The 60948-nt window shown below is 44.8% G+C and overlaps 4 protein-coding genes across 4 annotated transcripts; all 4 read right to left on the reverse strand.

The window, feature by feature from the left end:
- Nucleotides 1–9620: 9620 nt before the first annotated feature.
- Nucleotides 9621–15469, reverse strand: LOC128304519 (forkhead box protein biniou). The gene is made up of 3 exons (XM_053041711.1): nt 14022–15469; nt 13021–13658; nt 9621–10301 (listed from the first exon to the last, which is right to left on the reverse strand). Exons 1-3 carry the CDS (start codon nt 15467–15469, stop codon nt 9814–9816), a joined length of 2574 nt encoding a protein of 857 aa, XP_052897671.1. The 3' UTR covers nt 9621–9813.
- Nucleotides 15470–29800: 14331 nt separating this feature from the next.
- LOC128301854 (23 kDa integral membrane protein) lies at nt 29801–33670 on the reverse strand. Its single transcript, XM_053038502.1, has 3 exons — nt 32309–33670; nt 30442–30945; nt 29801–30377 (listed from the first exon to the last, which is right to left on the reverse strand). Exons 1-3 carry the CDS (start codon nt 32405–32407, stop codon nt 30231–30233), a joined length of 750 nt encoding a protein of 249 aa, XP_052894462.1. The 5' UTR covers nt 32408–33670; the 3' UTR covers nt 29801–30230.
- A 682-nt stretch (nt 33671–34352) lies between these two features.
- On the reverse strand, nt 34353–38876 carry LOC128305109 (uncharacterized). The gene is made up of 4 exons (XM_053042412.1): nt 38637–38876; nt 37555–37764; nt 37229–37479; nt 34353–35580 (listed from the first exon to the last, which is right to left on the reverse strand). The coding sequence occupies exons 1-4, from the start codon at nt 38688–38690 to the stop codon at nt 35469–35471; spliced, it is 627 nt and encodes a 208-aa protein (XP_052898372.1). The 5' UTR covers nt 38691–38876; the 3' UTR covers nt 34353–35468.
- A 2967-nt stretch (nt 38877–41843) lies between these two features.
- LOC128301519 (uncharacterized) lies at nt 41844–60627 on the reverse strand. Its single transcript, XM_053038050.1, has 6 exons — nt 60115–60627; nt 45414–45568; nt 43978–44052; nt 43750–43910; nt 43496–43669; nt 41844–43433 (listed from the first exon to the last, which is right to left on the reverse strand). The coding sequence occupies exons 2-6, from the start codon at nt 45492–45494 to the stop codon at nt 41990–41992; spliced, it is 1935 nt and encodes a 644-aa protein (XP_052894010.1). The 5' UTR covers nt 45495–45568; nt 60115–60627; the 3' UTR covers nt 41844–41989.
- Nucleotides 60628–60948: the final 321 nt, after the last annotated feature.

Consider the following 60948-nt stretch of genomic DNA (forward strand, 5'->3'; position numbering starts at 1 on the left):
AATTTTCCTACGGCATTGTCGGTGTTAGGGAGGTGTACTTCAAACATGATTTAACAAACACCAGCAAAGTCTTGGAAAGAATGCTCCTTTGCGTACATCTCAGAGTCCTGTTGCGTAGCCCTGTAAACGGGCCTATTAAGCTAGTCTATATATAAACGTATGTATGCGCTAAGGAGGACCATAACGCCACTTCTTGGGTCACATTTTTTACGATTTACGTACATTTACGATTCCTGATTAGTCCAACGCCTTCTACGATTTTTCGCCTAAGGTACAGTTTTCAATCGGTTTACTTTACGGAAACAATCAGAGAAATTTCTTAGAAACTTGTTTCGCTCATGTTGATGTTTTAGGCGATGAACAACACAATTTTTTTCAGATTTGCGAAATCAGGAAAGCATGCTTTTCAAGAGGTGACACCTGCAGTGTGGAATAAATTTGCCCATCACTATTGCTATTGCATACTATCAAACCCGTGAGAGCGAACGCTAGTGTACGGAAGATGGATGAAACGGAAAGCATCCTTCATCTCGCTCAAACTTTCCATTAGCTGGTACGAAATTCCATACAAAACCAGCTGTTTTCCGATTTCCGATACCAGGAAAGCATCCATGGAAGAGGTAGCACCTTGTACAGCAATTTTGGTCGAAAACCGCAGAAAGGTATGCAATATTTAAACACTAACTTTTCATACAAACCAGCTGTTTTGAGATTTCCGATACCAGGAGAGCATGTCTCTCAAGAGGTGACCCTCAGACACTCAGGCACTCAGTCACTCATGAGTGACCGGCACTCATGAGTGACCGGCACTCATGAGTGACCGGCACTCATGAGTTACCGGCACTCATGAGTTACCGGCACTCATGAGTTACCGGCACTCATGAGTGACCGGCACTCATGAGTTACCGGCACTCATGAGTGACCGGCACTCATGAGTTACCGGCACTCATGAGTGACCGGCACTCATGAGTGACTGAGTGACTGAGTGCCTGAGTGTCTGAGGGTCACCTCTTGAGAGACATGCTCTCCTGGTATTGGAAATCTCAAAACAGCTGGTTCGTATGGAAAGTTAGTGTATAAACATTGCATACCTTACGGCGCAGTACCAGGAGCTACCTCTTCCGTGGATGCTCTCCTGGTACTATACATTCGGAAACTCGTAGTTTTCGAAGAAATTTTTCTCGATCAACGGAAAAGTTAGTGTTTAAACATTGCATACCTTTCGGCGGTTTTCGAGCAAAACTGCTGTACAAGGTGCTACCTATTCCGTGGATGCTCTCCTGGTACTATACATTCGGAAATCCTGATGCAATTTCGTTCATACTTTAAAGTAACAAAGTCGATATTCTTCTCTGCATTTAATTTATCACATAGAAACAAATGTTTTATATAACCAAGGAAGATATTTTTGATCAATTTTTTACCTTTTAAATTATTTGTTTTCGCTATAAATTAACCCTGCTGTCAAATTTTCAAAAATCGCACAACCGGCACAAATTTTTTGGGGCCCCCAACACGGCGAGGCCCTAGGCGACCGCCTACTCCGCCTACCGTTTGATCCGCCGCTGCGTCTTTCTAAACCATCTGCAAAGCATTGAGACATCAAACGCTGTACCGGACCCCAACAAACTTTACGGTCACCAATCAAGATGCTTCTCCATTTCGCGCCGGGTATCGCGTTCCAAAGTATCCCGTCAATATAATTACAACCCAACGCAACCTGCCGCCCAACAACGTAAGTGAGTGGGGCAAAACGCTCCACTGAAAACAAAGCTACTGGGCAAACTATTAATTGCACCGGGAGGAAAACTCGTGCAGTTGTGGAATTTTGTGGACAAAAGGGATACGAACCCTCAAAGGAGTGTTTGCCCGCACTGCACATCGACTCGAGCAAGTTGCTGTTTATGTGCGGCACTGAAAGTCCAGGTCCGGTGTTTACAAAATTATTATACAATGCAATCGGTAAACAACGCCCTCGACGTCTTCCCTCACGACGTTCACCGTTCCAAGCTTCCATGGGGGTGATCATCGTGCGCGGGGTGCAGATTTCTGTTACCATCGGAACCGGGACCGGGTTTTGCTTGCACTCTACGGCACTTCAGAGGAATAAATACGGCCCCGGGTGCAACGACGCTTGATTGAGGTTAAAATATAGTGAAACAGCGGTCCAGCAAACACACCGCCACGGCGCAAGCTGCCTTGTCCTTGCGTGTAAGCAAAGCGCCGATTCTCACACCTCGGTACGCCTCGCTGCAGTTGCATTTTTGCGCACCACCTCATTGGCAGTTTGGCACATTTTTCATCGCCCGCTCGGCTGTGTGCCGCCAAACCCCACCGGGAGGGGCGTTCGGTTGGTAACGCATCGGTTGCTACATTTTCCCAAACCGAGCGCCATCAAAGGGACGGAAAGAAGTCAACCAGCAACATCAAACGGTTTGCCTGCTTAGAAGGTCTTTGACGAGGGCGCGAGTACTTCTAACAGTTTTTTTTCCGTTTCTTTCACTCTTTTTGGGAGCAACTCTGGGAAGTTATCCAACAACAACATCAACAACAACGAAAAAAGAGTTGGAAACAATTACCATATGCACATCGTAGAATGGAGCAGTTTGAGAATAGAGTTTCTTCTTCCCAAATCCCTCTGCTTATGCCTCCCAAAACTTCCGCCCAACTGACCAACTGCTATCCAAAACGCTGAACGATGATTCACTCGATGATGAATGGAGCCGAACTCCCGGCACAAAGAACGGAGAGTCACTTCGTTGGCGAACTTCCCCACATCTTCATCGGCCTTTACCTTCCCAGTGCGTGCGCACTTTAAGCCGAGTACGCGTCTGAAGATCATGATCAGATCGTGATCATGATCGTCTCACCGTCCATCCACGGTACAGGCAAAAATCTGCTCCTTCACAGGCGAAAGTAGCTCTTGATAGTGCTGAACAATCAAAAATCAACGACTCTTTTGCGTTGGTGAGTCTGGCCTTCGGGGACGGAATGGACGGAAATATTTTCCCACACTAATTTTTAATTCCAACCCGAGCTTCGCTTGCCCGGGATCCCGGTCCTTCCACCGTTTGCGAAGCGGTCGTGTCATTACGGTGCGCTGTATTCCGATTCCCACAGGTACTTTGCATACCTTTCCCTCGTCCAGCGTGCGCCCGGTGCAGTTTCCAGTGGGCAATGAAAATATTTTTCTTCATTTTCTCGTTCCATTATTGTGAAGCGGCAGCCGATTTCCATTCTGTGTGTGCGTAGCTGCGTACATTGTTGCAGTCGTACGGTAGTGCCGCTGATCGGGCCGGGTACCGTTATCGCGGATTCTGACCGATGACGGGTGGATGATAAATAGCGGGTTAGAAGGTTTTGGTTTTGATTTTCAATGATTTGATTCGTTGTGGAACACCCGGAAAAAAGGTTTTAACCTTAGTGGAGTGTCCTACGTCAGCAAAACCTCTGAAGGAATTTGAGCAGGAAATAAAAAAAATTTAATCAAATTGTCTTTTCGGATCGTAAATGCAATTCTTCTTTTATTAACTTTATTAACTCTTTTACCTAACTCTCATTGACTAAAGCTGCTGCACACTCTTAATATCTGTCGTATTCAGTATTTAGACTTAATGGAGACAGTAAGCCTCTGAATGTGCGCGTTTAGACGAAAGTCAACAAAAACATAGCAAAACGCTCATGTTGTCTCGTTAAAAGAAGAAATAGAATCTAGAATATCACCTCACATAAGCTCACAAAAAATAGTAAAAAATGAATTTATTCTTCGCTTTTGGTCTCTAAAAGTCATATTTTGCCTATATTCGGCAAGTTCTACTTCCTGGTACAGTAATCTTTTGATTGGTGAAAATTATAGTGGCCGCATTTTTAATTGTAAATCAATATTTTTTACGGAATTTTGCATAAGTTTCCTGTCATGAAATAATCCCTTATCTAAGAAGGCTTAGGCTTTCGGATTCAAAAAATCGCCTTAAAGATGGCTGAAAAAATTTTAAATCATTCTCTCGTTAATCATAAACTTATGATAATCATAAACTATCATAAATTACCGTTAATGTACTGGATGATTTAAAGCTTTTTACTATAATCTTACAATTTTAAGGGTAATAAACGTGTAATAAATAAATCTTTCATACATTCATTCTGGTGATTTATCCTATTCGAACTTCGAACGAAATAATTTTACATTAATTTACAGTTCCTTTGAGGTAAGAAGTAAAAATTGCTCGCGCTTTCAACCTCTTCAACTTACCTTTGGAGTTTAGCTGTTATGAAAGACAAAATTAATTGATTCTTTTCAAACTGTGAACTTTTAACCTTATGAATCTCCCATTCGAACTTGTGTTATGTTACAGCTCGGAAGACTCCACAACTATTAAATCCTGTGCATTAACACCGTCACTAGCATCCTTCCCCAGGACAGCTGCCATCAAAGCGCGCCGCCATACGCGACCGTACTGACGTATCGACGCATCCTAACGAGCGTAACAATCAAAATACGAGCACCCGATCGATCCAGCGGAAGCCACATATCAACGGAACCACTGGCTAAACGGCACTCATTAGGCAGCGCATTCTTCGGGAACGGGACTCCGGTGGGGGAGGGGGCGAAATAACTTCCAAATTTATGTGACAGGTCGGAAAAGGACCTTCTTCCTGAAACGAGACGCGTAACACGTTTCGATCACGCCAGACAGTCTGTCGCCTGCAAAACGGCCCGTTTCGTCCATTAGCTCCGCAGCGACGATCCGGCCGCGTCCTGTCATCGGGCATTTTGTTGTTCAATATTTGCGTTCACACCAGCAGCAGAAATGTGATCCTCCAAACAAACCGAGTTGCTTCTTCCTTTCCGTTCCGCTTTACGTCACAACAGTAAGGATCATGCTGCAGAGATCAGCAGCATCGCGTCCTGGTCGGGAGCGGGCTTTTCACCGTTTGCCTTCGCGCGTATTCGTCCGTGCCGAAACGTTTGCTTAGGACGCGCACAGCTCCCGAAGGCGAACACTTCCTCTCTAGTGCTATCCAAATGCAATAAGTCAACAGTGTCAGTTGGAATGGCTCAAGAGCGTACTTGAGCTGCTGCTGCTCAAACGTCACGCAACCATTCCACACTAACCTACGTTGGGACTCGATCGCCCAAAAAAAAAAAAACGGACACCTCCCGCACAGGTTTTCCATTCCACGGCACTGGCAGCACTATTGACATTCCCACCGAAACTGATCACACTGTGGAATGTGATCGGTGTGATCCTCGTCTAATGTTTGGAGGATTTTTTTTCCACGTGAAGTAACACTATTTGTGACTCTTCCCTGTTACTCCCCTTAAACGGGAGGGAAAAACCAATAGATTTCCTCGCTAGCTTACACTGGCTGTATTTATTATTACAGCAAAGGTATGTAAATGCTTCCGTATTGTGGGTTGAAGTTCAAACACAACCTCAGATTTATGTTAAACAAAAATTGTAATGCTTAAAAACAAAATCAAACCTTCACCATCGAGCTGAAATCAATTCATTAATGTCACCACCCCAAACAGGTGATCCCAAACACCCTTTGTTGAGGCTATCTTTACTAACCCCGAACTGTTACGCGAAGGGTGGGGAACTCGTTTTGGGACAGCACAAGCTAAACAAAACATTCTCAGCAATGTTTCAATTTGAAACGGTTTGTTTTGTTTTCTTTTCGCTCTTTAATGATTATCGCTTTTTATCATCCAGCAGCCTACATGTATACCATCGGAGGGGTATACCGCGAGAGGTGGAATGCGTGCACCAGCGGGCTAGGCGCGAGCACCCACGGACACAGACGGCGCTGGTTTCGGGTGGGTCGCAACATTTTGCTGATAGCTCCCCGACGAATATCCAAGGAAAAACAATAAAATTGAAAATTATACACCTGTTTGCTGCCGGCGAGAGGCGGGTGGCCCCCGTTTGGGCTTTCGGGGGAGGGTGGATAAATATTTGGATTAAAAACTCGATACTCGCCAAACAATAATTACATTTTACCCATTTTACGCTCAGCCGCGGAACGAGCAGCCCGGGTGGAGAGTGTTCCAATCGACATACATACATAGTTTGTGTGGTGGAAAATTATGCTAAAAAGGAGAAAAAAACTGATCGCGAAACAAACGGGCAGAGAGAGAGAGAGAGAGAGAGTGGATCAATTGTGCGAATGTCTGTGGTCGCATGGACAACTGCGGGAATGTTGATTGATATCGCGTAACATAAATCTATCAACAAAGGGAAGGGACACTGTACAAAAAACTGTTCTACTTTAAGTTAGTATTTAAGTGTATGATGGGTTTGTCGAGCAGACATTCGAGCACTTTTCCCAAACACATCCTTTGTGTTCCGTCTTCATCTTGTTACAAGTGCATCGGCCTACTACAGTGCCTAACAAAGCTTTACGCTATATGAAAAGAAAGTTTTACGTAAAAGTTTTATTAGAAACTATCAAAAATCAATGTACATGAAACATTAAATCGGAAGTCTGATAATAATGGCAGACTGGTAAAAAAAATGCCTTAAATTTTTTTTATATTGTTTGCTCTAAGGTATATCAAACAAACGAGAGATCTAAAATACGTTTGTTTCGAAATTCGAATCACTTAGTGAGCGATATTTTACTTTGAGATGCGAGCAATCGTACTCTACATCGAGGCAGAACGTTGCCTTCATATGTATGTTTTTCATTGTGATTATTTTTCCATGACTTTACGTGACGCTTAACAGTTTCTTTTACTTCAAATTAGATCTCAGTCCAGTGTTGAACATAGCGAAAAGTCTAAGAATTACCAATTCATACCTGGCCGGGTGTAACAACGGGGATCTTTACCTTTAGTATGGAAGAAGAGTGAATTGGTCTGAGGTTGTAGCTGAAGTATTTGGAAAATTTTAGCCCAAAGTATCTTCCGTGGGACTGCATGAAGAGATGTCCAATAAAAACACCTCAGCATAACCCACAGTATGGAAGAAACAGTACCAGTAGTAAGCAATCGAAGAGTTACACGACCAATTTTCGCAGCAACAGCCAGAGATGGAGAAGATCGAAACGTCTACAAGAGATATAAAGAAGAACTTTGGAATGTGAGTGAAAGGTTTAGGAAGATTACTCCTAAAACCTTGCAACTGATCGTGATCGTGACAGTAATAACCCTCGTTACATAGTTACATGCAGTAACGAGGCTCCGGTAAGGCAACCGTTTCTTTTATCAAAACAATCCCAGCAGACGTACAGTCATGTTACCCACTGTACGACACGTTGCAACTCAATAGTTGCTGCTGGTGCATTTGTTTTCCCACCCGCCAATGAAGCATTGGCCCCGTTATTCTTTCTGACACTTTTCTCGACTTTTCGCGTACCAACACCTCCACCATTCGCCGCACATTTTCCTTCCCCCTGACCAATCGCTCAAGGGCTTTCCACCTGTTTTCGTGTAAATACAATCTAATTAATTGCTTCCTTCATCGAGGATACTTTCACACTCTCTTTCTCGCTCTCTCGCTCTCTTTCTCTTACTGTTCGTTTCACACGTGTGTCTATACGCGCAGCATGATGTGGAGAGTTGTGAAGTGAAAATTGAACCACACCAAACACCCGCTTAGTTGCAGCAGTTTCCCTCCAGGCATCTCCAGTATCTTACGCGTGGTGGTGGAACCAATTGTTCGACTAATAATTTATTACCCAACGAAATCGTGCCTCACAACTGGACATTACTTAGCAACTGGAAATACGCTCGCAAGCCCTGCCGGGTCTACACGTATTAATTATGATGCTAGTGAGAGGTACGATGAAAAGCTGATTTATAATTTTTCTGACCAGTAAAGAAGCGCTAGAGAGAGAGAAACAAAACCCCACAGCGTTAAATTTCAACATTTTTCGCAAACAAAAACTCTTTTCGTATGTAACACTCGCACGACGTCCGTATTGCTCTAATCAGTTCACAGTCCGGTAAATACCCGACGTATTCGAGCACGCTGTAGGTGACAATCATTAACCGACTTCTTAATACCCCTGGGAAAGTCCTGTGGACGAGTTGCTCGTCCAACGTCCAACACAGGACGACCAAAAACCGCAAAGTCAATATGTTAATCCTTCACCATTTCGTTTCCATCCTCTTCCATCTACCCACATCACCCAATGGGCTTTATCTTTCCCTCGACCGACTTCACCGCACACCCTGCCCCTCATTATCCTTCGCGCAACAGGATGCGCAGGAGCCACGTTTCTGGATTAGCAGCCGCATTACCGTCTCGAGGCACCCGGAGAAGAAAGAGTTGGAACGGCGGGAAATGCCCGGTAAAACCGAATGCCACCACTCATTACACCAGCGAGACCAATCGCTGGAATATCCAGGTCCGGTTCGTGCTGTGTCGCTGAACCGCACCGGACCATCCCTTAATCCCTCTGTTTCGCCAACAACTTTCGAAGTTTGCTGTCCCGTCGTTTATCAACCGATTCCATTCGTTCCGGCATCGTTCTATAACTTTTGGGCTTTCATTCAAACTCACGTCTCACGCGGATAAAGGAACGGATTTTGGGATGTTGCAATGTGCCTTGATCTACCATATGAAGGCGCTTTACACGCTTGCGGTCACGAACGGATGTCACACCGGATGATTGAATCGTTTTGGATGTGATTGTTTCTAACCTATTCAACGAATGCGTAATCTTTATCTGAAGGAGTATTCCTCATTCTTCACTTGCATCTTAATGTTACAGTATTGTTCAACTTACAAAGCTGTAAATTTAAGTTCTGCTCGCAGCGCGCTTTGCCATAAACCGTTGGAAAGATTTCAGTCGCCATAATGATACGTGCAACGGGTTGTTCTATGAGTGAAATATTTCAACGAAATATTTCAACGTACGCAGCCAAACCGGTTCAAATGCATTGAATAAAAAGATTTTGATGCTGATTTGTTTCGTTTGTTGAAAAATCGTTTTTAAAATGTATTTCTAGTTGTACTAGCAATTATTATACAACAGAAGAATTCCAATAATTCTTCCCATCAAATTTTTAAACATATACTTTAACGATTAATAATATTTATATGATCATGTAAGTATGATTAATAATATTTTAAATTTATTTGTAATGGGATTTTTAGACAAATCATTAAACGTAAAGAAACAGTAAATCCCATCCCAACCCATATAGAGCTATTGAATTGCAATTTTTGCTTACTTAATTACACCATACGCATATTTGTAACACATTTTGTTAAGTGTATTTATCAATAACACGCAAACAGGAATTTTAATACATTTCTTGGTAATGCCTTATCAAACAATTACAAAATCTGGATAATGTCTTGTACAGACCTTACTATAAAATAGAATTAATATGTGATTGTCGTACATTAACTTCCATTGCATTCGTGCTTAATTTTTCATCACCTGTTGAATTTATAAGAGTTAATGCAATAATGTTTGCAGGATTGATTCTAGTTATTCTGAATAGCTCTATAAATACAGTTCTTACGTATTCTTCATTTCTTTCACATCTTTTTGATCCCACTCGAATAATATTTTACTAAACAGATTCTTGAGAATGTTTCTAAAGTTTACTATATTTTCTTAAATAATTTCATTGAAAAACAGGTCTACCCACATACGCAGCCATTTTTCTGTAACGCCTTTTTTCCCACCCCATGTGTATGTCTTCCATTGTATCTCACTCACTCGCTTCGTTTCCCTTTCTGTCTATCTCTCTCTTTCTCTCATTCACCTGCGTTCCATTATTCACATTCAAGATGGCCGACCGGGTCTCACCTGGGCCATCATCATCGTTCGCCATGGCGATCATCGCGGGTTTCAGTACGGCGCAGCCAGATTAAGATGGTTGCTATGATGGTGGTGATGCAAATGATGGGGCGCATGCGAGTGATGCCCGGGATGGTGATGCGTTTGCAGGTGAGCATGAGGATGATGATGGCCACCACCGTTTAGGTTGTGTTGATGCAGTTGCCCTGCAGTGCTCGAGACCGTTCCACCGCCCGGTGAGGTTCCATTGGCAAGCATCGAATGGCCGACAGTTACGGCGCCGTACACGTCCGCTTTACAGTCCATCGAAGGGCCTTCGCTTTCCGTCACGCCACTTCCAACGATCACAACGCTCGTTTGTGCTTCATTGTTGCCCGCCATTGGGCCCGAACTCGCAAGGATCATGGAACCCAGCGTTGGGGAGCCGCCAGTGTTGTGGGATGGTGTCGTGCCCGCTGTTGACGATCCGGTTGGTGTTGAGGAGGTCGGAACTGAGACAGGTGGAGGCGCCATTTGTGAGAGAGAGGCTATTTTTAAACCTGTAGAAAGGATGAGAATGGATTATTATTATTATTTAAAAATTCGTTAATTGGGCACCCTTACGTCTAACCTCAAGCGTCAAACATATTCAATGAATCAACAAGTTGTTCCGATTGCAAAGCAACCAAGAAACCTTTTTTACGTTCTATTTCTCATTCAACACCCTGCAACGTGCCCTACAACGTTTCTCTTAATGTTACTTGTCTCCAAACTTTTGAACGATTAGTTTTCTTTGCCGTTTCTCTTGTTGCTTTTTTGTTGCTCTTCACCCACTTCCTCGTAGCTAAAGCGTATTGAGTTAAGAAAAAAATCCCCGACCAGTGCTACAAACACGTCGACATAAGCATTAATGGAGTGAGCATGGCGTGGCACACAATCGAGGAGTGTGCCGCCCCGTCTCGCACTACTCTCCACCACCCCACGACCGTGGCCACAAATTTTGTCTACCGTGCATCGTAAATCAATAATCTTAATCGCAGCTAAAACGATACTTTCAACAGCTCTTAACCCAACCTCAACGCCACCACGGACAAATCTTTCTTCACACGTGTCACGATCACGGTCGGGCTAAGTCGAAGGCCAGTTACAGTGTGTGTGTGTGTTTGTCGTTCGATCGGGATTGTGTGTGTTTTTTTCTCTCCTCCGGTCGAACATCTTCAAGTGGCCAATTAATTCTAGCTCAACCCAGCAGAAACACCACAGAACACCCTACGATCCCCTGTGGAGTGATGAACGTGATACAAGAAATTATTGTTTCCTGGCCCGCCTGTGTTGGGAGTAACTTTATCCCAACGACTCCTTCGCTTCGATTTTGTTGCTCACTACTTGCGATCGTAAATCTACAGATTGGCCTTAAAACAGGGTAGATTTTTTAATTACACTTGCAATGAACAATGCCGAAGATTATTCACCACACTGGGGCAGGGATTTATGACGGGTAGTTTTTTTTCCTACGGTCTCCAAAACTCCTTTAGTGTTCATTCTGCCAGGCGTTGCTTTAATCGACAGCCGAATAACGAACGATCGGTAACGTGACACCTTCAGCCAAACACAGGCGAGAAAATCGACCAGCTGGTCGATTACAGTTTATTGGAACATCTCAATGGCCATACAATGTCTACAGCGTTTGTACAGTGATCATGCGTTCGAAGATTGCTGACATAAAGAACTGTTCCCCACTTAGGAATAACTTGTCAGAACTGTTTCCAAATGTCGCATACGAATAGACTACAATGTGGAGTTAAAAAGACATTCTTTAACTTCTCAAATGCTGTTTCAATCTAGAGTTTGGCCCTTCGGGTGTTAGTTGAGACATTTAGAGGCAACTATTCTTCTCATCTTTCTAATCTTTAGGCATAAAAGGCTTTGACGGTTTTTATATCTGGAGGCGAATCCAATTTTGCTTTGGTTTAAGCGTACCTTAATTCGACAGTCGATGCCTAAGCTAGCGTACACAGACAGCATTAAATAACATTATCGGTTAATTAATATAGTATAAACATTGTAACGTAACTCCTTTCGAAGTTATTCGGAGCAAACAACTTGTACAGTTTGCCGTCCTGGACCCTATCTGGAGATAGCTCACTGCGTTCAACAGAAGCCTCTGTTCCAACCAAACAACAGCGTACATACAGATGGCAGAGTACAATTAAAACCACGACCTGTTCACTTAATGGTTAGAACACAATTACCACTTATTTTATTCTCCCAAAGCCTATTAAGGGCCCCTAAATGACCATCTTTGGACGGTCTTTGGAAAATTCGCCTCTACGTTGCAACACTTTTGTAAGGACGAAAAACGTAAATAATTGTTTATCTAACTGTCGAAAAAGTTCCCACGGCTACTTGTTAACTTACTCTATATGCATCGGCCTGTATACTATATAGACTTTGTATACTTCAATCAATAGGTAGATCAATAGGTAAGATCATTGAAGTGCTTTAACTGAGTAGGCTAGACCAGAACATCACATTTTATGAATGACAGTGCTGCAGTGACTAAAGAAGATCGAGGGGAAAAGTTACTTCATCGGTTCCACTGGTAGATCGGAACAATCGATCCAAGAAACACATGGACAAAATGGACATTGGAATTCGATTGTTTTCCTCGTCAGTCACATTTCAATAACCCCCAACAACATCTGCGATCTGAGGATTGACTAAAGGTGCTTTCAGGAAGCCTAACAGATGACGTGGGCTATTCGATAAACTGTGTAGGTGACGTGTTTTTTATGTCTACCACCAACACAGAATTGACATTGGCGTAACTTGCCTCATGTTGCCCACGAAAAAGATCCTTATGTGGATATTGATCAGTGGAAAGGTATTTTACTTTCGGTGATTTGAGACATGGTCAAAGGACTAAGCGAAATTGAGACTATCATCATTAAGACCACGAAAGAGTACGAGACCTGAAGGCAATCAAAAACATAACCAGTAGGAACTTTCATCCAATAATGTTGAAGCCTAAACAAAGAGGGACATACAATCCTCAAGATCCCGAAAATCATTCCATCATTTTTTTAGAAAATTAAATGATGTCCTGTGCTTATATTTAATTTGTTTCTTCCTTTATTCTTTGCATAGTTCTATAATCTTTGCATTAACTGATAAACATATTGCATAAATCATAGCAGTAATGTTATAATAAACAAGAATGTTATAATAAACTTATCCCTATTCTGAATTTATCAAAAACATCTTATTTCCAACACTCACCAGCATCGAGTCCGTACGGTGATGCCGCATTGGTGAACGCGTAATTGCCATACTCCAGCACACCCGCTCCGGTCGTTTGCTGTCCGGGCGATCCCGGCGTCTGTAGCGCCTGTTCGTGCAGCGACGTGTGGGTTATCTTCGAATACTGGCTCAAACCATCCACGGCCGGATAGTGCCAGGAAGTGGTACCGGTTGCCGATGAATGTGTCTCCGGATAGCCACCCGTTTGATGTCCTCCACCTCCACCGCTGCCACCACCTCCGCTGCTACCCGTCGGTCCTTGGCCGATGACCGACGCGGGAGGTGGAATGCTGGCATAGTCCGCATAACCACCGTACGGTTGCGACAGATAACCGCCGGACAGTTCGGTCAGCTCGTACCCGGTGTTACCGGCCGGATAGAAGGCACTGCCGGCACCGTACCCCTTCAGCTGCTGCTTTCGCCGAAAGCCACGCGGGCGGCGCCGTAAGCTACCCTCGTCCTCGAACATATACTCGGCGGATGCATCGATCGTCCAGTAGTGACCCTTGCCCGGTTTGCCACACTCCTTCGGCAGCTTCTTGAAGCATTCGTTCAGGCTGAGATTGTGTCGAACCGAGTTCTTCCAACCGTTGTACTCTCCGTTGAAAAATTCATACCTGTGAAGCATTAGAGAAGCCTTGCTTGTATCAAAAAGGAGCTGTTTTGTAGCAATATTTCCTACACACAGAAAACAAGCGAAACATATCAGTAAACTATTGGACTGACAAACGGTTCCCATCAATAAAACGGGAATTTAGACCACCCGCGACTTTGCGTCACATGCGCTCTGGGCGAATACGAAATGTGTTTCACAGTTGTCTGTCGGAGGAGAGAAGTCTGGAACCAGCCAAAAATAGACATCAATATTCGCACGTAAAAGAGTTGTCAGATGATGTCATTCAGACTGTTTCCCGATTCAACTGCACAATGAACCCGATCTTCAAGGTGATCCTCAAACTTTTGCCCCCAGAAGTACTCACTTCGATTGCAGATACTTGTAGATTTCACTCAACGTTCGACGCCGGTGCGGTGAGTCCTTGATCGCCATCACGATCATGTTGATGTAGCTAAGCTGTGGCTTCTCCTGCCGACGGCCTCCGTTCGGTTTCTTCTGTCCTTCACCACCTCCACCACCACCGGTTGTTCCATTTCCCGTCGTGCTGCTGAGCTGTTGCTCACCACCACCGTTCGTTCCATTGCTGGTGCTGGTTCCACTTTTCCGACTGGCATTCGTGCCACCGGTGGAACTCGCCACCGAGACCGGAGGAGTGATCGATGTGGAGCACGGTGATCCAAGATGGGACACCGGTGATACGGATGTGGATTTGGGCAGGTGAAGCGACACGTCCGCTATCGTTATGTGGCCACCGCTTGTACTGCTGGTCGCTTGTACCGAATGCTGCTGGCCACCGCCCATCCCGACGGCGTTGTTCTCGGTGCGTTGGCTCGTGCAGACACTACCGACGGAATCGCTCAGACCGCCGGATTCGTGCAGCTGTTGGTGGTGCGCGTGCAGATGATAATGCTGCGTGTGGTGCTGTTGATCCTGATGTTGCTGATGCTGCTGATGTTGCTGATGTTGCTGTTGCTGCACTACGAACGGATTCGTAACGATCGTGGAGGAAGTTGGTGACACATTGCCAGCACTAGCGCTGCTGCCATTGCTGCGTGACCGTTGCTGCCCCACCAGCGATCCGATCGCCAGATCTCCTCCGTAGCTCATCATTACCGAGGGAGAGCCCGCTCCCATCGATTCCCCGGACAGTTTGAGCGTATTGATCGAGCTTTCCAGCAGGTAGGCACCGGGAGCGCCACGGAGACATTCCGCGCCCGGTCCGGCACTATCCCCCGCAGGCAGCTCGGGATCGTTTATCTGCGAGATAAGGTACGGCGAACGGTGGTTGATGTAGTAGGAGGGCAGCTTGTCGAACGCATGATGGGGATGATGGTGATGATGATACATCGACGATATCTTGCCACTGTCACCTTCGAGCTTTAGTTCCAGGCTGCCCGGATACGCCACCGCACCGATGCCCGGCGGCGATACGTTACGGTCGTCCATCTCGTCCTTCACGTCGATACCTTGCCCGTGCTGCTGGTGCAGGTGATGATGCTGATGGTGAGGTTGGAAATGGCCGTGGGCCTGCGGGTGATGCGACACCGGCTGGACGTGATGATGAAACGAAGAATGGTGATGATAGGGGTGGGTCATCATTGGACCACAGTTCCGTCCGTCGTCCTGTTGCTGCTGCAGGGCCGGATTCTCTATGATGTGCGCGGAAGCCATTACGATGTTTGACGAAAGAGGGCGATAGTGGTAACCACCGGAAGGATTACTACCACCACCACCACCAACGATAATCCCTTGCTCCTCACTAGCATCCACCATGGAAGAAGCCGTTTCCATATGTTCTTCGGTTTTAATCATACTTGAGGTACACTCCTCTATCACTGATCTCTGAACCTTTTCACGGTACAATAAAATCACTTCAACTCTTTGGTGACACTCACAAGAACCTTCGCATTACAATATTGAACATTCAACTATTTCACTCACTTTTGCACCGATTTCTTCATCACTCGAACTCGCTCGAATCGATCCGGGCTTTACACTCGTTCAGCACTGAGCCTGAGTGCCCCCGGCGTGCTCTGTTCGAAACGCGCGCGCGCGCTCACGTCAAACCATTGGTATCGTCTTGCAACCGAAGCCAATCCACGACTAATCCACCCGTCCGCACTTGACGACGCGTAATGATCGACTAATTTGAGAAATCCTTTTCCGAAAAAACAAAATACCACCGCCCAAAATGTAAACAACGGACGGACGCCCGACCGACCGACCGACCGACCGACCGGCCGGATCGAACACCATTCGGGTCCCGTTGCCTCGCGATGCCCTGCCGTACGTACAGACCACCCCGTCGGTTTCAGGGGCCTCTGCCCTCTGCCTTTCGGCTTCCAGACGATCGAGCTGCCAAAAGGGAACGATCGCCCGCTCAAGCGTTTGCCCTGCCCTCTCGTTCGTCTCTCTGCCATGCCGGGCCGCTTCTTCTGCCACACAGCTCAACTCAACGGCACAGCATCTCCAGAACGATTCGCCTGCCGGAAGGCGGTGCTCGCTGCTCGGTGCTTTGTTTCACGCATCGTTTGAACCCATCAATGTAACGCTATACCATTTTATTACGCTTTTACGAGCTGCATTCACACATGTGTCCAGCCTGGCTGTGGTGAGGAAGCCTTCAACAGCCTCATTATTAGCATGAATCGCATTTCGTAAATTTGTAAAACTAATTCCCACTTAAAGGCGTCTTTAAAGCTTCTACCTTAGAACTAAACTCACAAAGCCATTCGTAGTGCCTGCTCCAGCAAGGGTTAACTTCTGCCTTTCACCCTGCTCAGCGTGCTTGCTTTTGCTTTGCCATTTTTATTTTTAATTCCCGCCAGTCTGCCATTGCTGCGTTGGCAATTTCTGCCCGGCGTGAACCGTTCCCAATTCCACAAAAACGCAACGCCATTCGCTCGCGGCAAGACGTCGGCTATCGTCGAGATCGTGATCGGGCTTAATTTATCTTTCCTGCCCGGTGCCGTAACCCGCGCCCGGGAAATGATCATCATCGTCGGCAGCTGGTGCTCGGTGCGTTTCTGCTGGTGGAAAACCCGTTTGGAAAGACAAATAGCTCGATTTAATGGATGGTATAGGCGGCGATTTGCTAACCCCGTGAACGTATAGGTGTAGACAGTCCGATGCTGCATATTGTGACGCTTCCAAGAGGCCAGCAGATACCGAAGGTAACCGGTCAATACCTTTCCCGAAACAATTGCCCAGGCACGCTCAAGCTGGAACCCATCCAACCCAGACAACCCCGGGGCTGAAGATGCGCACCCCAGACAGGACAGTCGCACTGCGCCGAAGCCGCAGCAGCCGTTTCCATTCGAAAAAGGCGGAGCTAGCGCGTTGTTGGATCGATCGTCGCCCACATTCACGTTCCGACTCTCCCCCACGCCGCAAGATTTACTGACAGCAGCATCCGAACCGCGCGGAATCTTCGTAAGAAAAGCACAATCAATCAACCCGGCATCACGCCACGGTGCACCAATCGCGTTCGTCTGAATTGAGTCCAACGGTCGGTAGAAAGGGTTCGCCCTTCCTTGCAAATGTCCTTCGCACATTAGTTTGGGTTCGGGTGGTTTTTTTTTTGTACTGCGAAGCCATTAAACAACCGATCGTTGATGTGCTGCGATATGCGGAATTTTCAATTGGACGCTCGTCTGAATTAACCTAACGTCAAGTTAAGACTTTTTTCTGCTGTGCCTTCGCTGTGTGAAACGAATTCGTCAACAAGATTTTTTTTTGTTGTATTTGAGCATCATCAACACTCGACACAAATTAATGAAGCATCATTTGTTTATGAAGGAGTCAAAAAAAGGTTTCATTTTTGAGCTAAATTTCTTGCCGTGTAAGCAGATTGTTGGGTACCGAATTAGGAAGGAAGAGAACATTAAAACTATAACTCTTTCTGAATGCCTTTCGATACGATGCAGTTAAGATGTGTACATTGAAAGCCAGTGAATTGAGTGTTATTTCATTCAATCGATAGGAGCTCCTATTTCTTTCTTCTTGACTTGTCGAGGTTGAGTTAGTCGTACTAACATGACCAGATCAATAACCAGTTGTTGGATCTCCATCTCGATTCAACACTGTTCTTCTCTATCTGTTCTGATCTCCGGAAGGTACAGCTCTCCTAGAGCTAACCATGCTCCTCTACATCTCCAACTTTTCTACATCTGCTTAAGGTATAGGTTTTACTTCCTCATCGATCACATGTGATGAACTTATGTCTAATTCTTCAACTTGATACTCTCAAAGATCGTCAAACTTAGTTCTTAACATCGGTGCTCTGAAAGTGGTAAGAACTATTGCGTACTCTGCTGGAATCATCCCAGATTAACGACCTCAGAAGAGTACACAGGATATATCAAGAACCTATACGCTACTCTGAATAAGATCTTCGCCCCACATCTCAAGATCTCGATGCTCTCGATAGTTTCAATATGCCAGAACTCGTCAAGCATCACGTGATCGTCGTCGTCAATTGATATTATACTTCCCAAGCATGATCTATCATGGTTGCAGCTTTCATTGGAGTCAATACTTTGTCTCCATCGCATAAATCTTCAATAAAACCTTAAGAACTCGCAGAAGTTGCAACAAAACAAAACGATAATCAATCTCCGTATATCTGAAAATGTCAAGAGGATTTGCTGGAAAGTGAAAATTAGAACTGGGATGAATTTCTTTCCAACAATCCCACCAACTTCCAGCAAAATCTGTTCGAAGAGCGTCATTGTGTAATAGAGAATACGATACATGATCTAATAGACTATGATTGCTCAAAAGGAGATACAGTCCAGTCTGTTGCATGTTCTACACACAGAGTGTACAAGCACCCAATTTTAAACTTCTTCAGTAATTCCTTCAGATCCCAAATCTTTACAATCGACTCGAAGCCTAAGCGAGCCTAGCTCTGCAAATGTTGTAGAATAAAACATGGATGAAAATAAATAATTAAATTACTATATTTACTCATGTTGAGCACACACTTCATCCAAATATTTCTATTGCACTTCATTTATAGCTCCCACCCCCCCTCAAAGCGATCACATCCAACCCAACAGCAGCGCGATCGCACGCGAGTTGCGTAAACATATTCGCGGGCAATAAACCGAAACCCCACAATTATTATTCCATGAATGATCATTTTCCACGCGAGCATAATAAAAAAGCCGGTAAGCGTGCTCCAAAGAGCCCGCCAAAGCATTTTCCAATTCTGCCGATGGGTTTACTATTTCGCTTTTCGGGGTAAACAAATAGTAATCACCATAACCACCACCACTACAACCAGTCTGGACCGAACTCAGTGCTGCCCGATCCCGTGCTTTGCTTACATTTTGCATAGTTTAATCACAACACAACCCAGTACAGCACGGCTCTTTTCGGCCAGTGTAAACCAACGCGAACGAAAGCGGCTGGACCGGGGCTAGCGAGAAGGTCAAGATCGCTGGCCTGCAATAAGGCGCCAACCTGGCTAGGTCGGGCCCAAATAATCAACAACCGGTCGCATCACCATCATCATCATCATACGGCCGAGAGATAATCACACATTCCGCGCTCCATTCACTAAAATATGTTGTATATCTCGGCATTCGCTTGTAAATGTTTATGATAGCGAAAGCACCCACCGGATCCCTTTTCCTAAACATGGCGGCCATTTCCTTTGCCGCTCCAGCACCAGCTCACGCGCTGACCCAGGCGTGAGGTCTCCCCCCGGACTGCCGCGTCTGGACCAGTTGTTTGATAAACAGTGTTTTATAATTTATAACAAAATACAAATTGTTTATATAAAATTCTTCTTCCCGCTCACTCTCCTCCCCAACCCCCCTCCCTCGGGGCCATTTTTCCCGCCGCTTGACCAAATTGTGTTTGCACAAAAGCATTCACAATCAGCTCACTACTCCAGTGTGCGGCGCGTGTAGTGGTGAGTGTTTATATGCAGTTTTTTTCTGCCTCACCCAACGTTGTTTGCTATTCCTTGTTTTGTTCCTAGACCGGCGGGGCTCGTCTGGGCCGGCCCGAGATGCCAAGTTCCTTTAAGTATCCGCTTGAACTTTGCTCCGCTTGAACACCGCTGCATGATCAATTGGAGGATTTGTTTGTGCGTCCGGGTTTTGTTTTGTTTGTACGAGACCTCGTGCTTAGTTTGGTGGAATGGAACCTCTGGCCAGGTCGCTGACCACACACACGCACACCCCCAGGCACCAGGACAGCGGAGGACTCCGGGCGAAAAGACGGCCGGCACGTGGCATGTGAAAGTGATGAAACTTTTCCAAACCCTTGCCCGATGCGTAAACAGAGGCGCCAAAATACAATACGCTAAAAATTGTTTGTAAACACGTGCAACACTTGCGTATTTGTAAAATTTCAAAACATATCCAACCCCGTTCCTTCCCCGGGCTATCGGGCAGGTGCGGGATGGTGGTTGTAGGTGGCCGTGTTTATCATCAAACTGAGGTTCCGGTAACCGATCAGATGGGTGGGAGAGTTTTCCGTTTTGTTTTTACTTCTTCTTGGAGAAAGTCGAAATCTTCGTCGAAAGGACCACTCGGAGTCGCACACGCTACTGTAAACTGTGGCCGTTGTTTAAATTTTGTGTTTGATGAACTTTATATCAGCGATCGACCTTAACCTACACAGAATTGGAGGTGGTTGCGTGAGAGGTACAACAAAGCAAAACTGTTCACGGTGAATGTGTATGACAACTTGTTTGAACTTCGATCCGTTGTGGTGTATCAATAAATAAACTGTGGCCATTTTGTGTACTAAACAGCTCGGACTGAGGTCCATGGTTGAGGTATGAATGAATGAAGTTGTTTTACTTTGATTTGAATTTTTGTTGATGGTATGAATGTGAAACAGGGGAATGAGCAGGTGGTGTATTGATAGCTGGATCGATCTACACACGACAGAACCACTACCGAATCCCAATCGGACCAATCACCCTCACGCAGTACTAACTATCTAAATGACAGAATTGACAGGCCTGGACCTTTCAGAGGTTGTGGTAATGGTTAACAAGAAGAAGGGAAGACTAACGAGTGTTCCAGAACAAATTGCATCACTGTAAAAACCTACTCTACACTGTAAAATACTCTATTTCCACTTAAAGTTCTGAGTAGAAGAAGTTTATTGTTTACAACCTTTTTTAAACGAAGCAAATTAATTGCAAATTGACAACAACGTGTTTGCGGAAACACTTGGAAAATCGTCTCAGCACCCCAGGTCCGGATGAAGCCTCATTGTCTCATCATGGATGCGGAGCTACTGTACTTCACCGACAAAAGGACTAATTTCATGTCCGGAGGAATTCAGGTAATAGAATCATGCAAAGATTGCCAAGAAGTACAGGATTTGGGAAGTGATCTGCAAGGGTTTTCATACAAGATGGTGCTGTAAACGAAGTGATCTTCCTCAAGGAATATTTACAGAAGAGTATATTTTCTTTGTAGAAACACGAGGGCATTACGATCTTCTGGCCTGATCTAGTTTCATGCCACTATTAATTTTGTTTCCTGGTGTTACAAAGCGAAGATGCTCACTATCCACCCCCAGGGAATTGGAACTAAGACCAATCGAATCGAAAATTACTGGACTTTAAACAAGCAGGCACTACGGAAACAACCCGGGGAGGTTAATTTTCTACAGCGATTCATCCGTGTAAAAGCCATCTCATTTATATTGCTATTACAAAATCATTGCAGATATATCGACAAAGCCTGATAGAAGAGATGAAAGCCATACAAGAAGATGAGCTTTCAGAAGAATTCATGAGGAATTGAGCAGTTCAAAATGTTAAGATACATACTCCAAAACTTCTACGAATCTACTGTCTCTATTCTAACCGTGTCCATATGGACTAATTTGCCTTATATCTTCTGCTATAAATTTTGCTACAATATCTTCCATTCTTCTGGAGTTGATCGAGCTCTCTTAGACTTTAAATGCCCTATCATGCCTTGCCAGATTAAGTTTATGTCAGGTTAGTCAACCCGTCCTTCCGGGATGCGAATTGGTACATGTCCTATCGCGTGAGCTTGCCATAATTGTCTATTAGTATGAATTATTAACATAAACAGCATCCCTTGTTCGTGCTAACCTACCAAACCTTGTTTATTGGATTTTAAATCTACGGCATTTAGAGATCAAACGATCCAGAACTATTTCCCCCCACCGGGGGTTTTCCCCTAGTGCCTCGCCCCCAACGTTATGCGTCCTCGGAAATGGAACCCACACGCGAACAGGGACACCAACATGAAAGGCGTCAACTGACGATACTCGAATTCCGGTTCCAATTTCCGATCGAATGCGCGCAGCTTCGACCCTGCTTTCATCACCCGTTTTTCCAACCGGCTTAGTAATGGGTGTTTCTTGAGATATTCCTCCGAAAGGTTTTCGACGGTGCCAATAGGGAGAAAACTACCAACGGCAGCTCGTCGAACGGGACCGACGTTCCAAGTATGTGCGAGGAAAATTGGACACTGGAAGCCAAATGGAAAATAAATCATCATCCACGAGCGAGAGGGCAACGCTTCTTTGATCTTTACCATGCTTTTTTACCAGACCTCTTGCTCCTTCCCTCTGCATCTGTGTCCTCTCGCTCCCCGGCGGGAAAACCTAAAAAGATGGCGTAGGTACGGACGAATGTAAAAGGAAACCCACAACCCGATCACGATCTTCCGTAAAGTAGAAGCAGCCGCCTCGTACGCAACCGTTTTTCAACCGTTCAGAAATCCATTAACCCTCGCCGGTTTGGTGGGGTTTTGCTCAGGTCCCCAGGGACCTGGACGTGGAAAGAAAAGCCGTCATTATAGCGCAGACACCCGGGGGGTTGTTTGTGCCCCGGTTCCGATTATTAGCACCTCATGATGACCGAAGGTGCGGGAAGTCAAAAACCAGAGCATCATCGTGCAGCCATCGCTCTCCCTTGACCCGCCAAAGGGGCCGGGCGGTAGTCGGCCATTAAAATCGAACCATATGCTTTCCAGCACCCATTCCAGCCATTGGTCGGGTCTGGTCCCGTGTGCGAGTTCGTGTCCGTTTGCGAAGGCAATTAGAACATCATCGGAAGTGTTGCGGATGTGTTGAATGATTATCGATCCGAAATCGATCGATCCGGCCCGGGCTCCGGTTTTGGGGCCCTCCGATTGACGTTGGTGCGTTTCGACACCGACAGCCGAACGTGTGCGGGTACGCCCGTTCGACACCCCCGCAGTGTTTGGCAAAGTTCACGGCATTCACGGCAGCGGAGCAAACCTGAACACATTTCTATTTTTGTGCCATCATGGTTGCGTGCTGCTGGGCCGACTCGCCCCATTGCCTTTGGGCTTTGGCCCTGGCAAACCTTGGTGAATTGAATGTCTATTTCTTTTCCACTACCTAAGCACACAGTTTCATAAAAAGATGCTCACTCCAACTGCACTTGGTTCTACCGAAACGCATGGCCCTTACCGCCCATCAGCATCAACCGTCCATCCAGCTTGTCAAATCGGCGGCTATAGAATGCATCGCAATTGCTCCCACCGATCGGTCAGCCGAATGGCATCCATCTTCATCGAATGCAAACCTCATCCGCCTCCTCCTTCCCCCGCCCAGGGCCACTCGGAACCGCAAGTGCAACCGTGGAATGCAGCGTCCCGGAACCCGAAGAACCGAGCCGAAAAGGCGCGATTTATAAATTAATTAGTGTAAAAACATTAAAATGTCATAATTCCGGCCAAGCGCATTGTTTACATCATGCGTACTAATTATACGCTTTGTTTACAACGCAAAACGCGCAACGGTCCCGGTCAACGTAAACAGGGCCGCGCCAGCCGCGGATGCCGATTTTCCCGGGAAAAGCCATCGTAAAAACGCGCGCGCGCACACACACACACACACCGAGCCGAACTCTTTCGCTTCGTTTCGGTTCCGTCACGGAATACCGGTGGGGGTTTTCAGTTGGAAGGGATGGGGAAAAACGTTGGAGTTTTTTTTCTTCCCTTCCAAGCGATCCGAAACTATTCTCACTGCGCGAGTTTTTGTGTGAGCATTTTCGATTGAAGTTTTTCGTGGAAGATGGGTACGTGTATTTCACTACACCCAAACTTTTGCTTCGTTTGGTAGAATTTCCTCACAGAAGTATTGCGTTTTTACAAGTGTTGGGTAATTCAGAGTCAGCTTCATGAATCTGAATGGATCTTTGCGCTGAATGAATGAATCTAAATCACGATTCCATAGATTAGAGAATCATGAGCCATCAATATTCATGAATCTTCTTTGAATTTTATTCAAGATACCGTAACCTTGCGTTGTCCTTAAAGTAATCTCAACGTGTTAGTGCTTTTTTGGAAACTATAAATATTTTAATAGTTTAACAAATATAAGAGTGTATAAAATAAATAAAATCTGTTGAACTCAAGTACCCACTGTTACTTACACAACAAATTCCAAAGATAAATTAAACTGGAGATCGAAGGAAATGGGGCGGCCAGGTCTTCACACGAACGGACCGAACCCAAATCTCATCCGGACTAATCCCCATGAAACTCCTGTATGCAGGACTGAAAATCATGAATCTTTGAGAATCATTAATCATTAATCATGAATTTTTTTGAGAATTCATTAATTTTTAAACGATTCAAACATCTTTGAAGATTTATGAATCTTTAAGGATGCATTTATATTTGAGGATCCATGAATCTCTGAGGATCCATGAATCTCATGAATCTTTTCAATCTCTGAGGATTTATCAATCTCTGAGAATTCATCAATTTCTGAGGATTTATGAATCTTTGAGGATTCATGAATCTTTGAGCATTCGTGAATCTTTGAGGATTTATGAATATCAAGGATTAATGAATATCTGAAGATTCATGAATCTTTTAACAATTGGCTCCGGATTTGAATGGATTTTCCTCGTTAAAGATGTAAATGAATGCAATGAATCTAGTTATTCACTGTACTGCAGAATATTAAATCTCTTTTCCCCTCCAGGTGTGGAACTGTGCCCTGTAAGACTATAAATAGTCAAATGTTCTTCAACGAAAGTTTTACGATTTACTTGCGATCAGCTGAGGATATGAATTCGTTAGCTTCCTTCCACCATCCAAGGGCCAATATTAGGGAACATTGAGAATTTGCTAGAATTTCTTTGGTGGTCCATGTTGTACAGTTTGTTTTATGTCTTCTCGTGAATTCTCGTGAATTCTCGTGAAAAAACGTACGAAAAATATCATTAATTTACCTCCCAGCTCGGTAGTCTAACTTGATATCTTTCGAATCGGATTGTTGCCTATTGTATTGACCAGCGCAGCGCCCAACAAAACCACCCATGTCGGAGTCGAGTATCTGCTTAACATCACACAGTAGCGATCGATTATCCGTGGACGGGTGGTCCGATACCAGTGCCATCCCCAGCAGCGATTGGCACCGTCTGTGGCCAAACTGCGACGATCTCCGGGCAGGTTTGGGCAACCGTGGCGGCAGGGAGATTTATGCCTGACGTGCCAGATACGAATGGTGCACGTGCTGTTTTCCTGCCGTGCTACAACATATTGCACCAACCGTTTCATCCACCGAGCGGTTCGGCAAACGGCAGAATTGCTTTTATAGCACAAAACTGATGTCTGCCACCAAATTCCATACCGATTCCGTACTGCTAATTTTAAAACGATCGTTATGCCGCCCGAATAGAGGGATCCATTTTCAGTGCCATCTTCTTTTTTTACCCCCTGCGATCCCCTGACCCCAGGGACCACCCGCATTTCGGGCGGATGGACGGACAAATATCAACCACAACACCTACTCCCACGGATCCCACGACGCTCCAGCAACTCTCCAGTGAAAGGCGTGAAAGACGATCGTTTTGGCGGCTGTCAAACGATGATCGTTCCAAGTCGGCCCAAGATGAAAGGACGCGTCGCATTGGAAGCCGTCAATATTACTCGCTCGTTACGAGACGAGTTGAAGATCCGTGCCGGGTAACAACACGGGACGAACGATTGCGCGATTCCTTCGGCACATGCTGCGGCAAATGATGCACCGAAGGACTTCCAAAACCCAAGGGCAAACCAAGCACCAAGGGAGGGAAAAGATCTCCGATCGTGCGGTTTTCTTCCTTCCCTAACGATGCCGTCTAAACTATCGATCCATTTCAATCCATTTCTAGAGCCTTGCCCTTGCGAGGGAAACAACAGGCAGGAGTCGAAATCGGTTGGTGAGGTCGATGAAACGCGCCGGATTATTTATTTGTACAATGCTCACGCCGTTTTCCCGAACCAGGCGCCACGTGATCGGGGTTTCGTTTTTTTCTTTTCATTGAGAGCAAGATTTCCTAGTTTTCTTCCATTCCAATTACACCTCCCATCGAATCCGTAGCGTTTCAACTGATTGCTAGTGGTGGGTTTTTCACACCAACGTCGTTTTTTTTTTGCTGCCCCGTAATGGATCAATCTTCATCAATCTCGGGTGTGGGCGCCACGTCTACAATAACTATAAAGCAAATGCGCATTGCAACATGCGTAACCAGATTTAGCGCCACAAAGGCAGAGGCAGTTTTTACAGCACGCTACCCAAGTCTACCCGTATTGAAAGTTATACTTGTCGTACCACAACTCCGTACTCCTCCATAAGCGGGTGATCCTCCCATCAACCTGCCAACTCGGGGACCAATCGTCCCAGAGCACAATGTTGTGAAAGATTCCACAACTAATTACCATTTATTATCTGCTTGACTTGACAACACGACTTCTGTCCGCGGGACCCTTCTGTTGACCACCCAATCGGGGAAAAAGAAAAACCAACTGCGAAACCCTATCCGGCCGGCGTCTTCAAGTGGCCAATCGGTGGATTCTTGTGGTGTTTCCGCACTGCAACCAGGCAAAAAACCTTTCGTGACAAGTGTGCAACCGGGACCGGGATGAAGCGAACAGATGCGAACACAAAGCAAAGATCGATTACACGATCACTACTCGGGAGACACAAACACACTTAGGGTTTAGGGGGTTTTCAGAGGCACAGCCAGAGATCGTTGCAGTTGCAGAGGCCGCAAAAACCTCCTCGTGACAAATTGACGCCACGGTGCATTGATGGGCGACGCTGTTGTCTTGTTGGGCCACCAACCGAGTGTTTGAAGTGGAGTGCGAGTTGGCAAACTTCTTGGCGCCCTGACCACGGTACATATGTCTTATGTTCGGGCCACTTGGTCACCAAAACGAAATTGGCGTGGGATGTTATATTCGGAGGATCGTATTTGATTATTGAGCATTTATGGGAGTTATTCTTGATGATTCTATGCCTTGGAAAGACCTGATTCAATCAGATGTCTATTGTGGAAGATTTAACGTCGAGATTAAGCTGAGTATAAGCTAAAACTAGAGAATTCATAAAGAATTGCCTCAAATCTTGCTATTGCTTCCGAACTCGTCTTCAACATTTTGTTGGTTATTTCCAGAAAACCTTATAGTCCACATCGGCATTTTTGTGTGTAATTTGAACAGCCCAGAGATCCTGCAGATCCGGGTCATGTATGGGCACATTTCAAAAAGATGGTCTCGCCACACCAATGGCGAGTGTTTAACGGGTTCCGGGGCAATAAAACATGATCAAGCCGCCTATTCCTGCCCCGCAGGGTTACGAAGACCTTCAGGCATCCGTATTTGCCACCGAAATGATCCTCACACCAAAAAAAAAGAAGAAGCTGAACTGATCGGCATCGGGCCAGCGTAACATGTGTTTTGCTTCATGTTTCCTCACCCTTCGCCCAACCGGCATCGGTACGAAAGGGTCTCCAAGGTATCGCGTTGTTTACATGTAATGCCACTGTGTAATGCCAACCGCGTGAAGACAACAGCGAAGGCCATCACCCGCCGGCCTCGATCGATTGACGGAAACATGCACATTTACGTCCCGCGAACAGGTTTTTGAGGCCTGCCGGGGCTGAAGTAGCTCAAGTAGCTGAATGGCGCTGATTTTTCCAACCAAGCCACACGGTGCACCCCGGTCAAGTGATCCTTCACACTCGCCAATGCTGCTGATAAGAAAGGATAGAATCAGCGTTTCCACTGCTGAACGAGGTCTTCGCTTGCTGGTGTGCATGCTGACGCTCGCCAGCGTCAACTGGCTTTCCACGGTGAGGTTATGAATTATAGCATCACTCCAGCATGTGCAGCATAAAGTAAATATTTACACCCAAAAGCCTAACCTCTGAACCGGAGCACCATCGGAGTCATAACCTTAGCCACTGGCTTCCGGAGACACACGGCGGTTTTGGGGTAAGGGTAATTGTAGACACTGGAACTGTCTGTAACAAGTCGTCCAAGTTGGCTGTGGAATCCTTCATTATACCTTTCTGCCTTCATCGCGCTGCTGAGGAGCAGAGAAGGTGCGGATTGATTTATAAAATAAAGCAATTCGAATGTCTGCTCTCAACACAAGCGTGTGATCGACGAACCTTCCCACGGATCACAAGCAATATATTCACTCCACGCTTTTCGCGCGTATTCTGGACTATCAGTGCCATTTTTTTAAACTCACAAAATGGCCACACATTCTAAAGGAGCACATCCTAAAATGTCTATCCAGAAGATGCTCGTCGTCCACAACGGTACGGTACATACGGTTGACCACTTTTGTTGTTTTTACAACAATTCGAAAAAAAGGGAACAACAATTTTGATTATTTGTATTTGCCTCCCTCTCGGCAAAACACCCACCGGCTGTTGCCCACCGTGGGCACAGCCCTCACAGCGATCGGGGATCACTGAATGGTGAAGTGTTTATTTTCCTGCATTGTGATACAATCATCTGCGGGCCAGCGAGACGCGCTGCATCCAGCGTTGGTCAACAACGACAAAAAATGTCTTCGCTACGGCGTACCCAATGCACCCGACCCGGCGAACCGGCCAGGCTTCATCATTCCGGCACGAAACGTTACCGCGGCCATGTTTTTGAAACAATAAATAATACGTTTTTCGTTAATCGTGCGCTTACATGCGCGATGCATGCTGCAGCAAACGGCACAACATAAAACAATAAAAAGAAAGAGATTCCACATGGTTTCTAGAGGAGGTGAGGCGGAATATTTTGAGTTTTTTATTTCCATTCGTTTCAAATGTGATACTTTTCTTCGCTGGCTGTCCAAGAGGGTTTAGAGGAAAAGATGTCCAACGGATTGACTGTATAAATAAATGTGTTTCCCTTTCCGGAAAGGCCAAATGCCCTTAGAGAGGAAACCCTTAGAGACATATTTTGTCAGCACGACAATAAACATAAACTTTTCTAAAATATTTAATTTTGCGCTTCAAATGTACAACGCCAAGTGTGTCAATTTTACAATTTTGCGAGAAATCATGGCTTATTAACATTGCACTTTTCATTGCATTTAATTTCCGTGGCGTTTTGAACGAAAGGGCCCAGTAAAAGGGCCAAGAACAGCTAGCGCCACTGCGGACGCTAGTGAAACTTGAATTTGAATTCGTACGAAAAGAGAATCGGTTATGAAACCGAGTATGCCCTTGATAATTTATAACTTTGAAAAAGAAACAATTTAAGAGAACAATTTAATGATAATAACTTGAAACGATAGCCTTAGAAAATGCCGTTTTTAACGAATTTAAAAATTTCGAATACGTCATATAGAGACTATTTTCACCGGGAACATCCGAATGACGTTTCTTCAAGCATCGCGAATACCCAAAGAACATATTCAACTCAACCCACGGTACAAAAATATTATTTATTTATTTATTTATAAGTAAAGTAGTAAAATAGTAAAAGACAGAAAGGTGTTTTCGAATTAACCATATTTTGTAGAATATATTTAGTATAACTGTTCATGGATTCAAGATTTATTCAGTTGTGAGATTATTTATTATTTTAAATACTTACTTACCAGATGCTGATTTGGTACACAGGTTGATTAAACCACTCACGATAATGCATGCTGATCGAGTTCGTATCCACAACATCTGCTCTATCCACGTGTGTGATCTAAAAAGAAATCCTGAAGATCCTTGAAGATCCTTGTACATTGGAATATTTAGCATTTTAGTGGCTCCTCCAATTCGGATTCTCGGATCATCTCCCTCTCTTACCACATGTGAACCAACAAAAAAACAGCAGTATAGTTTGAACAAATCTTTATTATCTACTGGTTGCATTATAATTTGCACAATGGTTGTCTTTTGTATTGCTTACATGGAAAACATGTTCAAACCATCACATGGGGCCTGTTTCAGAAGAAGAGCAGTATTACTCCACCATCGCCTAACTAGCCTCTTGAAATCATCGTCTAAGCATCGTGATAAGCGACATATTATTCTATAAGCTAGGTTTACATAGCATAGTAGCAACTGCGTATCTAGAACTAAAATAAACTATCGTAACAGCTTTAATTTATAGTTATATACTACTGGTAACTGTTTCAAATTGCCTCGAGATGTAAAGTATCCTGCTTCGGTTGTCATTCTACTCAAAAGATGTGCAAATATAGTATGGGTTTTAGATCAAACAGGCTCATTTTTACATTTAAATTCAATTTAAAATATCTGATTTAGTTAAGATAAAATTTTACCCCAGAGAGGCTAGTATACGCCGGCTTATGCGTGACTTCTTTTGATGGACGATGACAGCCAGCAAGCGAAGAATACTCCCAACAGTTGAAATATGGCTATTGCAAAGCCAACAGCAATCAGAACAACGGCATTTTTGTGGAAGTGGTCCTCTAACTTCATCAAGCATCCGTCCTGTTGGAAAGCAATCATTTTCGCCGTTAAAATAACCACCTCAAATCAAACGCCAACCGCTCACCTGATAGTAACGATCCATGAACAATGGTGGGGCATTCTTGCAGTCATTCGTTTCCGGTTCGATCAGATCGGGCTTGCAGCAGGAAGCGGGCATTGTTTTGTTCAAGTTGTCGTACCAATCTTTCGGTCCTTGGATGCCGCAGCACATCATCTTTCGGTGCACACTGTCCCACGCCACCATGTCCGCGTGGTTGTGCCGAGCGATCGACTTGTCCAGCTGCTTCCGCAACGCGTCCTGCAAATCTGCCTTGAAGGCAATCGCCGCTATTGCGACGGCGACCTCAATTAGGAAGACAATCAGCAGAAACACGGCGAACGCGTTCAGCAGCTTCGGCGACTCCTTAATGGCTCCGTAGCAACCGAGCGACGCCACCAGAAACACAAAGGACCCAACGACGATCAGCACAACCGGCGGGGCCATCAGGCGGTCCTGCACGAAGTGCTGATAGTCGTTGACATCCACCAGCACGATAATGCCCGCGACCAGCAGAATCAGCCCTGAAATCTACAACCCCAACAAGTTATTATTTAGGACATTCCGATTTTCCACATCATTAGGACGGTGTACACAGTCGAAAGGCACTACTCAAGGTTGTTTGCCAGCAGTACGTGACACAAACAACACCCGCCACAGATCTTGATGGATGTTTCATCGACCTAGATATGGGACAGCCCGGTGGAGTTTTCCGAATTGGTTTAATGATAATGCGTTCAAGTGACGTTAACAGTCATTCGCTTCTGGTCAACGAAAATCTATCAACGCCATATCATTAATCATGAATAGAGTTCCGTTTCGGGGGAATCCACCATACCCACTGGCCCTTTTCATCATCAGCAACGCGAACGTTCTAATGTACTTGTTAACCTACGGGTTAGCTGCCAATATCAACGCCGATTGCCTGACAGGTCATGTATTATTAATAGCATGTGTTGCTGAAAACATAACTAAAACGCGATAAACATAGGGCTGCGACAACGAATCGAAATTATGTTCTTATTGATCGGCGGCTGAGGTCACAAATTTGTGAGCTATTCTTGACCCGACACAGCAAACTTAATCACTTTGAGTAATTTGGACATAGAACATAATGGCGCATTGAAGCGGGATTTTAGTTAGCCAAATAAACTATTCTCTAGTCGTTGTAAGCTGTATGAAGTTTCCTTAGGATTCTTTCATAATTCTAAGTGTTCTAAGTGTTTTCTGCTTCTTAAGGTTTAGATTTCTTACAGATCCTGTCGTCTTGATCAGCTCCAACTTCACTAAAACATACGAACTCCCCTAGATTGAAACGTTATCTTAAGTCTCCCTATACTCCAATGTTTTCAATATTCAATATTATAACAATGTTTCAATATTCAGTTATTAGTTATAATTAATTTGAACTTATTTATTCATATTCCCTCCTAAGACAATTTCACCAATATTCAAGAGTTCTTACTTTTTTCTTGAAACCTTTACTTTCATGCGCAAAATTCAGCTCCTTTAACCGTAATATAAGTTATTCTTATCTCAACCTACTTTCCTCGCTTTACGATCGATGCATTAAGTACCTCCGCACGATACATCCAGTCGACTAGCTCTCCAGATGCTTCCCATCAAACCCCATTATGCATCAAGGACGAATCCTTCTTCTCTATCATGCAATTATACAATATCACTTACTATTGGGGTCAACCGTGCGATAAACCAACGGGTCAGTGATTTCTTCGTTTGCCTTAAATTTCTGACACCAACACGCCAGCCAATGCAAATGTGCTGACCGCGTACGGGCGCGTGTCGGCAATCGTTTGCACTCAAAATCATAAATTCAAACAGCAACACTACGCGGCAATCAAACTGCAATGCACACTTGCTAATATTTACTTACCGCAAAGACGAGGTTAAACACAAACAGCAAATATTTTATGGTAGTTGTCCCGCAGGAATTCAGCCGCTCGCGTAAGTTATCCATTACCTTGGACTTCATCTTGCTTAATATGCAAAACGTTTACTGAGCTTTGCTTTAAGATGTTAAACTGTTTCGTTTAAAGTTGAACAATTTTCGTCCGTTCACTTCACACCACAATTCCCCAATGGGCTTCAGAAATCTGGCTTTTACAACTCTCCGCTAGATGTGTTTCTCCCTAATGGAAATGATTTTATTCCCCAAAGTAACAACCGCCGGAGTAAACCAACAAATCCTTTCGAGCGCTCAAACCAAACTGACCCAGCGGTGACCTGCGGTCACTAGAATATAGCCGTTTATTTCACCCTATGTACACGGGGGGACGCTTCAGGCTTTTCAGGCTTCGGGCCCAGGACATTCGCGCTTGGTGTAGTGTTGGAATACCAACACTACCACACCGTACCTTAACCATACAGGATTGCGTGTGCCACTTTTGGCCCTCGTCAACGAACGCACGCAAACACGCGCTGGTCAACGTGTGGAGGGGGCGGCAGAACATCACCAACACACGTCCATTTTAGACCACTACAAAAGGACCTTATGTATTCCACCAAGTAGGACCTCATGCTTTGGGAGTCCGAAGCTTCGTTGCTTCACGGTGACGAATGAGTTTAAATTTGGGGTCAAAGAACAACCCGTGCTGCAGTCAACCACCCGGCCACCCATTATCCACCGGACCCACTCTGTCCCACCTCGGAACGAATGGCATCTGCGGAAGGGAATAATTACCATCCATAGAGTCACCTCTTTTTTTCCTTCTTTCAATTCCAAATTTCATACAAAAATGCCTTGCCGAGCGCCGGGAGCAGACACATTCTACAATTTCCAGACACATAAATTTGCTCCTGATTTGAAGCGATTCCCGCTGACATTGACTTATTTCTGATTTTCTCTCACCCGTGCCAGGTTCATGCCATTACTGGGGAACCGGGGAAGAATTTTTTTTCAAAAGAAAGCATTTCGCGTTTTCCCCACTCGCTTCCAATGCTCATGAACGCGTTCGAGGTCAATTGTGTTAACCTCTCGGCAAAGCGCGCGAGATTGATCGGAATAGAATAAGATTTGTCATCGTATCGTGCTTAGCGAACCGTACCAAAGCGTGCAATCGAGTGATCTCAGCGGCCGTTTTAGTGGAACCATAATGCTCTGGTTTCGCTTTGGAAACCTTTAATTTAATAGGTGACGAAAATGAGAAACGAAGTTTAATCATTAGCTTAAATCGTCAACATTCGCACGATCATTGGTTCGGGGAAGGTGTGAACTTAATTGCGTGTATTGCTCTGTTCGGTGAGGTTCAAGGACAGTAGCATTCATTATGGAAGCAGGTAGGTGTACTATGTTTAATACAATAGAATCATACTAGAATAATAGAAACAGAATGAGCAAATACAGTAAAATGGGCCGAATGTTGTAATATCATTACATTTTTACATGAGTTATTGTACAGGAAGAATACCAAGTTACGGATGCTTTGTCGAGCTTCTTGAAGTCTTCAAGTCAAATACCTCAACCTAGTCAAAAAACAGTTTCTAATTTGTTTTGGAAACGCTGACCGATACGTACTCGTACTCCTACTCGTACTCTCGGTAAATTTGATAAAAAAACTTCGGAAATGACAGTTGACAGAAATTTGACATATTCCGTTGACAGAAAAATTGAAAGACCCAATTGTATATGGTAAAATGGGTTCAAATTCTTAAAGAAAACTACAACTCTAAAACAGACCTACCTATGACTCTATACGATATACGGCCTGGCCGTTGTACCGATAATAAAAAATGACACATTAACACAAATTTTATCATAAATAGGATATGTGCCTATTCCTATCCTTTCCGAATATCCGGCAACTGTCGAGTACCAATGATAATCGGTACTCAACTGAATTTCATTTCCAACATGAGGTATCTTATTAAACTGATACTTGAGAGACAAGAGACTTGAGAGTAAGTGATATAGTCAAGAAAAGATGATTCAATCAATCCGAAGGTGTATAACTTCCGAAGGTTGTTATACTTCAAGCATTATACATTCAAATATTGGAGAAACTCCTGTTTTCCTGAGACTCCTGTTTTCTTTGAATATCTTCTTTCGAACTACAATTTGTGATATCTTTATCATCAATTCAACTCTCTATATCTCGATTTTCCCAAGTTAAGCAAATATGTATCTTAACTATTGCGCCGAGTGTCCTTGAAGGTCAGTCTATCACATGTCAAACAAACCCAGCCGAGCAACCGAACGGTCTTTATCAGATTCCGTCCAGACGGTTGTCCATTAAGTTCTCAGCGGTCATCTCGTCTTTGGCCAGACCAAACAAAAAAAAAAAGGCGGATATGCCATAAACACACAACCCGCGCACAAAGAGTTGCACCGGAAAAACGGAATGGTCCGCTTTCGGACGGTAGTAACCGTGCTGGAATTTCAGCTTCCACTGCGGGGCAAAACAGTGTTGGCAAGACATTTCCGACCACCAGCTGTACCGAAATTCGCTTTGTCCTGATGGCCACGCAAGAGGACAGCTTTATTTACACAAAAACGTACTTACAAATGAACAAAACAAGCAAACAAGCAGCTTAATACCACAGCGAAAGGCGTAAGGTGTGTGTGCAGTGCACGTACGGAAGTGGCCGGGGTGGAAGTTGTCAATGGAGGCTCTACGCAGGTTGGAAAAAAACAAGCTTTTCACGCAAACAAGTGCTTACGACGTTGGGTTCTCTTCAAGCGGTGGAAGAACCGTTTCCTTTTTCTCAGAAAGCTTTTTTTCCTAGAATCGTCCTTTTTGTATGAGGACGGTCGCTATTTACACTGGTTAGGTTTCTATTGTTAGTTCTCGTACATATCCCGCGTTACATAGCATACTCCTTACGAAAAATTATGTTTGCTTCTGCTCCATACTGCAGGGGTTGGTTTGTGGGGATGAGGTTAGGACGGATAACGTGGCTGCAGTTCGATGAACTTGAGTCCACCCTGTTCTGTTCTACGCACGATCATAGATTATTTTCGCAAAAAAACTTAACTAAACGTATCACTCGCTCACACACAAACACAACATTATATAAGCAGGCCAAAGTTCCTTTCTTTATAGAACCAGCAGTCGGACCGCAAAGAGGGAAATTGTTATGGTAACGATAGCCGGCATAAGCCCCTGCTGACCACTGCTACATTCCTGGTCCGGCACATCAAAAGGCTCGCTGTGGAGGAGGAAAAGGACGTAAGGAAGGAAACGAAGAAGGATGTTAGTTGGCATGCTCCCAAGAGTGGTAGGTGGTTAATCCGATCCTGTCACACACAGCACATGTATTAGACACACACACACACATACACACAAGCACCACTAAACACATCGTCCACAAGGCAACAAGTAATTAGAACAAGTTTTACTGCGCATTTGATTACTGTGGCGGTTGTACGCGGACAGAAACATTTGACGGATGTATAGCAAGCCAACGCTGGCAAGTAAAAGACAACGCGTAAAACAAATTAAGCAAAGCAATAAAACAACTACAAACCTGTTTGAAGGCGAAACGAAACACTATTTCAAATGCCAGCCCGGGCCGACATCAAATGTGACATGGAGCTATCTATCACGCACTGTACGATCTATTCAAATTCATCAAAAAGTTTCCTATGGCCGAGCGAAACCCAAGCAAAATGTTAATCTTTCTTTGCGCCGGTTACACTACAGTGGAACGGTATGGAAATGATAATTTTATGTTAATGCAACCATGGACGTTGAAGGTATTCGCATCGCTAGTCTGTAATTATCCGCCAATGAAGGAATCAGTGAACTTGGTAATCGAGGCTCCGAATAAGTGTGTCAAGCCCCGTCAGAGAATGCGCGAAATCGATCGATATCATGATGAACGAGCATGATCGACGATTAATTTACGCGTATTAGGAAATATATCTTCAGCTCCATATATGCTGGTGAGATTGAAATCCTTTTTGCAGCTTAATTTTGTTATCTTCCACTTCCATTCTCCCTGTCTCTGTCCGCTTCGTTGGACGACCTTTCCATTTCTTCAGGCCAAGGATATCCTCAAAATATCCCCGTCGACTTCCCGTAGAGGGTTTCTTCATCCCGGGATGGAAGGCACTGTTACGGTTGCGTTCCCCCCCTTTAGCACGATGCTCTGTTTACGTTTTCATACTTGAAAAACAGGTTTTTGTAGATGACGATCTACCTCGTACGGTTGTAACTATTTTTTGTACGATGCAAAAAATAAGCCACGAACATGTTTCTCACAGTCTCCATTCTCTTGAACGCCTGGCTAGGCCCCGTACAAGATCGCACAACTTACAACACGCATAGGGCAACTTCAAGGTTATCTTTAAGGCAAAATCCATACCGCGGCTTCCACACGAAGCGGAAGTGAATGATTAATTAAATCACGCCTGATATAGGTCACTTAGTTTGCAACATTAGAATCGAAGGTTTAACTATCATACAGAATGACTAACGACACCATCCAACGATCCAAGCTACCGATGAAGTTTCTGAAGAGTTCGATTGTGATTGGAAAGGGCGACTTGGATAACTCGCACACACACGCATAAATCCGAATAGTACACTACACACAAGCTTACATTGCGAAGATGTTAAAGAAAGCCAACATGTGCACTGGAGTAGGTTTTTTGATTTGCTTTTTTATATTATTTTTTCAAAGAGTTTACTTTTAGCCCAACGTGTAGTCAACAACGATAGTAACGAACACAAAACACGAAACGTAAAGCGAGGGGGGAAAAAACATAACGCTTCACCCACAAAAGGACAACACAAAGAAAAAAAACACAAAAGCATAAGAGCATACGTTAGGGAAAAGTGGGACCGATATTTACACAATGCCGATCACACCGCAGGCCACGCGTCCACCAGCATTTCCAGTTTTCATCGAGTCCGGATGGTTGGTCTTGCCGAGATCGTCCACCTCGGCGTGGATGACGATCGCACGGCCGAGAACGCTGCGGGCTCCGTACAGTGACACGACCGTGTCCGAGAAGGACGTCTTGGCGGTGCCGGTCTCGTCGGCCGCAATGTTACCCAGATCACCGACGTGACGCACCTGATCGTTCGGGGCACCATGGCTGACCTGCAATGGCGAACAGTACGACCATACGGCATAAGTTTAATCAAAGGGGTGCGTAGCGTGCGTTGCGCAACTTACCTTATCGGGATTGTAATGGCCTCCGGTACTTGCACAACCGTCCGTCAGGTCACCCTTCTCGTGGATGTGGAACCCGTGCTTGCCCGGTGTGAGACCGACGACGTTGATCTCGATAAACACTGGCTCGGTGCACGAAGGTTGCGAGATCGTCACATTGCCGGTGACACCTGCATTTCCCTGCAGGTACACGATAGCCTTTCGTGGCTGGTCCTGAAACGGAATATAATGTATATATTTTGAAATATATTCTTTTACTAAATTTCTTGGAGATCAAATCTTAAATCTTGTAGAAAAATTATCAAATGTTATAGAATTGAAACACTGATCTCAGGCCAGTGGGAAGATCTCAGAGGGGAACTTCAAACGCATCAAAATGGGGATTGTCTGTCAGACTAATCTGAAAGTGGCGACAACAATGCCTAACATAAGATGCAGTTTGCATCAATTTGGTGGCAAATATGGGCGTTGGTTTTTGCATGCTACGAATAGGGGGGGGGGGAAGGAGAAAAAACGGACACAAAACCGCACTAATTGAACCGTATTCATGGATGCTTAGCTACACAAAGCGAAAACTGCATAGGAGGCCGCGAAAGGAGAGTGACGAGAAAAAAAAGCCAACCAACACGCGCCAACTTTCGGCAGACTGCGATCAAACGTCATCGTCGGTTTTCGCTGCTGTCACAGCTTGGCCGCACCGTTGGCCCCACGAATGTTGGCCATTTGTTTACATGGGTCTCTAATAGAGTTAAATTGCGCTCACAACGTCAGCCGTCCCGACAATCGTTTCCCCTCCCCGGATGAACATGCCCATCCGTTTATCAGCTGTCTCGGTACAATAGATTGGCGTGACGAGATACAGCTAAGCCGTCCGCCACCTGCCCTTACGGCTCCCGTATCCGTTTTCGGACACTGGGAGCAGTATCGAGCATTCAGCTGATTGTAATCAGTTTGTGCCACTTTGTGCCGTTGATGCCCTACCAACGCCGCCATCACCGTACAGCATCAAACACTGCTCACACCGAATGGCACCTTAAAAAGTTCATAAAAGCAAAGCACACGAATCTTGCGAATTCCGAGCTCACCTTCGCCAGCACGACGCACAGTACGGTCGATAGAGCAATTAGCACCTTCATCATTGTTTGACTACACGCAGTCCACAACTGGCAAAGCCGACTAGCAAAGCGCAACGGTAATAAGTTACTTAAGCAAAAAACTTAAATACTGCACGAATGGAACGAATGGCTCCTGAAGTACTTCAACTGAACACCTTCGAGTCTCGTCAACGAATGGATGCAAACGCCGTCGGTCGCGTAGAGCAATCGCCGCCCCACCACAGCCACACACAGAAATTGACTCTAAATTGTCTCCCAACGCACTGGCAGCCCACACTATCACCACCACTAGCGCGCGTACTAGCCGCACCGAAAGGGCTGCGGAGGGGTCTCGATACACGCATGCAGCAGCAACGCACGGTTTGCACACAGCGCGCCACCTTTATCGTTTCATCTCACAGCCAGAGACGCAGATTATGACGCGACGTGACGCTGTCCGCTGGATCAAACCAGTGGAGCATTGCTAGTACGAAGCCAACAACACGGGAATCGGATAGCGTATTTTCCCACTCGCGGACCGGTCTTCCCACACGGCCACACGCAGGCTGCGGAACGCATTCAACCTTTCAGGGTCGAACGGAACCTGGAGGAAGCATGCCGGAGCGGAATCACACGAGCACACTGAACGACGCGCTCGTATGGATGGAGCCGCATAAAGACAGCGATGACAACCTGTCGCTGTGACGACGGGCAAGGATTAGCGAAGGTGTGTAGGTACCGGACTAGAACAACAGTTTTGGAGGACTGGTTTGAACAAGCGCTCAGAATCGATCGATTGGTTATGAATACAAAAAAGGTACCATAATTGGATAGCCGGTGCGCGGTAGGCAACGTATTCGAGAACCTATCACATAGCTAGTGACGAAGAAGTTCGAAACTCATTTGTACAATCCAAAAAAGGACTAAAATAACTCCGAAAAATTCGAACTCTTGCCTTATATTACTTTCCTTTTCTCTTACTAGACATTATATAAAATTGTTATCACTTATCAAAGCTTATTTGACGTCAAAAATTATATGACTATTGATTAATCACAATCGCTGCTGTGTTTTTTTGTTGCTGTTGAGCATACGTACAACGACCTCAATATATTGCCCCATTTAATCTGCTTCAGTCCAGTATAGAAACCTTCACCACACAGCACAATCGCACACTCAGGTGACATGTAGCCGGAGGCACCTGTCGACCTCTAAAGCATTTGAACTCGCTCCACCAAAGCATCTACAAAGCAAAACCCCTTTCGAACGCAAAGCATGCAAACGCCATTGTTTATTGGTGAATCGATCAAGTACTCAAGCCAGGTGTAGCTACCGGCGAGTTAATAACAACTATTTAAAACCCGCGCCTCGAGAACATGCAAAACTCTAACCGATCAACTGTGTGTCATCGATTTATTACAGTGGCGAGAAAGCGTAACGCTGCCGATCTTTCGCACGCGATAGGCCGCTGTTTCGTGCTTCCCAACGCACAGATACCTTTTTGCGCTACCTTGCACAACGTGACTTTCCTCCATCGGAACTAACTTCACGATGCTTCCGGTCGGTCGGTACAACCCCCCCACCCAGGTGAACGCGGAAACGACAATGACCTTTTGTCTAAAGCCCAGCACAGGGCAATCGGTAAAGGTCATCTAGTCAGTTGTGGCAAAATGGTGAGTTATACGGAGCCTAACGATCAGCGCCATTAGCATCCGTGCCAAGCGTCATCGTCGTCACCGCCCGGGAAAAATGTATCCCACTGACTGACTGACTGTACCGAAGGGTTGAAAGTAAAATTTGCCAACACTTTGGAGTTTCTGTTCTGTGTTTTCCACCGCCTAATGATGTGAACTAGTTACTCAGGAATAAAACGGAATACACTACAGCTCCTCTTGACTAATCAGCGAGTGGCCAGGGTTTTTGGATCAATAATTTTACACCATAATGGTTCACGGCGAATTGTCGATAAGCTTGGGGGTGTATGACTTCATTCTGTGTATTGCATTAGTGTATTGTTGAATTTTTCATTGTGAGTTATATTTGCTATGGCCAGATATAATATAGGAGCCATTTTGTAATTTAATTTATAATTTAAGCTGTAAATATATCACTCACTGCTATTGCGCCCTTGACATGTTGCAAGAATTCTCGGAACTGCTGAAGGACATTCTTCTACGTTCTCCATTTTTATGCTTGCTTTGATCTTGAGGTCTTGGGATAATTTTTGATCTCAGAGGTCTACCACGACTAGCATGAACTAGCTAACAATATTGTACGGGTTCGTCGTCTATATTGTCATACTAGACAAATCTAGCTAGTTCCTCGGTAGTGCAACACCACCGTAGCATACGCGTCGCTTGTGAATTCTGAGGATATTGACCTTTTGGATTCTGAGGATGTATCAGATCAGGAAGATCAGAAGTCTACACAGATCAGCGATAGAATACGAAAAAATTCGCCTTGTTCTGGACGCTCTGTCAATAATTATAGCGAAAGCTCGATGCGCCTCAATTCACGTCGGTAGCATCGCGGCATTGACATCATTTGTAGAACCCAATTAGAAGACACAAAAGATACAACTCCAATTCCATCTTCTCTTCAAATACAATAAAAAAAACGTATCAACTACCGTTCTAAACCGATGAGAACATTGACATTGGTAGAGGTCCAACCTAATGTACGTCCAATCTAAATCGGCTTCACTACCAAAAGGCGAAAATCTAATAAATACACAGCCGACACTCAAACAGTTTTATAGAAATCGATCCAACAATGATTTCTGTCACTGTTAAACCTCAAGGTTTTGTTGTGGTGCAAAATTTATGATTGTGCTAAAGATACTTCCTCACCACATCACCTCGAGATGGATCACCATAAACAAATTCATTGCTTTTAAAAGCTTATTTTAGTTTATAAGCCGATGAGACTAGGGGATATCTTTCCGCGCTTTGGGGTGCTATCAACTATGATAATTAAATTAACAGCAGCGTTTCACATTATCTCCAAAAGTAATTAAACACCATACTCAATCCCGTCTATAAACGGTGTTAATCAAATCAAAAGTAAAAATGACTTCTCGTATCCTTTGGGCAAATCCCATCCGATCTGTATCCCCACTACAAAGAAATATAGCAGGCATTTAGCTATATGCCAGACAGATTCTCACGCCAAAAAGAAATTACAGGATTGGATACATAATTGTGCTTATTTTTACACTTGTAAGATATTTTATTGCTATTCATTTTCCATTTGTATTGCTTATATACTCTCGTACGCTCGCGTATGGTCAGCGTAGCACAGCGTATAACACTTTTGTTTGCATTTTGCCCGATCCCGCTACAGGTCTACATATATTTCTGCCGTCCAAGCGAAGCCGTCTGCATCGGCACACTGTTCTCAATGTATTGGGACGCCATCGTCGCGCTCGGATCGGTTGCTTTGGTGCCGCTCTTGTGAGATCGTTTCATGCCACGCTTTCTATCGTGCCCGTTGGTGGCGGCCAGCGCTTCCAGCATCAGCCCATCCACCGTCTGCAAGCTCTGCGCGCGTTGCAACGACAGACGGAGCGGTTTCTTTGGCGGTGCGGGCCGTACACCGCCGGTATGTTTGCTTACCGGGCCGGACGGTTCCGAGGCGTATTGGTCGTTGGTGTCGGACTCAAAGTCCAAGCTTTTTACCGTGCGAATATCGCTCCGACGGCCAATCGTGGCTGTCTCGTGTGCGGTCGCCGCTACCAAACGCTTCCGTTCGCCATTCAAGTGTTCTACGCTACGGGCATGGTTGCGGCTGTGACTGTGCTGCAGCAATCGGTTCCGATCACAGTCGCTTTCGAGATCCGTGGTGCTGCGCTGCAGTTTCGCTCCGAACTGCTGCAGATAGCGTTCACGATCCTGTCGCCGTGTCTCACGTTCTCGCTTATCCCTTTCCTTGCGATTGTAGTACTGCGCGGTCAGGGAATCTCCCGCATTGCCATTGATGCTGATCTTGGACGATGAGAGTGAGTTTCGCAAGTTATACTTCAACACATCCGATCCTCCGTTCGTTAGTTCGCCATTGATTCGATCGCACTCCTTTATGATGGTGGTCGTTGTGACGTGTCCCGGGCTACCATTGCGCGGCGATGATCCCTTTTCGTCGATGTAATTGTATATGTGCGGCGGTTGCGGTGTTTTACCCTCCGGTGGCGTCGAAGGTGGTGACGTGATGCTGATCGAGGTGATGTGTGCACCGCCACTACCGTTCACTGCCACTCCGCTGCGAATCACTCCATTGTCTTTGGAACACAGCAACTCCCTCACCTGATCCTCCAGATACGATATTCGGTGCTGCAGTCGAACATTATCCGCCTGCGTTTGTTGCAGCGACTGATGGGCTAAGTGGTTCACGCCGGGTGCTTTCCTTGCGCGTGCCACAACCACCTCCGACTTGGAGTGGGACCCAATAGCACGGGCCATCTCTTCCCGATTGCGACCACCGATCGCTTTGCCGTTGATTTCAATGATGCGATCGCCTCGCTGAAGGCTTTCACCCTCCAGCACCCAGTCTACCCAAAAGCCGGGCTGCTCATTTCTGGTACTTGCGTTCCAGCGACCCGTCGACGCACGGATAGCAAGCAGGCTTAGGCTTGCACCCGATTGTAGCATCCCGTAGAGGGTGTTTGGTTCTTGCTTTGGTTTGTCTAGCCGTCCCTGCAGGGCCCGTGCTTCCTCGACCAGCGAAAGTAGCTGCAATTCTTCCCGCCCCAGCGCGTACTCCAGCTCGGCCTGCCGTATTCGTACATCGATATTGCTAAAAGAATACGAGAGGCGATTAGTTACGATTTTGAGGGGGGGCTTCATACCGCAACGTACTCCGTCACGTCGAGCTTCTCCAGTGCGGATTTTAGATTTTTAATCACATGTCGTTTGGTTTCGGCGTCTGATTTCAGCTTTGCCAGCCGCTGTTCGGCCACTGGTCGTTCCGTATCGTCCAACGGGGGCCCGGTCGGGCGTGGTAGCTTTCCCAGGCCGAGCTGTAACCGCAAACTGCAAGAGGAGCAACAATAGCGTGTTAAAAACCATTCTCTTGAAGAATCCCGCACCTTTTTGAAGGGATTTAGACTTACTTCTGTATAACAGCTTCTCGGTCTTGTAAAGCCGTTCGCAGTTCGCGTGAAGGTGGCGCTTCGGGTCTGGGGGATGAGCGAGCGGACAGAGACCCTCCCAGGGATGTTCCCTTTCTTCGTCTGGGTGTTCCTGCACACAGCGAAACCTCAATATTTGCCATCTGGAAGTGAAGTGAAGGTATTATTATAATGTTTAAGAAGAGTTGTCGTTTGTGTTTATACTGTTACCTTTGCTTCTAAAGTTTCCAATTGCGACATTCTGGGGGGATGTTGTTGTGATTTGCCTTGCGACGGAAGAATGGTCTGTGAAGGAAGGAAAGCAGAGAATTGTTAATGATATATCGCATTGAATTCTTTATATGCTCTAAGTCTATCAAGTACATTCCTTAACGTTCAAACCCACAATTAATAGCCGTTGCCGTCAGATCACGGACGATTTACGTGGCTACATCCTAACATCGCTGAGGTGCGCTAACAAATAGCAAAACAGAGCTCACTCGTGCACATGGAATAATACTAATGATGCACCAGTTGTGGCAAACAAATAAATGCACTATCGTTACATAACGCCACCTACCACCTATGTGGAGGCCCTTTTTGCTATTCAAAGCAGCTACTCTCCTGCAAATGGCATAATGTAACTGCTCCGGGGTGGAATAACAACAAGCTTGCACTTTATATTTCCTGCCCTCGCGCACACACAAATACACCATTTTGATGACGAACCGCGACCGAGATCGATCGGCGCGGTCCATCATTTGTACGAATTAAACGTGCAGCGCGCAGGTAAGTGTCGGTCCCACGCCTGACGGGTCGATCTGATCTTCCATTCCGTCTCTCCAGTAAGCCCAGCAGCAGCAGTCGCTAATTTGGCTTCTGGTTGTGATCAAGCGGTTTGGCATAAAGCTTTTTCCGTCTTTCTAATGCTTCAAATAAATTCATCACGTTCACCCGAACTAACGAACTAACGTTACGCTCGCTGCAATAAGATCACACCACGCGCCGGGTCCCGCACAAAAGCAGCCACACACACACCGCGAGATGGTAACTCTTCAGCATCACTTTCGAAATCATAAACCACACATTTTCACCATCGCGCGGTCGGATTAGACACGGTCGGGATCTGTTTCGGCCACGGTTGTATCTCAGGCGTACTTTTTTTATTTCCATAATTGTATCTCTTCGCGTCTGCGGTCGGATGTTCGTCAAGCGTACACACTCATCGGACAAGAATGTGTCAACCCGGCAACTTTCCCCTCGAACGTTCGCCAACACCGCTTTATCATTTATCATCTTTCCGAACGGGCGTATAATCAATCATCATTGCCCCCGAGGGGAAGTGTTGCTGAGCCCTAGCACGGGTTGATTCATACAGTATCGCCATACCCGACACCGTCGAGGTGTTCGAGCGGATGAATATAAAACTGATGATTAAGGGGTAACCCTTTTTGCATAAATGCGAAAGAGAGAGAGAAAATGTGCAAACTGCTACAACAATCCAATCAGTTGAGACACGTTAATACCCTCTAGGAACTATCAAATACGATAACGAAAATAAAACGAATCGTCACCATGTCTCAGATTTCATGTTAATAGAAACGATCTTCAAAATAACGATCTTCAGCTCAACTGCTGCGGAAAAAACCAAGCTGGCGGACACTTACCATCGAAGAAGAACGTTCATTCAGAAATGCTCTCGGAATGGCTGCTGGCGAATGACTAACGACGATGGTTCCGGATTCCATCACGACGCTATCATGATGGGGATCGGCTAAATGGTGCGACACCGACAAAGTGTTATTGAACAGCTGTTGGTGATCTGAAGTTGAGAAAAAGAAATAAAGGAAAAATTTAAATTAGTCCGTAAATTTATTGATGATTATCGCTTCAATATGTCAGAATAAAAAATAGCTTCAATACAAGAGTTCAAGCTCGAGTTCAAGTGGGCAAGTCGAATCTATTTACATATTATTTTTAAGTCGAACTGCGATTTTGAAGTTGATCTTGTCCAGGATTAAGATCTTTCAACTGAATCATGCTTTTCTTTGTTCTTCTTTTTCTTCTTCTTCTTTTCTGTCATTTCTTCTGCCAGGACCTGCCCTTTCTGACAGGTGTGACTTTATTTACCCGTAACTGGATAGCCAGTCCTGCGTACGGGGGGGTTGATCAGGATGAGATTTTGGTCCGGTCCGTTCGTGTAAAGACCGCAAAATCATACACTTTGTCAAAATCTTTGCCACAAAAAAAACTTTCAAAAAGAGGAAGCGTTCCAAATATATCAGTAAAAGCATAAAAAAATGATACAAGTTTCATTTCAAAACCCCGGTACGCTTCCAATTCCAATTTGCTGATGTCTTGATGATGCTGAGTTCTTAGTGTAACGACCTTCAACAAGGCTCATAATATATCTGTCACAATACAAGGTTCTTAGATTCAACTGGCAAATTCTGAGCCATGGCAAGGATTTTGTGGAAGTTGAAATATAATTTTCCAAGAAAGATATCTAAAATCCTTGACATTTTCTTCTGGATCTCCTCGTCAAAGGGAAGTTTGATTCGACTCAAAAAGCTTTTCCCCAACTAGCAAAACATTGAAAAGGGCTTTACTTATTAATATTTTGTACACACTGTTAAGGATTGAGATAGGATCGGCCTGAAGTGGCCAAGCGGAATATGTAAACGGCGCTCACGAGCGAACCCGAATGGGAATAGAATTAAGAATAGCGATTAAGAGAAATATAGATTAGTAGTGCTTTAGAACTAAACCGAAACGAACGCCAATTTAATTCTTGCTTACAATTTTCGTTAACACACACAATGACTTGTTTTTGTCAGTTGAACATCAAAAAACCCTGTATACAATACCCTTACACTATCGGTCAGAAATTAGTATCAAAACGTGCTGTCAAATGATAAAATTCTAGACATGGGAGCAGGAATGTTCCGGATGATATTTCATGAAAGTCCGCCATTACTACCACTGGTCTACTGATCTAAGACTAACTCCACTAAGATTAAAAAACAACTTAAAGCATGACTGAAAGTAAAAACAGAACGCAAATCATAAGTATAATTATACGCCCTACAGTACGTCGTTTAAAATGATAGCTACAGATAGATAGTTCTTTATCTGTAGCTGCACGAAACGTAGGCGTGCTTTAAGCAAACTATTATTATCACTCTGCATAAAATAACACATAATTAAAATATAACACATATAATCAGTCGTCCAGGTTGTGTTACACTCCTTTGATGTTCACGCTCTGTTCTGTTTCGCACATAATCGTTTGTGCATTCTCAAGCAAGCGATACGACGATTTAGATAATTCCTCAACCCATGCGAGCCATCATCACCCGCCCGCCGCATTGTATAACATATCTCAACAAAAGGTTCTACTGCCAACCGGCCCGAAAAGAAAGCAGAAGCAGAAAGAAACCCTCATAAGAAACCTAAGAAACATCACGCCTAATGCATGTGCCGATCCCGAAGTAACGATCCGATGCGCTCCAGTTTGCACACATAATTTGCCTCCAATTTGCTTCGCCAAAATACAAAAAATTAACTACCATCCCATCCCAAGCAAAAAGCCACTATCAGCACCCTTTCGACGTGCCGTGGTGTTTACCCACATGCCTCATGTGATATAATGCATCGCAGAAATTGCTCTTCTTTTCGAATTGCCCACCGTACCCACCTGGAGTGTGGTGTGGTGGTGGTGGTGTTTCGTCATCGGGGGTCTGGTGTGCGATCACATACGCCCGAAAACATAAGACATAACCGTCAAACGCGGTGCACAGTGAACTACACGCAATAATGCTACAATCGGCCGTACGATAGAACCAGGGTGTACGTGCGCGCGTACTTGCTACGCGGAGAACGTGAATGGTGGTGATCGTTGCAGTTTAACGATTAACAGCACGTAAATAAATAAAGACATTTCTCATTAAAGAAGGGTTGCAGCTGCGCGTTCGATCGTGCTGTTAATTATGAAGACACCCTTTGAAGATCAGGTGGTGTTACTCAGCGAACGATCAACAATAAGAATTGATCGATTATTCTTTATAAATTAATTAATATATCAAAAAAAACGAAAAAAATGATGAAAATATTGTAATGTTATTGAAACTAAATAGAACATTTCTAATAAAGATCATTATTTTAATTTGATGTTTCAGGAAGTTGTGGACTTTAATAAACTCCTTTAAACTTCAAGAGATAAGAGTGCTCACATCTCAAATGGACATACTCATTAAAGATCAATACAATCGTTGAAGCGTAATTTTCAAAATTTATCCACAATAATATTTAATTCAATTTAATATTTAATTCAACGTACAACGTTTAACTACTCAACTCTACTGACAGATATATATTTTTTTGTGCTACCTTCTACGCCTTTATATTCACTTTATATCGGTCCGGCAGTTTTCTCACTTTCGCAACTTAACAAGGCCCGCGACTGTTTAATTGACCTTTACTTTCCGCGTGTCTCGCGTGATCGCAACGGCTAAGATGTTCCGTTTTGCCCCCTACCCCCCTGGCCCCTACAATATCTCCCCCCGGACCAAACACTATTGGCCTTCGCGCTTTTCGGTAGTTTTTAGTAGACAGGGAACAGCAAACAAAAAAAAAACTGAAGGAAACGACCCACCTATTAGGAGCTCGTGAAAACTGAAATGAAAGAGAAATTTATTTTTAAAGCAGCTCTATCGAAAGTGCGGCAAAGTTTTCTAGTAATCAGGCTTGTGGCTTTTTTTTACTTTACTTTTCCTTACTTCTCCCCCTCACGACGCTGTTACTATATTTTATTTCGATAGCAGATCTTATCCCATCCGGATGGGAAGTACACCGACGCAATTCCGGTTCGCCAAGCTAATGAGCCCGCCGATACTGGCCAAAGGTGATAATTTCTTTATGAAACCTTATTGCTACGCACAACCCCGGGGTTTTTTGGTGAAATACTTTAAGCAAGGGAAAACGGCCCAAATCGACGGCCAAGACGCGCGCTGCGAACGCCGGCTTTTGGCTGAGCCGTTCATCAACACCATCGCGGGCACCATATTGCTAACCGATTCGCACCTGGGACCCCTCCAACAAAAAAACCGTCCGACCAACGAGGCATTTCCTGCCACACTCAAATTACTGGTTCGATCGAACGAACAAAGTTCGATCGTATTCCAATCTCTTGTTTGCGTTATTTATTTTCCTACACTTCCCAATCCGCTGGTGTGTGTCCCCTGGTTCCCTGCAGGCGAACCCATTACGAGGGCATTAAATTCTATTGCACTAAATTTTCGGACCCAATGTCCAGCGTTATCTTGCATGTCCGATCTCTTCACACACACACACACACACTCACTGACCCCGGATGTTTTCGGTTCTTTTTTTATCTTACTCCTCAACACATTGCGGTGCCTTCAACACCACATGGAGGTTGTCTGCTGGATGTTGTTTTTTTTTGTTCTGTTGCCCACGTTGGCCCGCGAGTCGATAGAACCATCCTCAAACACATCATGCCGGTTTCGGCCGGGTGGCTTTAAGGTCCCGCATAAAGCAAACGTAGAACGCGGCGCATGGTCTTATTGCTGCTCTGCTCACGGAACCGTGTCGCCCGCCACGGAGTGCGATTCTTGCCGACGGATGAACGCTTCTTATGTATTATGAATGTTTCTTTGTTAGTTTCTTTCCTTTTTTATTATTATTGTTTTTGCCACGGCTCTCCTATCGCATTTACTCCCTTACATACCCTTGGATATGCCTCAGTTCCCGACTCGCAATACAGCCTGGTCGGTCCTTTACATCCTGTACGCGAGAGAGTCTCGCATCAGTGACCGAAGGTGAAGAAGCTTGTGCATGGAAGCAACATTTAAACTTCATTCACACAGGGAGTTTGCCCCCTGGCACGCAATTCTCCAATCAACCAACCGAAGAACTGAGGGCTTTACGGTTGGTTTGACAGAACACCGCAGACCACTGACAGCGACCGCTGGTAGTGACGACTTGGCTCACAACTTCACTAGCAAAACCCCTCTTTTGGGAGCCATTTTGGATTAACCGCAGCGCTCCCGGTGGGGAGGCAAGTGCTTTTGTTGGAATAATTGTGTGAATTCTCGGCCCTCTCGGCCTCTTCTCCAGCAGCGCACTTCCTAGCAAACATTGTGGTCGGACCACTTTTGATGGTTGTGGTCCAGAGAACGGTATACACGGGTCCGGGTGTAACTTCCGGTCCACGACGGTACGGAACGGATCGTTCGAAGTTTTTTAGCGTTTCACCACCTCGTCGAACGTTGTAAATCCCGCAGGTCGCTTAATGTCGCCAAAGGTTCTTTACACCCTTTTGGAACCACGTAACCTAGTTTCCGGTGGGGAGAGGGTCCCTCAATCCGCGGATTCCTTACAGCTCGTGGTTCAATTGCTGCGAAATACGTACTGCCGGAATTTTATGTCCCATAAATACCGATAAGGGTCAACCTTCATTAAACTGAACATTCCTATTCGTTAGCAACGAAATATGCTGCCATGGGGAGGAATAGTGGGCACACGCGTCAACACGATAAAAATAAATTAATGGTAACGAATGTCAAATGGTGGCATGTAGCAGCGAACCAAATTTGGGACACTGAGGCTTAGTTGTCTTGACTGAGTTCTTACTTGGCCGATTAGTTGTGGAGGTATTCCAGAGGTTCCAGAGTAGTCTCACTTGGCCGATTAGTTGAGGAGGTATTCCAGAGATTCCAGAGAAGTCTCACTTGGCCGATTAGTTGAGAAGGTATTCCAGAAGTTCCAGAGTAGTCTCACTTGGCCGATTAGTTGAGAAGGTATTCCAGAAGTTCCAGAGTAGTCTCACTTGGCCGATTAGTTGAGGAGGTATTCCAGAGATTCCAGAGTAGTCTCACTTGGCCGATTAGTTATGGAGGTATTCCAGAGGTTCCAGAGTAGTCTTCTTACAGCCACCTTCATAATTATTCCTACACGCACCAATACTCGGTTTGATGTAGGAGAGTTCCCTAGAACAACCCAGGCTATTGATCAGCATTCATTTATGACGCCTTCTTCGCCCGAACACCCATAAAACCGAATGGCCAAGTGTAGAGCGTACCGTGCAGAGCTTGTTTCTAACAATTATATTTTGCTCATAGGCGAGCTTACCACGCATGCTCACCCCCGGATCACAGGCTTTATGGCGCGTGAACCGGCCTGAAAAAATTCTTAGCACATTCTCGCCCAGACCCCACTGAAAAGGATTAGCAATGATTCATTTCGTTTCCGCGTGTAACGGAGCAGGGTTGCCATTAAAAAACCTTGCCGTCTTGTTCACAGCCGGCGAAGGTCACAGGCAACAAAATCCTTCATCTAGAACTGGCGCTGGACGGGGGGAATGAATTGGAACACGTAGCCTAACAGACATTCCGTTCTTGATCATTCCGTTCTAAAACCGGTACGCATAATTCATAGCGAGAAAGGATCGCTTTAAAACCGATTGGCAAACAATTAGAGTGTGTAACGCTGTTGAAACGATCGCGACCGGATAACGCACTTGTGCAGGACCCGCGACAATCCCGGGGAAACGTTCATTGTCCGTCGATTAGCGGAGACCCATAAAGACAGGGGAGGGTGATTTTTGTAACTTCCTCCTATTCAATTTTTTCATTTCCCCTCCTGGTACAAGGTCGTAACGCATCATTCAGTCGGTCCACTCGGTGTTACTTTCGACTGTCCCCTACCCTTCGGTTGGAATATTTATTATCGAAAAGCCAGCCAGCACGATAAATCACTGTACGTGGAGGAGACCCTTTTGAGTCAAGCTCGTCGGCCACCGGGCAATAGAAATAGAGAGGGCGAAACAAAAACCTCCCCCCTTGAACGAAACGGACCGCGTGTGTACGACTCCCTTTCGGCAGGGTTCTCCGATTGCGCTGATGCATGAACTTGACCACAACTTGCAGTCCGCCGGTGCAGCCAAACCAAAAACACAAAGGGCACCGGCAAAGACGTTACGCATGATTTCGCCTTTCCGTTTCCACCCGGAGGGCCTCCGGAGGGCTTCGCTATCTTGCATTGTCCAGCGCTGGTGGATGGATCCGCTCAACCAAGGCCGGGTTGCCGGTTAATGCCGAGGTTGATAAACGCATCCGGACCAACCGATCGATTCCCACCCCTCGCGGACCACAACCAAAACGGACGCAAAGGTGCATGGCACGGTAATCGGAAGGTAAAAACTAATTTTTGACGATCTTTCACAAACACTTTAATGGAAGGGAGGACGGGATGCCGACCGCTAATGCGCTTACCGCGTGCATAGTGCAGCGGTGTGGTCACGCACCGGTGCATTGCGATGCTGCAAACCTTCGTTGCGGTGGGAATTGCACCGTATGACACAGAACGATACACCGGCAATTATGCGTTAGCCGGATGATGAACGATGCTTCCACACGGCACGGAAACATAACGATCATATTAATTAAGGGTATATTTCAGTTCGTTTGTTCGTTTGATGGCTCGAACTAAAATGTATTCCATTCCTTTCCATTTTTAAATCTTACTTTCAAAGCTGCTAAATATACGTAGAAGTTAAAAATTTTAGTTCTATAACTTCATTAACTTTAACTATTTTTACATTAACTTTAAACTTATTAATTTAATTTAGTTAATTTTAATTTAATTAATTTTATTCAGTTTCTTGTGTTTTATGCAAATGATTCTAGTTTTGATGTGTTGTTATTGGTTTCATCTTTCACTGTCTATTTATTTCATCACATATTTTCTATCACAGTCTATTTTACAGTCTCTTTTGATCTATTTATTTTTTATTCTGAAAGTTATAATTGGGTGTAAAGGATTTAAAGATAACTTCGAGTTTTTATTTACTTTTTTACTTTTTCTACGTTTTTAAGTCGATCCTACATGCTTGTTTTATTATATTGTTCATATTCTATGTTTTATATGATTAGGTTTAATATGTTTTTGTAGCTTTCAATTGTTTTATTAATTTTATAGGTTATTGTTCTCTTCCTTTACTTTTTTTTATATTATTTCTATCAAGTTTTAAACCTTTAAAAGTGTTTTCAATACTGCTTTCTTTTTTTGATTTTGTTCCTTATTGTTCTCTCTTTTAGACTTGTTCTCAAATGATCTGTTAGTTACTGTTTATTATGCAAAGTGCATCAAGCTTACTGTATTGTATTTTTAACATACAGAAAAAGTCAGAATTAACTCTTTTTTGATTCTCTTTTGAGAAAAGAGTCCAAAATTGATTACACAAAACAAAACGTAAATCACAACTCTAACATTCCATCATGCCTAAACGCGAAAAATCGTAACCATAACGCGCGTTGACAGCATTGATTCAATCAATTCCAAGCATGCACCAGACCACATTACATATTCCAATACCATTTCGAATTTTTAGCTCAGCTCGGCGTCATTAACGTTATTATTATTATGCTGGAACGTAACAAAAACCCACGACCTTGGTTTATTTTTGCGCTGCTTCCCCGCTAAACAAACACATCCTCTTCTTTCCATTGTCCGGAGTCGGTGCAAAATTGTGTGGATATATCTAACCGAAAAATGACAGCTGACAAAAGGGCAGTGCGAACTCTGTTTTCACCCACGAAGCAACACAGCCCCCGACATTATTTTGCGCAGGCGGAATATGAATAAGACAAATGGATTAATTTGTGCTAAAAACAAAAGCGAACTCCATCTAAGGTCAAGCTAATCTGAGCGATGTGGAGCGAAGAGTTGTCCGACCGGGGTCTGAGCTCAAATTCGCACATAAAGCATACCGGGGGCGAACAGGAAGTCCGCTGATGGAAGGTTGACAAATTTAATCTCGCTATCGCGTCATGTCATGAGAGTTGGAGTAAATTTGTATATACCTCGGATACCTGGGGAACACTGACTGCTTGTATCTGGTAGAATCATTCATTGTCCAATTGAAATAAAATTCCCAAACGATGTTTTAAAACTTGCTCACTGTCTTCTTGAACCTCCCACAACAGCAAGTATTCCTGTCTTCGTTCGTAATGCACGAAATCATAAATCAGATCGCTTGGTGCCACCTTGACGTACTGCTGCCTATATTCGTTTTGTTTTACTTTTTTCCAAATCATTTTAATGATCTGTATACACACCGTGTAAACAATTGCAACAAATCAAAACGTGCTGTAGGTAAACGAAGGAATGTGGTGTAGAAAAAAAAGCGAAACGAAAGAAAAAAACATTACCACCCAAACACACGCATCGTGGCATTAGCATCGGCACGAGCACTTCGCACCCTGTGCCGCGCACACGCCGTAACAATGGTGCGCCGTAAGTTATGCGCAAACGGAGCACAAAAGAAAGAAAGACAACAAAACACAATCATCCCAAACATACACACCCCCGAAACGCAGACCGCGCGCGCGTATATGCATAACAGCTTGGGGAATAAGAAACGACTGCAATATGCAATATGTGGCAGGCTAGAGCACACGGCCGATCGTCATCGTCGTGATGCCCGGCTCGAGATCCGCTCCGGCTTACACGAGACACACACCGATCGTTAATCGCCGTTGAGTTCCCCACGCTACAATAACTACAATTATAAATGCAATTTACCCGCGAACGTTCCACAGCCTAACGTGCATTAGGCAAACTGATGGCTGATGGAGTATGGCGATTGGGTGCGTCTTTGTGCATACTTCAGCCTAAGAGCTCGGGAGCACCACAAGGCAAGGCAAGTAGCCGCACAAAGATGGGAAATCCAGGGCCCAACACACTTCCAGTCGTATCAGGCGATGGTGCGCCCAAGATCACTGCGACAACACTAAGGATGGACGGCATTCAAATGGTGGTGGCAATTTTACTGTCACACTCGTGGGCTCGTGCCTTAAGAGTCATCGAGGTCGTATGTTGGAGCTACCTGGAGCAATCTGGATCAATTGGTCTGGGCTGTTTCATTAGCCCCCGGGGTGGGATGCGGTCACACCGGTAATGGGACACAAGTGTTTAAAAAGGTCGGGCTACATACGGTACGAGAAATCTTCCCAGTTCCAACCACTTGGGGCTAGCATCTCTTTAGCACCTCCTCGATCGATCTTAGACCTGGTCTCGAAGCGCTGGTCGAGAGGAACCGGATTTGCTTTCTCTCTGTCTCGAGATCGATACCCGCCAATGATGCCGTTGGTTAGTGATTAGCGTTTCAAGGTTAACCATCATCCATCCGATCCGACATCCGGCCGATTACTCGTCGAACGTCCTTCGACTGCGAGTGCCCTCGCTTCCACCGGCTTCCAAGGCGCTCATCAAGGAGACCCCATCAGCGATAAATGCGTCAGTGTGTCATTGCATATTTATTAGCGATCGAATGACTATTGGAATCTACGCCTCGGGACCGGTTTTAGATGTACCGGATGGATCAATTCCGTTTGTTGGACCCCGCATACCACATGCCTCTGTACCGTTGTTAAGGGGAATTAGTTGCCATTAGACGGACAACTATTGTTGCTGTTGCCAGCTTGCACTCCGGTTTAGTTTTTCTTTGCTTGTTTAATGTTGTTGAGAAGAGTTACTTATATGACTGTTCAGTAAAGAGTTCTTAGAATCATTACTCGACTTTCAAGATATTATTCAACTACAGCAGGCCCTATTCGTGTTAGGTGTGCCGACCCCTGATCTACAGTGATTCAAATACATCAAAATATTGCAAACAAAATATCACAAAATTCTTTAATCTCTCAATGGTTTTGATTGTCTAATGACTTCAATTTTTATTCTTGGAAGAATGCCATCCATTCTCGAAAGAATTACGGTTTTGAGGAATATCTGTACATTTATATACTGATTATAATGAAAAGTTAAAGAGACCAGGAGAATAATACCACAAGATTTTAAAGATTCAAGGATCTCTTGAGGTTTAGAAGTTCTTGAACCTTTGATATTCATAAATCTCCAGATTAGTCACGTGTCTTCATAGCCGATATCCAAATATTCAATTTCAAGCAGATTCATTCAGATCTATGTCAAAAATGTAACCAAACTCTTAATAATTGGCAATTTCTACAGGTTCTCGGATCATTCGCATTTATAATCGATTGCCGAAGGACCGCTCAAACATCCATTTGAATTTGAACAGAATTTGACATTCAATCACGCACATTCGTCAGATATTTCACTAAATCCACCGAAAAAACCTTCAAACTATACATACGGACACGTCCCATCAGTATCACACGATGTCATCGGAGCGATTTGTGGTAGTCTGGAAATAAGTGCGCACCTCCACCCATCGGTCCCATAATCGACGATCCATTACAGTCAATCGACATATTTTTTATGGCTTCATTAAATTCCGAACCCGGCCAACACATGTGTGTGCGCTTCCACAAACCCATCCCCTTTCGGTCGGACCTCTGAACGGCACCGGCCATTCGTGCGTTGAATTCATAAAACCCTGCAGTACTGGGCCGCGCAGAGTTTTCGCATGATTTATCACACATGTCGGGCATGTCCGATCCAAACCCGCTTCAAATCTTTGAATTCCGATAAAAGCTGGCCGGGCGTCTCCGTCTCCGTTCCGTCCTTACTTTCCACGGGGATTACCCGGGGAGTTTATGGTTTTTTGTTCGCTGTGTTTATTCACCCTGTTTTTTGCCCGGCAAGAAATGCAAACAAAAAATACATTGGGAGTAACAACAAACAAACACTTGGGAAGGCAACTAAATCTCGGAGGTTCCTGGCCCCATGCGAAGAATCCAGGCTGGTGGTGGCTAGTGTGTTTCTGATAATTGTACATATGACCCAATTGTTCGATGATCAGATCGTAATCTGCTGTGCGAGCTGTGTTTGCCTGCCAGAAACGCTTGTCCGTGTCCGAGTCGACTCCACATCGGTGGAAACTGTGCTTTTCTTCTGATCGCGCATTGAAATTGGCTGCCTTTTTCCGCTACGCGCCTTTTCGCCGATCGAATCGTCGATCGTGTGTGATCGATACGAATGTGTAAAAAGAAAGCACCATTTTTTTTGCGCTTCTTTCCCATCGTTGATCTTCTGGGGGTAAAGCTGTCTGTCTGTCGGTAAGATGCGTGCTTTTTTGTTGCTGGTGCTGTTGGCTTTCTGCTGATGTTTCGCATTGAAACGTAACATAACGTTACATGCGCACCGCTGGCTCGTCAGCGGCTCAGGCTTCAATTACTGCAACAACACACAGGCGTCGACTCATCAGGCCGGGTCAACCTGCTTAGCTGCCGTCTGCTGGTCGCAAAAGGGGCTCGAAGCGTGCGTACCAAAGCGGGAGAAGTGGCTTTGTTATTGTTATGTTTCGTACGTACCCACCAACACACCCCGTTGCCCGTGTGTTGCTTTCTGCTCCACCGGCATCTTCATATCTTCCCATCGGTACCGATCGAAACAGATCACTTTTCCCTTGGCTTTTCGGTACTGTTTTCACTCAACCGATGAGAGGCTCAATTTCACATTCTTGCCCCGTTCGCATCCGTGATTGTCCGTGACTCACTCTAGTGACGCGCCCGCAACAGCTGAACCTCCCCTTTCAGAGCCTAGACAATAGCGCTGTTCCGGCTGTGATTCAAACGGGCGCACAAGAGCCCAAAACCCTTCGGGCAATTTCGTCCCACACCCTTTTCCCTTACGGTTTCATAAGCCACCCTCCCTCGCTCGGTTCGTCCGGTGACTCCCGGCAAGGTGGCAAAAATAATTCGTCTGGTCTGGGGCACGCTGCCGGACGAGATTGTCCGCCGATTGTGCAATACCGCGGCGCGGTAAACCCAAAAAGGAAAAAAAACCACTCGCATTCAAGGCGGAATCTTTCGAGCCGGAATTCGGCAAAGTTGCGGTGCTTTTACCGCGGGCCGGCCGGGAAGTTCAACAATACGTTCGCACTAATTTTAAGGTGTGCCAAAACGATGAATGGACCGGCCTGTGTGTGTCTTCCGCTTTCCAGATGCGAAATCGCCGTCTCATTCCGGCGTCTCCTACCCCATTCGCGGCCAGCAAAAAAAAACCATCAACGACACTAAAATGGAAATATGATCCCTCCCCGGGGCTTGCGTACAATCGACACTAATCGGTGATGGCACTGTTTAACATTACAACTGCTTTGTACCGAACGGCGCGACGACAAGACGTTTTGCGTTATGAGCGCGGCCTTGTGTGTGCTTTTTTCTTTGGACCTTGTTTTTTGATCGACACTTTTGTCGACTCGATCGTTACCGTTTAACAAAGGCCCATTTCGCTGCCTTCGAAGGTCATTTTAAATTATTAGCTTTCTTTCTGTAACGCGCCACGGGTTGATGATAATGGGGTAAAGGTACAGTGTACGATCTGAATTAATGAATAGGCATGAGTTTGCCCAGTACCACACATACTTTGTGTGTAACATCTGCCCTAAAACAACAGAAACCGTTTATGGAAAAAACACACACGGATGAATTAATGTCGGCAATAAGGCACGTGTCTTTGTGCACTAGCCTAAATAGAGCGCAAATAGTGGTGCAGAAGTGCAGAACTTCACGAATAAAACGACTTCAAATTAATTGCTACCTTAACAAAGGATTTACAATGTAAGTTTCCAAGGATTTGCCTTAAAACTTTAGGACTAAGGAATTGAGGATAATTGTTACCTAATTATTATTCAAACGATTGTCCCCGAGAAACTATAACTTTTGCTCGAATTGCTGATATATTATCGGCTATTCTCGAGTTCAAGAATGAATAGAGGAATTGTATGACTAATCGACTCGAATAAAACGAAGCGGATTATGGCATACTGACACAATTCGTGTAGTTTTGTAAATAGAATTGAAGCTATTATTAGTCAAATCTCAATTTTTTTTTAATAAAATCCGTTAAATTTTGCTTTTATAAAAATTACTGTCGGTAAAAAAATCCTCCAACTGTCGAAATAAGCGTAAAAATATCAATTATTAATGTGCTCCGTAATGCGAACAGAATAAATCGATCCCCGAATACTGAATATAAACGATATTATAAAGTGAATTCGAGTTACGCATTCAGGATCAATCCAGACAGGTCGAATGGTGCCTATTTTGAAAAATAATAGCCATGGATTGGAGCGAATTCTCATCTACCATCCTCCAAATAGTTGTTCACCGGAGCAACATATCATGTGACATTTTAATGATGGAATATTACTGACTTGTATTAAAACACCTTTTGTATCCTCCTCGCAAGAAAATAATAAAGAATACACAGTCAATCAATGTAATTGCAAATTTGACCACTCGGCTCATAATATGCGACCCTATTCTAGATCCCACCATAATGTAGAATCCCGCCCATGACATTCCTCCAGCTAATGTTACTCTTCTGCTGGGTGGAATTTAATTTGTAGAACCATTAATAACTAAATACATTGTTCTTCTCAAATTTGGAATTAATTATTTATCCTCTTCGATATTGTCCTTTTTGTTTGCTTGTTTGTTCCAAATGTTTCACATCCAACAAAATTAAATGTAAACTAGTTTTTTCACCCAAATTTTAGCAAATTTATGTTCCTCACCTTTCGCACGAGGCCTTTACAGAACAAACATCACAAACATCTGGGAAGAATGATTCTTAACCTTCTTAACCGCAAACAATCGCAATCTTCCTCTTCTCACGCTACGGATACGATAATGCAACAAAGCAGACCAAACCCTAATCGGTTCAACTTTGGCCGCTTTGACGAAACGCCCCCCACCCCCGGGCGAGAAATAATGTTCTTAATCCCGCACAAAACATACGCCGACCCCCTTGAGAAACATAAACAATCAGCTGAGACAATAGGGTCGGGGCAAACAACAATTCGCCTACCGCCACATCCCGTGTCACACCAAGCCGTTCTCACACAGCAAAGAAAAAGGAATAATGGCAAAGGAAAAACGCATAAAATGCAGGAAAATGTGCATCGGTGCACCGCACACTGCGCCAGCGATCGAGACGGGTCCAACAATGTTCAAACAACCATTTCGACCTGATCGATGTGGAATGCGCGAGGAATGCGAAAAGTAAGAAGATCCCTTTCCCAAAGCCTTCCAAAGAACAAGCTACGGCAAAACATGACACGCTCGGGCTATGCGCATGCCGTTGTTTCTGTGTGTCGCATGCGTGTTCATCTTCACCGTGGCTCACCCTCAACGGACGAAAGCGAAGAAAGAATGAAAGCCCAAACGGTTTTACGTCCCGGCAGGAACAAATGAGCAAAGAAAAAAGGAAGTTGTCGTTAACAGAAACGGACGCTTGGGTTAAAAGGAAGTGCGAGCGCTTGTGAACAAATGACGCACTCGTTAAGTTTCTACCAAACATAAGAAGGATATTCCATCATTGAAACCATTTTATACATAAAACTGTTCTCCTACTTACCGTCCAGAAGATTTCAAACGTGCATGATGGTCCCTCGGCTCGATGATGGTTGAAGATTTCTTTCCATTGCAGCAACCAAACGTACAATTCACGACGCAAATGTCACTAAACACCTTCACTGCACTGCATTCCCAAACATTCCCACACCGATTTGGTTTCCCCCTCTGATCACCGTTCCACAACGTTTGATAAACTGCCCTCTGCTTTTTTTTCTCTCACACACGATGCACATGCACTGGGCGTTGTTGTTGATTCTTTTGCTTCTCGCGCACCAAACCACACACCGGAAGAAGCTGGGTTTCCTCCACGCGCAAACGAACGTTATAAAATTAAACATCCACAGCCAAGTCTAACAACGCTTTCGATCAACATTCGATCTTCACTGGCACTGGCACGGACTCACAATGTGTCGTTGCCGAGAAAGCGAACGTTCTGCGTTTAATTCACGGACCACAAACGCTGACACACACGCGCTACGGTTGAATTTCGGTTTTGAAATGGAAACCGTTCGAAGCGCGAACGTATTTTTCCCCTCTTGCGTAGTCAAACGCATTGCGCACTCTGGGATAGTGTGAAGTAACCGTCGGACATAATATTTTGTTTTGTTAGGAGGCTACCAATTGCTTATTTAAAAGAGTAGTTAAATTACGTCCTTTATGTTTCCTTTCTCTATTTTTTAAATCTGTATTCGAATGTTAGTACATATAACTGTTGTACTTTGATGTGCTAGATTAGATTATATGTTTTAGAAATTTGTCAAAATTAACCACTCAGGAAGGATAACAAAGGGGATCTCTCTCTAGGGGCACTAGTCCTCTTTGGTGACTTGGGACT

The sequence above is a fragment of the Anopheles moucheti genome, chromosome 3 (assembly GCF_943734755.1).
Source record: "Anopheles moucheti chromosome 3, idAnoMoucSN_F20_07, whole genome shotgun sequence".
NCBI classification, from domain to species: domain Eukaryota; kingdom Metazoa; phylum Arthropoda; class Insecta; order Diptera; family Culicidae; genus Anopheles; species Anopheles moucheti.

Excerpts from the sequence above, each read along its gene's own strand:
- LOC128301519 (XM_053038050.1), bottom strand. The coding sequence starts at position 45,494 with ATGGAATCCGGAACCATCGTCGTTAGTCATTCGCCAGCAGCCATTCCG. Across the intron at positions 43,670-43,749 it reads CGAGAAGCTGTTATACAGAA|TTTGCGGTTACAGCTCGGCC; the intron begins GTAAGTCTAAAT and ends CTCCTCTTGCAG. Across the intron at positions 43,434-43,495 it reads GAGAAGCTCGACGTGACGGA|CAATATCGATGTACGAATAC; the intron begins GTACGTTGCGGT and ends GTATTCTTTTAG.
- LOC128304519 (XM_053041711.1), bottom strand. The coding sequence starts at position 15,469 with ATGATTAAAACCGAAGAACATATGGAAACGGCTTCTTCCATGGTGGAT. Across the intron at positions 13,659-14,021 it reads TACAAGTATCTGCAATCGAA|GTATGAATTTTTCAACGGAG; the intron begins GTGAGTACTTCT and ends AATGCTTCACAG. Across the intron at positions 10,302-13,020 it reads ACCGTACGGACTCGATGCTG|GTTTAAAAATAGCCTCTCTC; the intron begins GTGAGTGTTGGA and ends TCCTTTCTACAG.
- LOC128305109 (XM_053042412.1), bottom strand. The coding sequence starts at position 38,690 with ATGATGAAGGTGCTAATTGCTCTATCGACCGTACTGTGCGTCGTGCTG. Across the intron at positions 37,765-38,636 it reads TGTGCGTCGTGCTGGCGAAG|GACCAGCCACGAAAGGCTAT; the intron begins GTGAGCTCGGAA and ends ATTCCGTTTCAG. Across the intron at positions 37,480-37,554 it reads GCCATTACAATCCCGATAAG|GTCAGCCATGGTGCCCCGAA; the intron begins GTAAGTTGCGCA and ends TCGCCATTGCAG.
- LOC128301854 (XM_053038502.1), bottom strand. The coding sequence starts at position 32,407 with ATGAAGTCCAAGGTAATGGATAACTTACGCGAGCGGCTGAATTCCTGC. Across the intron at positions 30,946-32,308 it reads TGTTTAACCTCGTCTTTGCG|ATTTCAGGGCTGATTCTGCT; the intron begins GTAAGTAAATAT and ends TTGGGGTTGTAG. Across the intron at positions 30,378-30,441 it reads TCATGGATCGTTACTATCAG|GACGGATGCTTGATGAAGTT; the intron begins GTGAGCGGTTGG and ends GCTTTCCAACAG.